General features: G+C 40.1%; 2 protein-coding genes across 5 annotated transcripts in view; one reads left to right on the top strand and one right to left on the bottom strand.

Moving 5' to 3' along the window:
- Nucleotides 1-48,329: 48,329 nt before the first annotated feature.
- ISCA2 (iron-sulfur cluster assembly 2) lies at nucleotides 48,330-57,497 on the bottom strand. Its single transcript, XM_083349023.1, has 4 exons — nucleotides 57,371-57,497; nucleotides 51,109-51,274; nucleotides 49,379-49,494; nucleotides 48,330-48,794 (listed from the first exon to the last, which is right to left on the bottom strand). Exons 1-4 carry the CDS (start codon nucleotides 57,433-57,435, stop codon nucleotides 48,620-48,622), a joined length of 522 nt encoding a protein of 173 aa, XP_083205149.1. The 5' UTR covers nucleotides 57,436-57,497; the 3' UTR covers nucleotides 48,330-48,619.
- A 9,907-nt stretch (nucleotides 57,498-67,404) lies between these two features.
- NPC2 (NPC intracellular cholesterol transporter 2) overlaps nucleotides 67,405-72,089 on the top strand; it is a 10,238-nt gene continuing 5,553 nt past the window's right edge. For 2 of the 4 annotated variants that reach the window (XR_014491006.1, XM_083350868.1), the window contains exon 1: nucleotides 67,405-67,575. Coding sequence is in view for 1 of the 4 variants with exons in the window: in XM_083350868.1 (XP_083206994.1) it covers nucleotides 67,482-67,575 (94 nt within the window). In the remaining 3 variants the exon portion in view is untranslated. Of the gene's footprint in view, nucleotides 67,576-69,161; nucleotides 69,889-71,953 lie in introns of those variants that run through there. The other 2 variants (XM_083350870.1, XM_083350869.1) reach the window with 2 other exon arrangements.

Here is a 72,089-nt window from a genome sequence, read left to right as displayed (position 1 = left end):
TAGTAACTGAATTAATTGCCTAGCTAGCAACTCTTGTCTTTGGCTTCTCGGGTTTGTGGCTAAATCACTACATGTGACCAGATAACTCATTTGGAAACCTTAACAGTATAATAGTGAAGCTCCTGATAACGTCTGCCCTGGTGACAGATCATGCCATGTCCTCTAACACCTGCTTCATTTTCCTGTTACTTTTAGAGCGCGCTTAACAATTTGAGTCCCCAGAGTTAAACTAGGATTATGCCCTTGTTTTTGTTGTTATATTTATATCTTTCTTCTGAGGGCGCAAGCCAGCACATTTTCTTCTCATATCAACACTGTGAAGTAGGCAAGGTTGAGATGGTGACATTGAACCAGTCACCAGTAAGTTCTATGTGAAAGTGGGATTTGAACCTGAATCTTCCTGGTCTCTATCCTTTTAATCTACTAGTGATTCCTTAGTGTCTTTAAAATATGTAAATAGTTCTTATGTAAATAAATAAATATCCAGGTGTAAAATTAATAGAGATGCATTTTTAATAGCTGCAACCAACTATGTAAATACTAGTTTTTGAAGATTCTGCAAGATATATGGGCTATTAAGTACGATTTTAAGTAATACTGTATAGGCTATATTTCATTTTTGCTACTTTGGTTTTATGGCTTGAAACACTGGTAATTCTTTAAAAAGCATTTTTTTAAAAAAAAATACACTAATTTATAAAGCAGATTATTATTCTAGTATTTTGAATTGCAAAAGTTATGTTCAGTGATAAGACTAAAACTTTCTGGTTTTCCTCCAGGATTTATTTTTTTCCAAAACTATTTAATTAATATTTTCAAAACTAAGAATGCTGCTTCTTCAGAAAATCCAGCCTTAAACCTGAAAATAAGTCAGCTATTTTTCCACTTGTTTCAGCAGAACTTACATTTTTATCTAGACCTTTCTCCGAATCCGATCGATTGCAGTTAAGAACCTTTATAAGGTCTTATCTTGCGGCGATAAGGACGGCGAAGTCTAACTACTTTGCCGCCCTTATCGCGTCCGCAGATAATTGCCCGGCCGCCCTGTTTAGGGTGACTCGCTCCCTCCTTAACCAGGAGGTGAGAGAGGATCCCTTGCAGGGACGAGCCGAGGAGTTTAGTCATCATCTGGCGGACAAAATCGCTCAGATCCGGACCGGCCTGGACTCTGACTGGGCAGAGTCTGATGTGGAGGAATCGGGCGGTCTTGAGCACGTTGTCTGGACTGAGTTCGACCCTGTTTCCCCTGATGATGTGGACAGGATCATGGGGAGACTGAGCACCACCACCTGTTTGTTGGATCCGTGCCCCTCCTGGCTAGCTTATGCGGCTCGGGAGGGAACACGAGGCTGGTTCCATGCAATAATAACTGCTTCTTTGAAGGAGGGTGTCTTCCCTGCTGCCTTGAAGAAGGCGGTGGTGAGACCCCTTCTCAAGAAGCCTGCTTTGGACCCGGCTGCTTTAAACAACTATCGTCCAGTCTCCAACCTTCGCTTCTTGGCGAAGGTTGTTGAGAGTGTGGTGGCGCATCAGCTCCCACTGTTCCTGGAGGAAACTGATTATCTGGACCCGTACCAATCAGGTTTCAGGCCCGGACACAGCACGGAGACGGCATTGGTCGCGCTGATGAATGATCTCTGGAGGGCAAGGGACAAGGGTTGCTCCTCTGTCCTGGTCCTATTAGATCTCTCAGCGGCTTTCGATACCATCGACCATGGTATCCTGCTGCGGCGTCTCAGGGGGTTGGGAGTGGGAGGCACCGTTTTACGCTGGTTCTCCTCCTACCTCCAGGGCCGCTCGCAGTCGGTGTTGACGGGAGGGCAGAGATCCACCCCGAGGCCTCTCATTTGTGGAGTCCCTCAGGGGTCGGTTCTCTCGCCTCTCCTGTTCAACATCTATATGAAGCCGCTGGGCGAGATCATTCGTGGCTTCGGGGTGGGGTATCATCAGTATGCTGATGATACCCAACTTTTTCTTTCCACCCCGAACCAACCCAGTGATGCCCTCTCCGTGATGTCCCGGTGCCTGGAGGCGGTTCAGGTCTGGATGGGGAGAAACAGGCTTCGTCTCAATCCCGCCAAGACTGAGTGGCTGTGCATATCGGCATCTCGGGTTAACCAAGTTATTCCACCTCTAACGATGGGGGGGTGAGGTGTTACCCCCCGTTGATAGGGCTCGCAACTTGGGCGTCCTCCTGGATTCACGACTCAATTTTGAAGATCACATAGGAGCCGTGACCAGGGGGGCTTTTGCACAGGTTTGCCTGGTGCGCCAGTTGCGTCCCTATCTGGACCGAGACGCCCTACGCACAGTTACTCATGCGCTTGTGACCTCCCGTTTGGACTACTGTAACGCTCTCTACATGGGGCTGCCCTTGAAGACCACTCGGAGGCTTCAACTGGTGCAGAATGCGGCTGCGCGAGTTGTAATGGGGGTCTCCCGATACTCCCATGTAACACCTCTACTCCGCGAGCTGCATTGGCTTCCGGTTGCCCTCCGGGTGAAATTCAAGGTGCTGGTTATCACCTATAAAGCCCTACATGGCCTGGGTCCGGGGTATTTGAGGGAACACCTGCTGCCGGCATCAAATGCCCTTCGCCCAGTGCGCTCCCACAGGGAGGGTCTGCTCAGGGTCCCGCCGGTAAGAGATTGCCGGCGGGTGACACCCAGGGATAGGGCCTTCTCAGTGGGGGCGCCTGCCCTCTGGAACCAGCTGCCGGTGGAGCTGAGGACTGCCCCCGACCTCCGATCATTCCGCCGGGGCCTGAAGACCTGGCTCTTTGAGCTCTCGGGCCCAGGCTGAGGAGAAATTCATTTTAATTGGGGTTTTTAATAGTACAGGGTTGGTTTAATCTTTTTTAAATTGGTTTTTAACTTTTGTATGGTTGATTTTTAACTCCCTGTAAACCGCCCTGAGTCCTCAGGGAAAGGGCGGTATATAAATGCAATAAAATAAAATAAAATAAATAAATATGAACCAAGTCTGCTCTTGTCCCAGTACGTCCTCTACAACAGGGCTTTTCAACTTTTTCACCCATTGTACCACTTTTAGGATATGGCAACATCCAAGTACTACCAGTCACCTAGCAAGGGGTCAAAAACTTGATGACCAAAAAAAAGGGAAAAGAGTACAAGTACAAATAGTCCTCGACTTACAACAGGTCACTTAGTGACTGTTTGAAGTTACAATGGCACTGAAAAAAGTGCCCCCCAAGCCATAGTTGAGCAGGACACCTTCCTGCCTGCCCAGTGGCACCCTTCCTCCTGTCCGAGGTTTTCATTGTTGTGAGCATTTCTGTTGACGATTGACAATGGGGGTGGGGGGGATGTTTGGTCTTTATTTCCCCCCCCTGGTGGGTGGTTGCATAAGGTTTTGGTCACTTCACATGACCCTGGGACACTGTGACTATCATAAATATGAATCAGTTGCCAAGCATCTGAATGTAAATCACAAGACCCTGGAGATGTTGCAACATTCCAGCTGATTCGTGCTTCTTCTGGGCTCAGCAGAAGCGCCAGGATCAGCGCCGAGCTCCAGCTGGAGCCTGGCACTGATCCTGGCGCTACTGCTGAGCCCTGACAGCCCTGCAGCTCCAGCCGTCTCTCGCTCAGGCTTGTGCGGTGCTGCCACTGGTTCAGCTCATTCCCCTCCCCCGCTACCACTTTTCTAGGATGGTCGCGTACCACCTGCCAGGTGCCAATGTACCACAGGTGGTACCCGTACCACTGGTTGAAAAGCCCTGCTCTACAATTATCCAGGTGATATTCCAAAGATAGATTCTGGTAAATAGGATAAATAGTGCAGTGATTAAGGCACTAGTCTAGAAACCAGGAAACTGTGAATTCTAGATCCACTTTAGGCATGGAAACTGGCTGGGTGATTTTTGGCCAGTCATTCTTTGTTGATGTGGGGAAAATAGGAGGATAAAAAATAATAAAGGTGGCATATAAATCAATCAATCAATTCCATACTTTCAACTGAGGAGTTTACAATCTCCCAAATATGTTGTTTATTATCTTTTACAGAATAGGGAATTATTTATTGTGTATAAACAGAAGTGCAGACTTCAAAGAATATGTAGACACCCATTTTTAGTGCAGATGTGATATGATTCTATGAACTAGGTGGCTTCCCTATCATAAAAACTTGCCAAGAAGCAAAAAGTAGAAAATAATTTAATTTTCATTTTGAATAGAGATGTTATGGGTGAATGCTCACATGCTGCAAAACCTAATACTAATTATCAGCTACAAATGATCCATCTGACTCTTTCTCTCTCTTTTATAAATTGCATACAAGCACTGTGGGCAAGAGAACCAACTTACTTTCCTGCAAATAATGACACCCCCTCCGCTTGCCTTTTAAAGATATTGGCTGTCAGTTTTATGTTATTTCATCTCTACTATGACATAGTAGGGAAGGGGGAGTCAAGCTATTCTCCAAAGCATGAAGGCAGGACAAGAAGCAATGGATGGAAACTAGTCAAGGAAAGAAGCAACCTAGAACTAAGGAGAAACTTCCTGACAGTTAGAACAATTAACCAGTGGAACAACCTGCCTCCAGAAGTGGTGAATGCTCCAACACTGGAAGTTTTTAAGAGGAGACTGGACAGCCCTTTGTTTGAAATGGTATAGAGTTTCCTGTCTGAGCAGGGGCTTGGACTTGATGACCTCCAAGGTCCCTTCCAACTTTAATAATTTATTTATTTATTTATTTATTTTATTTTATTATATTTATATACCGCCCTTTCCCAAAGGACTCAGGGCGGTTTACAGGGTGATTAAAAACAAAAATACAAAAGTTAAAAACAAATTTAAAAAATTATATCCGTCCCTGAACAAATAAAACCCCAGTTAAAATTAAAATTAAAATTCTCAGCCTGGGCCAGAGAGCTCGAAGAGCCAGGTCTTCAGGTCCCGGCGGAATGAACGGAGGTCGGGGGCAGTCCTAAGCTCCACTGGCAGCTGGTTCCAAAGGGCAGGCGCACCCACTGAGAAGGCCCTATCCCTGGGTGTCGTCCGCTGGCAATCTCTTACCGGTGGCACCCTGAGAAGACCCTCCCTGTGGGAGCGCACTGGACGAAGGGAGTTTGATGCCGGCAGCAGGTGTTCCCTCAGATAATAACAACAACAACAACAACACCAATAGTAATAGGCGCCTGGGGTCCAATCCCAAAACAACTGGAGCACCACTTGAACACCCTTGCCATTGACAAATTCGCCATTAGTCAATTACAAAAGGCGGCCTTACTAGGAACTGCTTTCATCCTGCAACGATATCTGTAATACCATCAAACATCCACATCTGCCTATCCCAGGTCCTTGGTAAGGACTTGACAGATAGACAAAAATGCCAAATCCAGTCTGAACATCTGGCTGACTGTGCAATGATCAATAATAATATAAAATCTAAACTGCTGTGTTCAGTGATATGATGTTCAAGCAGTAGTTAAACATCACTAGGCTGTTTTGGGATTGGACCCAAGGCAATTATTATTATTATTATTATTATTATTATTATTATTATTATTATTATTATTATTATTATTATTATTGAACTCAATTCTTTCCAACATTCAGGGTAGGCACTTTAAATATTTTTTCTGTCCTTAATGTTTGTGGGATATGTTTATATGTGAAGATTTGTGAGGTCTTCAAAACAAAGCTAAGGCAAACCTACTGCTGATTCAGAGAATTTGATCTTCAAAAAAGCAAAATATATTTAAGGACATAGAAATCAATATATGAATTAAAGATCAAATTAGCCCAGTGCTCTATCATCAAGCATCTCAAGCATATTTGAAGCATGATTATCCATAACCAGAAATAGCCAATAAGATGGTTTTCCCAAATAAGGTCCCCTGAAGGTGATAACAAAAAGATAAATAGAGACCAAATCATCAGAGCAAATCAATATTGTATCTTGATAAATAAATGATAATGACATCTTATTCCTAATTTTAGCTAGTGATTTCTCATCTATTCTAACTTCCCTACTTGACAGCAGAACTATCAATCTGAGAGTTAGAAAGTAATAATGAAATGAGCATCTTGCTTGATGTCACAAAGAGATGCTGAAAGAATTAATAGCTGGTTTGGGCCCTCTGCTGAATGCAAGGCAACTAAGAAGTTTAAGAAAAGAATATGATTTGGTTGGTAAGCATCACAGAAGAGGGAAGATAGAATTACATAAGAATAACAACAAGAAATCAAGGAGCCAAATGGATCCTATATTTGTTTTAGGTAGGACAAGAAAGGTGCTTGAAAGCATAAGTATGAAGGTGTTATTATACACATATCTGGTTGTGAATTTCTAATGGCACAGCCTGATTATGTTTCTTTTTTTATTAAAGAGTTTTACAGATACATTTTAAACATAAGAAACATAAAAACCCATCCCCCACCCAATTCCCCCTCCCTCTCCCTCCCCCCCCAACTTCCCAGAGCAAATACAGGGTATTAACCCTAACAACCTTAAACTATAATATGCAAACTAACTATAATAACACTTTAAGTCCTATCACACTTTAACTCTCCTTAAAAATAACTAAATAATAACAAATCTTCTAAATCTAATACTCATTCAAATGCTAAATGAAACTTTTTGGTCCCATATTTATTCTGGATATAAAATATATATCCAAAATATATCTTTGTTGTGAATGGTCTTTCAAGTACGCTGAGATTTTCGCCATTTCTGCCAGGTTCGAAACTTTTAAAGTCCATTCTTCTATAGTAGGCAAATCCTCCTTCTTCCAATATTGCGCAACCAAAAGTCTTGCTGCCGTTATTAAATTCAGCATCAATTTAGTTTCTATAGCAGTAAATAGTAATACCCAGCAAAAATAATTATGAAGAAAATTTTATCTTTTTCTTAAATATCTTCTGCATATTCCACCAAATTTTAATCCAAAAAGCTTTTACTTTTTTACAAGTCCACCATATATGATAATACGTTGCATCATCACAACCACACCTCCAGCATTTAGGCTGATAATTTGAATACATAGATGCCAACCTCTTAGGATCTAAGTGCCATCTATAAAACATCTTATAAAAATTCTCTCTTAAATTTTGTGCCTGTGTAAATTTTACATTTCTGACCCATATTGTTTCCCAAGTATCCATCGTTACTGGTTCTTGAATATTCTGGGCCCATTTTATCATACAATCTTTAACAAGTTCCGTTTCTGAATCTAATTCTATCAATGCATTATATATCTTTCTTATATGTGCAGGACTTTGATCTCTAATTTGTTTAACCAAATTTTCATCTACTATAGAAATACCAATTTTCTGATTTTGTTTCCATCTAGCTTGTAACTGCCCATACTGAAACCAAGTTTGTACTATCCTTTCTTCTTTTAAAATATTAAATGGCTTTAATTGCCAGTCATTTCTTTCCAATCTAAGAATTTCTTTATACAGTATGTAGTCACATCATGCTTAAATCCCACATTTATATTTTCTATCGCATGTTTAGGTATTGCCCAAATAGGAATTTTAAAATTCAACTTATAACGATATTTTTTCCACACTCGCAACAGGGCATATCTTAATATATGTGTCTTAAAAACATTATCCACTTTTTATCATACAATAAATAAGCATGCCAACCATATAACAAATCATATCCTTCAATATTCAATAATCTCTCTTGTGTTGAATTGAACCAATTACTAATTGATGATAATACCGCAGCTTCATAGTATAATTTAAGATTGGGCATTTTAAGACCACCTCTTTCACGTGCATCTTGCATTATCTTAAGTTTAACTCTTGGTCTCTTCCCTGCCCAAACAAATTTGTTAATACCTCTCTGCCATTCCTCCAAATTTGAATCTTTTTTAAGTATAGGTATCATTTGAAACAAAAAAAAAATTTTGGCAAAACATTCATTTTCACTGCTGCAATTCTTCTCAATAAGGACAATTGTAATTTTTTCCAACTATCTAACTCTTTTTGTATTTTCAACCATAACAGTTCATAATTATTTTTATATAATTTCACATTTGATGCTGAAAGATATACCCCCAAATATTTAGTCTTTTTAATTATTTCAAATCCTGTTAATTTTTCTAGAACAACCTTTTGTTCCATAGTCATATTTTTAGACAATATTTTAGTTTTTGGTGTATTTATCTTAAATCCAGAAACTTTTCCATATAACAATATTATCTCCATCAGATCTACAACCGAATAAGTCGGTTGACTTAATGTAATAACCAAGTGATCTGCAAACGCTCTCAATCTGTAATCTTTATCTTTTATTTTAATTCCCTTAATTTTATTTGAGTCACGTATCTTAATAATATTTCCAATGTTAAAACAAACAACAAAGGTGACAACGGACACCCCTGTCTTGTACCCTTTTCAATATTACATGCTTCTGTCATACTGCCATTGATTATTATTTGAGCTGTTTGCCTTTGATATATCGCCCTAATAGGTTGTAAAAAATAACCCCCAAACTCCATTTTCTCTAGTACCTTAAATAAAAATTGCCAATCCAATTGATCAAAAGCTTTTTCAGTGTCCAAAAAAATCAGCGCTGCAGAGACCTGGTTATTTCTTTCCAAAAATTCCAATAAATCTACAATATGTCTCACATTATTCTTCATTTGTCTACCACTTATAAATCCTGTTTGGTCACTATGAATCATTTGCTGCATTACTTTCATTAATCTATTTGCTAAAACTTTTGCAAATATCTTGTAGTCAGTATTTAAAAGCTGTTTTCCACGATGGAGGTACTTCTCCTCCAGATTGGATTGTTCTAAATAATTCTTTTAAAGGTTCCACCATTTATAGCTGTAAATCTTTATAATAAACAGCAGTCAAGCCATCTGTTCCTGGTGCTTTCCCCACCTTTAATTGTTTAATTGCTAAAATAATTTCTTCAGCATTTATCAATTGATTCATCCCTTTCCTTTGCTCTTGTGTAAGAACAGGGATATTCACTTCTTCTTTTTTTATTGAAAAGTTTTAACATACATTTTATCTTTAACAGTCCCCCCTCCCCCTCCCCTCTCCCTCCCTCCCTACCCCTCTCCCCCTCCCCCCCCCCGACTTCCCAGAGCTAAGTACAAGGTATAAAAAAAAACAATCATAAACATCCATATGCTAACAACCATAAACTCTAAAATCTATCACTCTCTGGCTCATATAGGATAATTACAAACACTATTAATATTAAGTATATGTAGAAAAAAAAAGAAAAAAGAAAAAGGAAAGGAAGACTTATTCAAATGCTACATGAAACTTTTTAGTCCTATATTTGTTCTGGATATACTCAATCCATTTTCTCCACTCCATAATATAACGTTCTTGCGAGTGATCTTTCAAATAAGCCGAAATCTTTGCCATCTCTGCCAGGTCAGAAACCTTTAAAGTCCATTCTTCTATAGTCGGCAGTTCCTCCTTCTTCCAATATTGACCTACTAAGAGTCTTGCTGCCGTAATTAAATTCAACATCAGCTTAGTGTCCACAACCGTAGCATCTGTAATTATTCCCAACAAAAAAAGTTGCAGACAAAACTTTATCCTTTGCTTGAAAATCTTCTGCATATTCCACCAAATTTTTATCCAAAAGGCCTTAACCTTTTTACAGGTCCACCATATGTGAAAATATGTTGCATCTTCATCGCCACACCTCCAGCATTTGGGCTGATAATTCGGATACATACTTGCAAGCTTTTTAGGATCTAGATGCCATCTATAAAACATTTTATAAAAGTTCTCTCTTAAGTTTTGAGCTTGTGTAAATTTTACATTCCTCACCCAAATCTTTTCCCACGTGTCCATTGTAATAACTTCTTGGATGTTTTGGGCCCATTTTATCATACAATCTTTAACAAGTTCTGTTTCTGAGTCAATCTCTATCAATGCAAGATATATCCGTTTAATACGTGCTGGACCCTGATTTCTAATTTGCTTTATCAGATTTTCATCAGTCATTGTAAAACCAGTTTTCTGGTCTTCTTTCCACCTGGCCCGTAGCTGAATATATTGAAACCAAGTTTGAACAATCTTCTCATCTCGCAAGAGGCTGTATGGTTTCAGACACCAGACATTTCTTTCCAAACTTAAAATCTCCTTATACGTAGTCACATCATGTTTAAAACCAACATTTATATTTTCTATTGCGTGTTTTGGAATTGCCCACAATGGTATCTTACAGTCTAAATTATGTCTATACTTCTTCCAAACTCTCAGCAATGCCTGTCTTAAAATATGCACTCTAAACACATTGTCTACCTTCTTATCATACAACAAATATGCATGCCAGCCAAACAACAAGTCGTGGCCCTCAAGATTTAATAATCTCTCTTGTGTCAAATTAATCCAATCACTTATTCCTGCTAACGCAGCAGCTTCATAATATAATTTAAAATTGGGCATTTTAAAACCACCTCTTTCACGAGTATCCTGCATAATCTTAAGTTTAACTCGTGGCCTTTTCCCTGCCCAAACAAATTTATTGATACCTCGCTGCCATTCCTCCAGATTAGAATCTTTCTTAAGAACTGGTATCATTTGAAATAAGAATAAAAATTTAGGCAGGACATTCATTTTCACTGCTGCGATTCGCCCCAACAAAGACAATTGCAATTTTTCCCAACTCTCCATTTCTTTTTGAATTTTTCCCCATAATTTTTCATAGTTATTTTTATATAACTTTGTATTAGAGGGCGACAGAAGCACCCCCAAATATTTGACCCTTTTAACAATCTCAAATCCAGTTAACCCTTCTAAAAGGGCCTTTTGTGATACTGTCATGTTTTTAGCCAGAATTTTAGTTTTTTGTACATTAACTTTAAATCCAGAAACCTTCCCATATTGCATTATTATCTCCACCAGGTCCACAACAGAGTTCTCCAGCTGGGTCACTGTAACAACCAGATCGTCTGCGAACGCTCTCAATCTATAATCCTGATCTCTAATTTGTATACCCTTAATTCTTTCCGAGTTCCGTATTTTTACCAATAATATCTCCAATGTTAACACAAATAACAAAGGCGATAACGGGCACCCTTGCCTTGTACCCTTCTCAATATTACATACTTCTGTCAAGCTATTATTAACTATTATTCGGGCTGTTTGTTTTTGATATAATGCCCTAATTGGTTGCAAAAATTTATCCCCAAAATTCATTTTATCTAAAACTTTCATCAAAAATTGCCAATTCAATTGATCAAAGGCTTTTTCAGCATCTAAAAAAATTAGCGCCGCAGGGATCTGGTTGTTCCTTTCCAAAAATTCTAACACATCAACTATATGCCTCACGTTATTTTTCATTTGCCTACCACTAATAAACCCAGTTTGGTCCCCATGAATCACCTGTTTCAGAACCCTCATCAATCTATTAGCCAACACCTTAGCAAATATCTTGTAATCTGTATTTAAAAGTGATATCGGTCTATAGTTTTTTACTTGAGTAACATCTTGGTCTTCCTTCGGAATCAAAGAGATAAAAGCAGTTCTCCAAGACGGAGGCACCTTTCCCCCTCTCTGAATTATCTGGAACAATTCCTTTAACGGTTTTATCAACTCTAATTGTAAATTTTTCTAGTAAGCCGCAGTCAAACCATCCGTACCTGGCGCTTTATCCACCTTCAACTCCTTAATTGCTGTAAGAATTTCTTCATCTGTAATCAATTGATTAATCTCCTCTTTTTGTGCTTGCGTAAGAACCGGGATGCTAGCATTCTCCAAATATACATCAATGTCTTTTTCATTAATCTTCTCCTTAGCATATAATTTAGAATAAAAATCCACAAAGGCTTCCTTAATAAGATCCTGTTGAAACACAACCTTTCCCTTATGCTCAATTTTGTCTATATTAGAAGCCCTTTGCTTTTTCCTTAATCTGTAAGCTAGCCATCTACCTAGCTTACTAGCATTGCAAAAAGTATTATGCCTGGCAAACCGCAAATTGGTTGCCACCTGGTCAGCCATTAATTTATCAAATTGTCCTCTTAATAGCTTAATAACCTCCTTAGTCTTCACATCCAATGGGTTCAAAATCAAGGCCTTCTCTTTTTCCTTAATTTCATTCTCCAATTCTTTCCTTCTTGCTTCCAAAGTACGTCTGTGTTTGTTATTCATATATATCAACACCCCTCTCATATAGGCCTTGCTAGCATCCCAAACCATGTCCATAGAAGTATCCTTATTCATATTAATTTCAAAAAAATCCTTCATCCGCTGTTTACATTCTTCCACATTTTTCTGATTTCTAAACAAGTTCTCATTTACGCGCCACGAGCGCCTCTCTCTATTGTCCTTATTGATCTCTAACCATACTGGACTATGATCAGAAATAGCTCTTGCACAGATCTTTACCTTCTTAATCCTAGAAAAAAAGTCATTAGTCAACAAAATGAAGTCAATCCTGGAAAAAGATTGATGTCTATCAGAAAAAAAAGTATAATCCTTTTCATGCAGGTGTGTGTCACGCCAAATATCTCGCAGTTCCAGATCATCCTTCATTTCAAAAAAAGATTTAGGCAATCTGGCATGACACGGAACACGCTTAAACAAACCAGCCTTATCCATCTGTACATCCAAAACACCATTCCAATCCCCCATAAAAATAAATGATTTGTAATCCAACTGAGTAAGCTTTGTATGAAGTAAACTAAAAAAGTCAGCTTGTTGTTGATTAGGAGCATACAGTCCAACTAAAAGCGTTTTTTTGCCTTCTAGCAACAAATCTATCATAACGTATCTTCCATGCTTATCTGCTTCAATTAAGTCCGCTGTTAAAGCACTTTTAACATAAACAACCACTCCGTTTTTCTTATTCATTGCGGAGGCAACAAATTGCGTGCCCAACCTTGAGTTCGATAAATACTTTTGGTCCATAACCCTAATATGCGTTTCTTGCAAGCATATAACATCAATCTTGAATTGTTTTAAATATTGAAAAACATTCTTTCTCTTCTGTGGTGAATTTAGTCGATTAACGTTCCAGGTTAGAAATTTAGTCGCCATGCGTGTCATCCCGAAGCTGTTGGAGCACATCTTTAATAGCCCTTCTATCTCCTTTGGGCCGCGCTCCTCCCACTGCTTCGCTATAAGTGCGCTTTAAAGGTTACATAAACTTCTGCTGGTCTTGTTCTTTTATTAGTTTTGCTCGTTTTAAAGCGGCACGCGTCACCCTCTGCTCTCCAGCATCAACCGACGAGGCTGTAATTTGATCCCCTCCAGCACCATTCTCCTCTGTCTGTCCATCTTCGGTCTCCTGAGATTCCCCTTCTCCAAATCCCTTTGCAGCTTCCAGAAGTGATAGTGGGGTTGCTTTTAAAACATTATTGTAGAAATCACGCGCCTGTGTCACAGTAACCAGACGGTATCTTTTTCCTTCATGCATCACCACCAATCCGACTGGAATATCCCATCTAAACTTTATATCACGTTGCTTAAGTTCCTGCACAAGAAATGCAAAATCCTTCCTTCTCCTTAAAATCTTTGGAGGAATTTCTTTTAAAACCAAAACTTCTTGGTCAGCAACCACAACTTTAGTATCATAGGCGGCTTGAATAACTTCATCTCTAGTTTCTCTCTTTGTAAAATAAACCACCACATCTCTAGGTAGCTTTCTCTGTCTAGCAATCCATGAGTTTACACGAAAAACTTTATCCATGCATCCCTTTATTTCAGATGCTGGCTGGCCCAATACTGCTTCCAGAGCCTCAGAAATCAGCTGCTTTAGGTCTTCTTTAATATTCTCTTTTAAGCCTCTAATTCTAACAGCATACTGCATCTGATGATACTGAACAAGACTCAATTCTCTGTCCATTTTGTCCCTTAAATCTTCATTCTCCAGTACTTTTACTTCTAATGTGGCATTCTTTTGACTCAGGTCCTCCACTTTTTCATCCAAACCTTGCACACATTCAGCCACGCTTTCCACTGTAGACAAAATGTCTACCCTCATCGCACTGAACTTCTATCCTCTCCTCCAATTTCTCCAATTTCTCCTCCACCTTTGCCAACTTATCACCCAGTATTTCTAATATTACCTGGGATTGTTTTTCAAGAGCATCTTGTAAATCCTTCGATGTCAATGCAGCAGGAGGAAGCAAAGCTTGCAACAATGTCTGTTGCATCGGGGAAGTTCCCGCACTCCGAAGAGTTTTTGAGGGAGGTTTAGCCGCCATCTTTTTACTTTCACTTGTTGCGCACTTTCACTTTAAGTTTATAAAGTCCATTAAGCTAGAGAGTAAGAATAAAAGTCCTCCACCTTGTCCTCTTGTACTGCTCTGCCTGCTCCTTTTTATTCCAGGGTCTTTCCTTCTGGCAGGGGTGGTCGCAAACGCCTGGCTCTGCTCCAAAAATCCCGGAGCAGAGACGCTGAACAGCTGGGAGCAACCCAGGCTACGGGGGAGTTCAATCCTTCAGCCGCCCAAGCTTTAAGCTCAGGCGGCCCCGGAGAACTCAACCCCTACCTGGGGCCTCACCCCCTCCTCTTCTCCCGAGGAGGGGGCTTCAAATCCACCCAAACAGCTGATCGGCGCTGTTTCGGGTGAAAACAACTCAGCTGAGCAGCGGGCAGCCCGAAATGGCTGTCTCCGGTGCCGCGCCGCCACCGGAAGTCAGGGATATTCACTTCTTGTAGATATCTATCTATATCTATACCCTGATTATGTTTCATTTTGATTTAGTCTAATAAAGGACCCTTTTGGATGGCCCACTATGTCAGCTGTGTATTCTACTATAACAGCTTTATTTGTATTTTCTTTTCTCCTGATCTGAATTGCCATTTCAACAATGTATCTATAATTACTGGATGACATGTGAAATCTATCTGCTTCAATAGTGTTGTTGAGAGAGGAAAATATGTTACAGGAAGGAAGGAAGGAAGGAAGGAAGGAAGGAAGGAAGGAAGGAAGGAAGGAAGGAAAATTAAGAATCTGCATCTTGCAAAATAAATCTCATTTGATTAAGCAATCTGAATTAATTCTGAACTTTGAGCTGATACAGATATTTGGATTGCCAGATCTCATTAATTTAATTCCTTACTTCTTTTTTTCAGACAGGGGTATACTTCTTACAGACCTCAAATTCTTTGGTGGGGTCCCAGGGCTCTTTCAAAACTAAGCAGCAAATTACTAAATGTGTTAGCTGGATTTCATGCTAACTGGATTCAATTTAATTTAGTTTAATTTAAATATTGTTGTTTTTATGGCTCCACCTACTTTTTTGAATTACATCATTCTACTTGGCATTCTACTCAAAAGCCAAGTGTGTGCCCTTATTCTAAAAGTAAATTGTGCTTCCCTGTTGTAGAATCAACCTCCCAAATCCAACTTCTTATTCCCTAAGTGCACAATGGGATAACTTGCCAAGGACAACCCACTGCGGCCATACCACCATGGCCATCTTGCCACAACCACTCACCAGCGGACAACTTGTCACAGGATGGGATAACTCACAATAAATATTATCCGCCACTGTTTCTTTGACAAAAATGGAAATAATGTAGCAGAAACAGTGGCAGATTACATTTATCATGTTGAGTTATCCCATGTGGATTGTCCCACAGTCAGTTGTCCCATAGCAAGTTGGCTGTGATAAGATGGCTGTGGTGAGTTGTCCTAGACCCACCCCAATCTTCTCCACTCTAGGGCTGATCTCCTTGCTGCCTTCCTTCATGATGCTCAGTTACCAAAGTCCTCCCCAAATTTGAATTCTTATCAGAAAGTAATGAAATGGTTCCTTGCCCTTTGTCTCCGCCAAGAACATTCTGAAGTGAAGATCTGACCACTATCCTTACCTTCATGGGTCCTCTGGAATTCTTAGATATTTCAAGAATGAAAGCAGGCTAATGTTGAAATGGAGCACCTTTCAGGCAGCAGAGAGAAAACGAGAGATGATTTGGGGCATCACCTTATTCACCTCATCCGAAAAAGGAAGCTCTTTTCTTTCAGGAAAAATGAAGCACGTCAGCTGGAGAGCTGTGAATTGTGCATTACTGCCACAAAATCCATTTAGCTTGAAAATGCTTCCTTGAAGTTGTAATTAGCTCCTGGCTTTCAACCTGAATGAAATAAATGCAAATAGATGGATATTGTGCACATTATTGGAATTCAGAATAAATTTCTTTGTTGGACAATTAGAATGTTTCATGAGAAGATCACATGCGGCTTTGAAGGCACGGCAAAAAGAATTAAAAGAATGTTCAGAATTAAAGTCTTTCCCATAATGTATTTTATTCATTGGATTAGCTTCCAGCATTTCTGTCCAAAATGGGCAGTTAATCAAGAAGTGCAGGTAACAAAATTAAAATATGCAGGCAAGTTAAAATAACACCACCTGGTTGTGATTAAATACAGCAGCACCTGTTTTTCCATGCTAGTTGCTTTTCTGAGCAAAAACAGGTGGACAGAAAACGTAATAACTCAGTGGGAGCAAGCCTGGCCTGCCTGAATGGGAGGTCCACAACTAGTTCAGCATTTCTGCCAAATGCGCTTCAGGCAATGGCAAGACTGAGCGAGAACATCTTTTTCTAAACTGCATTGCCTGATATTTCCCATTACAAATGAAGCTCAGCGGGCATTCTTCTTTTGTCACAAAAGGAGTTGAGCTCATGCTTCTGAGATCAAGAATTCATTGCACTTAAAGAAGAGGTTAAATCACAAGTTTGACTGTGTAACTGTCCCTTCAGCACAAACAAACATTCACACATGTACACCTCCTCCCCTCCCTCATGCCTTGCTGATGAAAAGAATTATGAACCAAAAACAAAGGGAGAAAGAGGAGAGGGGGTGGAAACAGCAATAAGAAAGGGGGTGTCAGTCATAAGAAGAGGGAGGTAATTGGATGCAAGGAACTTGCACTCCATTTATCAGAGTTAATGCCATCTCTTAGCTGTTGCTCAAGGGCTTGAGTTCTCGCACTAACACTATGAGGATATAAATTAAGCTGATGCTATACTATCCTTACCAAGCCCCCTTATCATCTATTTATATTCAACCGGTTTTCCATAGAGCCATGAACTAGCCTTTGATCATTTTTCAGGAAGAGGTTTTGTATCTTACATAATGGAATGTCTCATCCTGATAGAAAATCCAAAACCGGAGGGGTGGGGGAGGTACTTAATACCTCTAAATGGGAAGTCTAACTGAAGCATATTTCCTCCTATCGATTTAGTATAGTAATGTAAGATGAGTAAATTGTAGCAGTTGGCTTCACAAGTAAGATAAACAAGCATTCACCCACCCACCCACCCAAATGCATACCCTCCATATAAATGCTTTGTTCATGAACTGCAGAGTATAGTGTTATGCTACAAGTTTCAGAAGTGCCAGGACTTAGAGATCATGCTTGACTGGAGACCAGAGGGCATTTTTGTGATAAAAACATTTTTTGTGCACTTGTATTCTGACTGAGTAGAAGCTGGGATGTATAGCTTTAGCACACTAACAGATTCCAGTTCTTTATCAGATACCTGGGGAATCTGATATATCCTTGAATTTCTTGCAGAGAGAAATACAAGGCTTGCCTTCTATTTCAAACCATATTTCTCCATAAACTATTTTCTTGTTGTAGAATAAAGGGGTGAATAGTTTATTTGCCCTTTTCTCTTGATTATTTAATAGTATTCCCGCAAATGTCACAAAGGCAGAGTATTATAAATTATAAACTATATTAAAAATCAAAACAAAAGATGATAGCAACATTTAAAAATGGACTAACCATTTCAAAATGACAGATTATAAAGGTGGACCTTAACTTTGCTCCCTAAGAGCAAAGAGAATGGAGCCAATTTTAACTTCAAAGAAAGAAAGGTCTATCATTTGGGACCAAAACAAGAAAAAAAAATTTAAATACCCTGGAAAAAGCAGTTTGGTGACCATATCTTAAAATTTGGATGGAGCGTGATGAGACAGATAAACTGTCAACCTCCAACTAAAAAGCCCAACCAAAGCAAAACACTAGAGCCATTGCATTGAATGAATGAATGAATGAACCTTTATTGAATGAATGGAGAATATGCATTCTTTGACATATACTTTATTGAGTAGATACAAACTGGCAGGATTAAAGGAAAGCTAGCTCTGAGGAAATGGTGGGAAGCAGCTAATTAAAAGGATGGCACTTTCCCTCCCTTCTCTGACAGGTTCAGGTCACATTGTCCAATACATTGTTCAGTAATTATTATAAGAAATTTTAGTTCACCAAAACATCTCTTCAAGAGCTCCAGCTCTCACACGATAAGGGCACCTGTGGATTCAAAATTCTCCCCTCTCTCCCTCCTGCACTATTGGCAAATTCAAAGCATGCAGCGGTCCTAAAGACCATAGGGTTCATAGGTAAAGGTAAAGGTAAAGGTTCCCCCGCACATGCGTGCTAGTCATTTCCGACTCTAGGGGCCGGTGCTCATCTCCGTTTCAAAGCCAAAGAGCCAGCGCTTGTCCGAGGATGTCTCTGTGGTCATGTGGCCAGCATGACTAGATGCCAAAGGCACACGGAACACTGTTACCTTCCCACCATAGTGGTCCCTATTTTTCTACTTGCATTTTTATGTGCTTTCAAACTGCTAGGTTGGCAGAAGCTGGGATGAGTAACAGGTGCTCACTCTGTTATGCGGCACTTGGGATTCGACCCACCAAAAAGGCCGACCATCTGATCGACAAGCTCAGCGTCCTAACCCACTTAGCCACCGCGTCCCTTCTTAGGGTTCATAGCTTGACATAAACTCTCTTTCCCCGCTGCTGAGTTGAGGGGGCTCTGGAAGATACACTGGAATGAAATTTGTCATCCCAATAGCAGTCAAAGATGCCCTCTTAAATGGGAGCTTTGGTTAAAATGCTGAAATGTGGGTTGTGAGCTTTTCTGCACTTGCATATAACATCACAACACAACTATAAAATGGGTGGAGTTTTCATCCCAACCTGACAATGCACATTTCATCATTTGGTCCCTTCCAAGCTCACTCCATGAACCCTCCTGCCTGCTATCTCTAGTGCCTCTAATGAAGACAATGTAGTCATTGGACTTCCCTTCCAACCCACAACTGACAATGTCTAGCAAATTTGATACTCTTTGAGGCTGTTCTTAGATTAGTGATGGCAAATCTTTTGGATTTGGCATGCCCAAAATTCACAAAACACCTAATCTGACTGCTGGTATTTCGTATATACACCAAACCCCTCCCCCCCTCCCCTAATAAGTTTAAGCAACCTGTGTCACGTGTATTATAGGTTCACTATCACAAACTTAGATGGCATCAGAATAAATACTACTACTATCAGACTGGTCCATCTAAAGGCAAATGAAACCTGTCTCACTCATGGGCTTGGGATAAGATAAAAGCAACATTATGGGAATACAGCAGAAAGAAGCTATTGCTGTGCTTGTGCAATGGTTACATACTGTATAAATGCAAAAACGCTCACACAAAATGCTACCTTAATTTATATGAAGTTAAGATCAAAACTATGTACTGATCCTAGTTCTGCATGGCTGAATAATGCAGACCTTTAATTTCACAATGATATAATAAATTATTTGTTAACTTACAGTCTTCACTAGGTGTTTAGGCACTTTTCAATGACAGCCCTTTGTATTATAATCAAGTTACAATACAATCAAAATATGAAAAATCTTTGCCAATCAGACTGACTTAGGAATTGTGACTGATGTTTTGCAAATGTACTCTTTCCACAGCTGAAGTTTCAAGATATATCTAAGATAAAGGAGCATCCAGAAACTGCAAGCCCATTTTTTTTTCAAGGAATACAAAGTTGAATCTCTAATCTGTAAACCAGGCTTTCTGGTTTATGTATTCATGTAATGCTGCATTCAGTCTCACTTTGTTCACCTTAATCATGCCTGTTATTCAACCCTGGCAATATTTAAGTGCTTTCTTAGTGTAAGGGAACAGAGCAATAGAAATGAATGTTATATTTATGGCATTTCACTCTGAAGCTCTAAATTATCCTTATTTTTTAGTACTTTATGCATATTAGATAATATTGGAAACTGACTGTGCTACTTCTGGAAGAAAGAATTGGAACCATTGTAATCCAGTAAACTTGAGACAGAAGATTCAATCCCACTTGTTTGGCTAAGATGAATACCATGACTTATACTAAATTGATAGTATAGCCACAGAAATATATAACTGATCTAACAAAGACAGCATTCTATTCCAATGTAGGTCATCCTTGAAGTCAACTTAAACAGATTCAACCAGAGGTCTCTCAAGTTGCAATCTTCTTTTTTTTTAAGAGTCTCAACAGTAGTTTTATTGCTACTCAACTATGTTACAAGAATCTTCCCAGATTGACTGCATTAAATTGCAATCTTCTTAATCACATTGACCATAAACGGTATATTGAAGCTGGTTTATAGTTTCCAAGAATTGCTGCTTCAATGAATTGACTTTTAAAAAATGAAATTTTTGCTACAGCCTTCCTTAAGCAAGAGGAAACATGCACATCCCATGTGGAGACATTAACCATATCACTGAATCTATGGCTTGGCAACCTACAATTGAACTTGGCCCTGGATCACAAAGGTAAAACCTTTTATGGGCAACCTGTACACAACCTAAAAGATTCCCCCAGGCAATCAGTAGGTTGTAAGGAACAAATGATTAATTTTCTACAACTAATGAAGGAACTAAGGAAACCATTATCTTGAACAAGAAAGTTGGAAGGAAAAGGGGCGAAGCTTTTTTTTTCATCCTTACAGATATTTTGCTCAAATTTGGTGATCACCTACAATAAGAAAAGAATGATCTAAGATCAGGTTTAAGGGGGGGGGGTCATTGCTTTCCTTGTCTTCTACTAATCGTGTATAAGATCTGCGATATGAAGAATCTAATCTCAGCAGACTTTATTTTAGATCTTTGCACAACTTAATCAGCTAGGAAAGGCAAGCAAAAGAGTGATAGTTCTACTTGCAAAATCCTGAAGTTAGAAACGGAAATTATTATTTGAAGCTATTTTGACTCACTTCCTATACCTATAGCTATTGTAAGCTGAGCAGTCACCTCTTGTGTTGCATTAAGTGGAGACAAAGGGTTTTTTGTCAGTCCTTCCTCAAATTTTAATTGTTTTGCATCAAATGAATCCTATTTTTAACTCAGTCAGCCTTTAACACAGTATGTGACCCATCTCACTTTATTTTCAGTACTACCAATGCTGTGTTTAGCTTAGAAAGGTTTAAGATATCTCTTTCACTGTTCTTGTCCTATTTCTGGCCTCAGCCTTTTATCTGGGAATATAGGGCAATGGTGATAATGCAAAAGTGTTTAACACAGAGATCTGCCACACAACCCTTTTATTTTCCCTTTCTTTCAGCCAAATGAAAAAAGAAATTACAGGGAGATAATTTTTGTTTTCAAAGGGTAGTATTTCACTTAGTTTTTTCTTTGTTTCCAGGGAGAGCTGCAGAATTTTCTAGATAAATCCCCCTTGTTTTCTAAGCATTATTAATATTTCCCTGGTTTTCAGTATGAAGATTTTACAATGGGCATTAATCGTGTCCATTCAATTTTTTATTTTAAGAGACAGAAGAAAAAAGGAGCAGGGGATGAATTTTCCTCTGAATTTCCTGGGAGTGATGGTTTATTGTGCTATAAGCATCAGAGGCATCCCAGGAAACAGACTTGTAAAAACAAACCTGCTAAATTTGATGTCAATTTCTGTATAGACATTCTGAAAAGATTAGCTACACAGAAATAAGTGTTTAGTCCAAAGTAAGAATCCCCAACTGATCTCTTGCTATTTCTGGCTTCCATATATCTAATCATATATTTATTTCTAAAGCAGCTCTTACACATGTACAATATGGTCTCTGCTAAAGTATTGATGCATTCAATTCATGATTGTCCACATATCACTTAAAAATCCTTGCACCAAACCCTCAAACTTCTCAATATTTCCTCAAACCATTTTTTCCAAGTCTGCCCACCCCACCACTCCACATTAGGACAATCTGTTGGTAAAATGAAGGAACTGCTTGTATCTCACACATTTTGGATGTGGAAACATCTTCTAGCATTTGGAAAAATACTAGAAAAAATATTTAAAAATTATACACTGGGTTGCTGGATCTCAGGGTTCAACCTGACCTTCAGAATATTGGGAAGGATTGAATTTCAAGCAGAGGACAAAGGAGGGGGAGGGGGGCAGGAAGGGGACTTCCTTTTGCTTGGTGTGATGAGAACATTTCCCTCTATCTTTCATGGTTGCTGTTCACCTTATATTATCCAACAAATTGGCATCAATTAAATTAATGCCATGTTATGGGACCCATGAAGCAGGTCTTTTCTGTTATACTATCAACCTTGTAGAGTGACTCCTGCCCCCAAAATTCAAACCATCCCCACCCCAATCTTATTTAGACAACCTCTTAAGACCTGGCTCTTTTCTCACACCTTGCACTAAAGTGGGTTGCAAACCCATGGTGCATTACCTGATTTGTGAGATAATGATTATTTTCTCCAGATGTTATTTTTGTATTTGTGGATTCTTTTAATTTTGTATATTGTATGCCACCAGAGTTATAATGGAGTTGGGTGGCTGATTAATAAATTAAATTTTTGAAGGCTCTAGGCCAGGTAGGATTATTTTTATTTTATTTTTTATTTTTAGTCCTCTCCAAGGACTCAGGGTGGTGTACAGAGCAAAAAACACTAACACACAAGATATAAAAATTAAAATAAGATTAAATCAATAGCCCTAAGTAATAAATACATTCTAAAATTTAAATTTTTTAAAATATAACTCTAAAATCCAATCCCTCAGTCCAGGCCGGCCTGTTCAAACAACCAAGTCTTCAGGTTGCGGCGAAACGAGCGAAGGTCAGGAGCCATCCGAGGCTCAACTAGAAGCTGATTCCACAGGGCAGGCGCGCCCACAGAGAATGCTCTCCCCCTGGGAGCCGCCAGTCGACATTCCCTGACCAACGGCACCCTGAGGAGGCCCTCTCTGTGGGAGTGCACAGGGCGATGGGAGGTTAACCCCGGCAAGAGGTGCTCCCGTAAATAACCCAGACCCATGCCATTTAGGGCTTTATAGGTCATCACCAGCACCTTGAATCTGATGTCTGCTATTCTATAATGGTCTATGTCAGAGGCTCTCATAATCTTTAAAGAATATGTCTTAAAAACATAAATCATCTGTAAACTTATTAATTCAAAGTTATTAGTAACCTACCAAGAGCAGTTACAATGTGGCTTTGCTTCAGTTTTGGCACACAGAAATTCCTGGCTCAGTGATGTGTTGATTATCATCTATTAACTGATTCTATCAATGTCAATGAAAGACTGATCAATATTATTTCACGTGGTCAGAACTTAAGAATACATTGAAAAATTGTCCTGAGTAACTTTTTATGTAACAGAATATGTTGTTTTCTTTTTGGGTATGTTTGTGCTTTCAGTTTTTCTTTTTATATATTAAAGCAACCAAAATAAAATAATAATTGGCAAATGAAATTAGAAACTCAAACAATATTTGGCTTGTTTTGTACGTCCTTGAATTTAAAAACTATTACATCATTCCCAATCATTTCTACTATCCTCTGTGTGAGTGGCATTATATCCTATTTCAAATCAGCCTTTCCTGTATGTATCAGGCTAATAGCTACCATTATCCAAAGCCAATGAACTAATTAACTAAAATTGTGGGAAATTATTTGAGATTGTAATTCATTGGAGTGTACAACAGGCTGACACGGGTTTCTTTGAGAGAAGGAACACCTTATTCCTTATCACCTAAAAGTATGGGACAGCTTTCAATAAGTATCTGGAAAAGGACTCAAAGTTTCACTTCAACCTTGCTTCACTTGTCATTTCATAATTGATTACCAAAGAATCAGATCTAGCCCTGCTGCTGTATAGCATGAGTGTCAGTTTGTTTTAAGAATCTTCCAGCTGCCCTTTTATCCTTATGTTTCTAAAATTCACATCCCGCCATAAAATCCTCCAGCTGGCCCTGTTTCCCTAAAGAGCAGTTTTGTGTGCTCAGTTGAGTGACAAGAGCTTCCCATTTGCTTCTGTGCATAATCCTAAAAACTGGCTGCAATATTTCTAAGTTTAATTTCACATTTTACGGATCTTGCTTCTGTGATTGATTTCATTACACAGGAGAAACAGAAAATACAGAACAGGATGATAAAGCTTATCGTGCGCTCGTTACTCAAATATGTCATTATCATTGTAAAAGTAATGTGATGTGATGTATGTAATGTGAAGATAGAACATGGCATACAAGCTGCAGAAACCTTCATAGTCTTGCTGGCCTTGTATAACATAACTTGCTTATTCCAAGAAATCAAAATTTGAATCTTTATGAATATCCCTAAATAGTTTAGCTTTAACTACAAATCTTAAATCATATTGTTTCCGGATTGATATGCTACAATATGTTTACTATAGACAGTGCTTTTTTCTAAAAAAAAAAAAAAAAGGTGCCGGAACTCTCATCTTGGCAGGCGTAGGAGGCGGGGGCGGAGGCGCTGCTGCAGTCATGGGCACAAGGGGTGTTGGCGGCAGGCTGCCCCCCGGGGCTGGAGCCGGTGCAGCTGGTGCTGTGGGAGTGGAGGGACCTGCTCTACATGGTGGGGCTGCGCGGGATGGGCAGCGGAGGTGGTGCAGGCCAGGCGCTGCAGGGCAGCCACCTTGGTGCACAGGGTGAGGCAACGGTGGCGCATATCCAGCACTGGGTAGGCCACCAGCCTGGCTGACATGGTTGAGCACAAGGAAGGAGTGCACATGGACTCCACAGAACCCACCTCCCACTCCTTGTCCTCACTTACCTAGTTGAGATGGTGTAGTTGGACAGCAGGGAGGGGTGCAAAGTTCCTGCCAACTTGCCTTTGCCGCAGACAACTGGTTCTTAGACTTATGACATGAATTTACAGCACATAAAGCTTCTAGTTTGTATCTATGTGGCTCCACGAAGATTTCAGAAGGGTGAAGTGCCAAACAGATTTCAGTGATGTGGGGGGCTGGGGGGCCCGAGTTCATAGCAAGATATTGTCTTTAAGTGGCTCTTCCAAGACAATTGTTTTTTCATCAGTTTGGGCACAATGTTTCTGCTTTTATTCTTTTTAGCTGAAGTTCATGTCACAGTTTATCTTGTACTGTTAGTGGGTCTTTTTGCCTTTCTTTCTATCCTTTTTAGTTAAACAATTTATGCTATCAAAATGTGGAGACATGTTCTTTATTGGTTGAAATCCTTTGTTGCTGAAGTAGAGCAAGAGAACAGATATATTCCAAACTGATAATAACTCTCATATCTGATGCTTAATAAAAACATTTATTCCATTGTTAGTAACTCAAGATAGAAAGAACGACAACAAAAAAGTCAAAACAAAACATAGCATTCTTTTCATTTAAGCAACTCTTTTATAGACATGGTAAAACTTTATCATTCTTACTGCTCTCTGTTATACAATGTATTTGAACTGGAAAATGAAAAGGATGGATCACACGAATAAGGACAATTTAATTCAATTCCTCATAATACTAGAATACAAAACATACCATGTCAGATGTGGATACAGTATTGAACTATTTTTTTTTCTCATATAAGGAACTTTCCCTCTTTTTTCTTTTTTTAAAAAACATAGAGTAGTTTTCAGACACCAGAAGTTTCCAGATGACCACGATCACTATTCGACCACTCAAAGAGAGAGAAAAAAGGCAAGGCGTCCCGCACTGGGAGCTGAAAGTTATGGAGACTGTTCAAGCAGGTTGCTAGGCAACCTGTTCACGTTCAGCCCTTCTTATCATCCCACTTTTGAATTAGCCCATATGGAACGTGTTTCCTTCGATTTGAGCCACCTGAAGGCCCGTTGCTGCGATGCATTCTGGTGCTCTGCAATCTGGCTGCCTCCTTGGTGTGCTGCTGAGGAGAATTTGGTTCTCTGGAACAGTTTCCTTCAGCTTGTGTGTGTGTGTGTATGTGTGTGTGCGCGCGCATGCGCGCACACAAAAAAAAGGTGCCAGAACACCGTTCTGAGCATTCTATGGGTAAAAAAAGCCCTGGCTATAGATAAATTAGATAAATTAACCATGATTTACTCCATCACAGCTTTAGATGACAGACTGAACCACAAGCTAACTTTATAAGCTGGGTTTGCACAACATCTAGTCTAAAAAGGATTGGCCAGTTTGTGATGTGTGGCATCATGTGAATCACTGCCTATAACAGACATGTCAAACTCACAATGTCACGTGATATCGCACAACGTATCACGACTTTTTCCCCATTGCCAGCAATGGGGTGGGCGCAGTTTCAGCATGACACATCTAGCCTGTGGGCTGGCAGTTTGACATGCCTGACCTATAAAATCTCAGTATGAACAACATTGCTCATATCTTTGGCAACTTTACCCCTGCATTTGTTTCTGAATTCAAATACTAGGAAAGGTTGCAGGATTGTGTAAAATGGGCATTTAGTACTGCCAGTTTAATTAACAATGCTGGGATAATCAGCCCCTCTATTCAGCAGGAATTATAACAATGGAAAAGTGTGTATAGTCAAGGCTATGGTCTTCCCAGTTACAATGTATGGCAGTGAAAGCTGGACCATAAAAAAGGCTGAGCGCCAAAGAATTGAGGCCTTTGAACTATGATGCTGGAGAAGACTCGTAAGAGTCCCTTGGACTGCAAGGCGATCAAACTGGTCAGTCCTAGAGGAGATCAACCCTGACTGCTCTTTAGAAGGCCAGATCCTGAAGCTAAAACTCAAATACTTTGGCCACCTAATGAGAAGGAAGGACTCACTGGAGAAGAGCCTAATGCTGGGAAAGATTGAGGGCAAGAGAAGAAGGGGACGACAGAGAATGAGGTGGCTGGATGGAGTCACTGAAGCAGTAGGCGTGAGCTTAAATGGACTCCAGAAGATGGTAGAGGACAGGAAGGCCTGGAGGAACGTTTTCCATAGGGTCGGGATGAGTCGGACATGACTTCGCAGCTAACAACAACATAACAATGAATTGTTTCAAAACAATTTAAAAAATATTTTGAGTGGTCTGTTTTCTAGTTCATGAACTATAGTTAGGATTGTTGAGAAAAAAATAAAAGCCTTTAGAGCAAATATACTTTCATTTCTCATAAGACTGAGAATTTCTAATCTGGTGGCTAAAGATGAACTCCAATAAAGGTGGTTGTATGTCTTTCAACATCATTTGATGGGGAAAAATGAGTGGAGTGGGAGAAGAAGCTGTTGGGTTCATCTCTGTTTGTAGGCTTCGCAGATGTAATTAGACAGACACCTTGGGAACAAAATGTTAGGTCCTTTCCCCATTGCTGAGTGCTTTTGATCCATCCATGACTTAACAGTAAACGGTATCAGCACGGAATATGGAGTACGCACTCTATTCTGCCCTCCATTGATCCTATTTGACGTCAACACAGTCTTCCCTCCAAGACACAAATTTAATACACCTCAAGGCTGGTTTTGGATATGGTCAAAATAAAGGAGGAAATACAACTGAAACAGTGATACAGGTCACATATTTCTCTAATTTTGGTTTGAGGATGTCTGACTCACTAGTCCTGAAGGATAGCTCCACACAATACAGCCTCTTCTCATCCCTAGTCCAAAGCCAAAGCTAGATAATTTGTATTTCTGAATACAGGTTATTGAAGCAGTGCATCTTCTCCTGATGCAATCTTTCTATAGCCGCGATGTGTCATGCCTCAGTGCCAACAGAGCTGATGAAACAAAAGCAGGTGTCCAGGTCCTATCGGCCACTTTTGGCTTCACTTCAGATTATGCCATCCCTGTAATGTATCTACCTGATTATGCCAAATATAAATAGTTACTCTCGCTGAAGCAAAAGAGTTCCGCTTCAAATAGTGCACTCCTTACATGGCACATTAGAAGCATGGTAGCTCAGGAACTTAAAGATGCTGGATTTGTCAGCTGAAAAAAGTGGACTTTCTGCATTTCAGCAGTTCAAGCCTTGGCACCACATGTCAGCTTCTCATTCACCTCAGCTTCTGCCAACCCAACAGTTCAAAAGCATGCAAAATGCAAGTAGATAAATAGGTACCATTCCAGTGGGATTAATGGTGAAAGCAAGAAACCAACCGACTCTAGACCGGCCCAAATGTGAGGTGAATACAGCAGGAAAAAAGCCCCAAATGACACTGACTCTCCTGAAAAACACCATTAGCTGCTTTGTATGTGGAGCTAGTTCGCCCTCTGTGGTGCATCCTGGATAGTGCATGAGAGTGAACTGAACAAACTGGCAAACTGAGGCAGGAAAACTACTACTCTTTAATAACATTGTAGATTCCTGGTTTTCATGTATCAACACCATACATTTAATTAATTAATTATCCCCCCTGCATGGGTCAGACACTGGAGGTAAATTGCTTTACTAGGAAGCAACATACAATACAGGGGGAGGCATACTTTCCTCTAGGTTCTCCATGTAATCTGTCCATTTTTTAAAAAAGTAATTAATTAATTATAGCCCTCTCTAATTAATTAATTACTTTTTTTAAAAATGGACAGATTACATGGAGAACCTAGAGGAAAGTATGCCTCCCCCTGTATTGTATGTTGCTTCCTAGTAAAGCAATTTACCTCCAGTGTCTGACCCATGCAGGGGGGATAGCCATAACAATAGCACTTAGACTTACTGTATACCACTTCACAGTGCTTTACAGCCCTCTCTAAGTAGTTTATAGAGTCAGCATATTTTCCCCAACAGTCTGGGTCCTCATTTTACCAACCTCGGAAGAAAGGAAAGCTGAGTCAACCTTGAGCTGGTGAGAATCGAACTGCCAAACTGCTGGCAGCCAGCAATCAGCTGAAGTAGCCTGCAATACTACATTCTAACCACTGCGCCACCATGGATAATAGAAGTTGAGCCTCCATGGTGATCAGGATTGGTAGACAGGCTTCACCATAAAGCAAAAGTGGAAAGGTTCCACCCACAGATCAGATTCAAACAAATGGTTAAACTTACTCCTCCTCCAGCCATTGGTCAAAGCTTATCTCCTCTTCAAGCCTGAGAGGTGAATAAATGTGGTTTTCTCACAGGCAGGAAAGTTCATCAATGGCTATAGATTAACTTCACTGGTAGTAAACTGGACAGCATCACTCACTGATCACACTGAGTCGTAGTAGTTCAACTGTGAGGTCATACACATTTATGCTGACATACATTATGCTGCCTTTTTTATTTTGGTTCCTTCAATTAACTGTTGATTCCTGGACAAGTCCCTAAAGTTTTATTGGCAAGGTTTTTGGAAGTAGTTTGCCACTGCCATCTTCCTAGAACTAAGAAAGTGACCAGCTCAAAGTCACCAAGTCATTTCAGAAGTTGACATTGGCTTCATGCTTAAGGTGGGACTAGAACTCACTATCTCCCAGTTTCTAATGTATCAACCTTAACCACCCAACTGGCTTACAAATCGATAAACTAGTGGTCTACATGTGCCCATGGAAGACTTAAAACCATCTCATTCATGAACAACATCATTAGGATAAGGCAGAAAAATATGTTGCTGGCTCATGTTTATCTCTTGGTTGAATGAGAGTGGGAAAAGAGTCAGTTGTCTAGTAGTTAAGGCACCAGGCTAGAAAGTGGGGGACTGTGAGTTCTAGTCCCACCTTATTTATGAAAGTCAGCTGGGTGACCTTGAGCCAGTCATTCTCTCTCAGCCCAACTCACCTCACAGGGTTACTATTGTGGGGGAAATAGGAGAAAGGCATGCTGATATGTTCACTGCCTTGAGTTATTTGTAAAAATAATAAAGGTACAACACAAATAAATAAAAAATAGCCCCTAAAGTAGTCTTTGTTGATTCAGCATGCCTCTTATATTTGTAGGTGAATGTATTTGATTTCGACTCAGCCTAGATAATGAGTACAAAATCACTGTTTAAAAGATCCAAACCCAAACAACCGGCTTCTTGAAGGATTTCCAGCACTACATCAAGGCAAACTGTGCTTGCAAATATAGCCATTTTTGGATGAGAAGTTAATATGAGAAGTCCCTGTTTTAAATGTGGTAAGATTTATCATCACAGTGGGAGTCACAGTGACCACAAGAGTTACTTGTTCTACCGCATAGGAATAAATTACAGGCCATTTTTTCAAAAAGAAAAGGAAAAATGAATCTAAACAGGCCTGGGTCAAGAGCCACTAATTAAATCAGCACTAACTTCTCTGAATTTAGATAGCCTGGTTCTTCAGAACAGCCTATTGGTCTTGCATATTCCATTCGTTTTTACTGGAAAAAATATACAAAAAAATTATCACTATTTGTATTGTATCCATGCTACTCAGTGGAGGGCAGAATCTTATCTTGAACAGCCCTCAGTTCAATCTGTTGAAACAGACAATTTTCCAAACCACTGAATCAGATGCCAGACCCAAAGTTGTGGTCACTGTGCTTCCATCTAATCTACCCATAAACCATTCTATTAAGAGTGGGTATGTCTAGCTGGGTATTTTAAAATACCTGTTTGAGTATAGCTGCTATTAAATAAAATGCCATCAATTTGTACACATGTATGACCAAAGTCATAATGTAATACTGTTGAGAAAGTTCTCAAGATTGTTGTTTCTACGCCTCATAAGAAAGAAAAGTTAGTAGTCATGGAATTTTGTTTCTAAACTTCTCCCTTTTCCTCTCACAGAAGCAAAATAACCTCCATACAGCAGCCTCCAGTGGGCTCTCAGAACCATCCACTATAGAGATTAAAGGTATCTACTGAGAAGAAAATGGTGATTATGATAAGACTTGAGTCATAAAGAATTGCCAGAGAAGTCAATCCAAACAGTTGTTTTCCAGAAAAGGCTGAAATATATTGAATATTGTGTCACTGAAGCAACCATGAACATCAAAGTAGAAACTATAACTCATTTGTGTTTTTACTATGTCTAAAACATACTTGTGCCTTTTGCAGTGTAAGATCTGTTCTCACCCAACCCCAACCCCCCTTTTGAAGAAATGATTCTAGCAGATAGAAACTGAAGATCATGGTATGTTGCTATGGCAATGTGCATTTAATCTCACTGTTTCCAAGGCAACTGTAATGGCCCATTCTATTCCTTTAAAGGATGTCAAAGGTAAATGAGACCTGATTAGGCAAACAGGGACAAGAGTCAAAATACTATTGGGCTACAAAACCTAGAAACTGTTTTATCATTAAAAAAATAAGCTACCCTAAGACAAGTGATGGGGGCCTGTATAAAAAGGCCAAATTTGGTGCAATTAAAATAAAGACAAACTATATCTGAACTACCAGAGCATCTTATTGTTATAAGATCCTGGCTGAGATAAAACATTACATTGAGCAAGAAGAGTTTAGTTTAGAAGATCTAAGAGCAAAAAATGACACATACACATGCCTAGCTGGGAAGAAAGACTGGTTTCCAAGGAAGAATCTATGCAGGTAATCTGTAATTGTAGAGTTGGTGTCAGGAAACGAAAAGCTCAGAATGACCTGATGTTGACAAATGATGCTAAGAAGAAAAGGGGCTTATTTAGATATGTTTCAAATTAAAAGAAAATGCTAGCTTCCTTATGGATAGCAAAAAGCTAGCTGGTAGGAAAGGAAAGACAGATTTTCTCAACTTGAGTTGATCTTTTTGCTCTTAGATCATCGATAACAAAATATGTGTTTCATTACACAATTGCATGGCAGGATGGAGGGGTTGAATAGAAGCTTGAGACTTATGAAGGAATGATCAGAGAATATCTTCTCACTCTGAATGAATCTAAATGTCCAGGTCAGATTAATGCACTTTAGAATAACTGAGAGAACTTGCTGATGGTTTGGCTGAAATATTATCTTTGAGAAAATTTGATGAAGGAGCAAATGGTGCTGCTACCTTGAAAAAAGAGGTAAAAGGAAGTTTTAATGAAATAGATCATGCAAACTGGCATCAATATCAGAGAACATTCTCGAGCAGAATATATATAGTCTGATGTAAGCATTATGAAAATGGTATGATAATTATTGGATGTCAGCATGGATTTTTTAAGAGCAGGTCTTGTCAGATTAACCATATCTGTTTTTTATATTTAGTAGATTATAGGCATGGTGTAGCTATAATAAATCTTGATATCACAAAAACATGTACTTCATATTGATGATAATGTTGTCTTTCAAAACACAGAGGTGAGCAGTATAGGACATGCTGCCTGTACAGGTGACCACATTTCATTAGAATTCTTGATTTAAAAATAGTTTGGTTAAAAAAATAGCATGGATTTTAAGAAAACCAATTTTAATAAAGTAACAGAAATGGTAAGGAAGATACCATGGGGGGAAAAACCCCTAAAGCACAGGTATTCTAGCTAGCTGGGACCTCTGGAAATGAATAGAATAGAATAGAATAGAATAGAATAGAATAGAATAGAATAGAATAGAATAGAATAGAATAGAATAGAATAGAATAGAATAGAGCTCGAAGGGACCTTGGAGGTCTTCTAGTCCAGCCCCCTGCTCGAGCAGGAGAACCTGTATCATTTCAGACAAGTGACTGTTTCTTCTTAAAAATCTCCAGTGATGGAGCGCCCATGATTTCTGAAGGCAAGCTGTTCCACTGGTTAATTGTCCTCACTGTTAGGAAGTTTCTCCTTAATTCCAGGTTGCTTCTCTCTTTGGTCAGTTTCCAAACATTGTTTCTTGTCTTGCCCTCTGGTGCTTTGGAGAATAGTTTGACACCCTCTTTTTTGTGGCAGCAGCCCATCAAATACTGGAATACTGCTATCATGTTGCCCCTGTTTCTTCTTTTCTTTAGACTAGCCCACAGGTCTGCAACCCACGGCTCTGGAGCCACATGCGGCTCTTTCAGCCATCTCCTGCAGCTCCCAGTCCTCTGCCATGTGCAGTCCCCCAAAAAAAGTGGGACTAAAAAAGTTCAACCAATCAATTCAAATATGCAGGGTAGGTGCATATCTCGCCTTGTCTCCACTCTTCAGTCAAAACCTGTTCTGCACATGCGTGCATGTACGCGCATGCGCAAACATTTTTTGCGGCTCCCCGTTTTTCCTTTTGTGAGGGAACCGATTCCGAGTGGCTCTTTCACTGTTTTAGGTTGCTGACCCCTGGCCTAGCCAAACCCAAGTCCTGCAGCCATTCTTCATATGTTTTAGTCTCCCGGCCTTTGATCATTTTAGTGGCTCTTCTCTGAACTTTTCCCAAGGTCTCAAGATCTTTTCTGTAATATGGTGACCAAAATTGGTTGCAGTATTCCAGGTGTGGTCTTACTAGGCGTTTTATAAAGCAGTAATTAAGGATTGCACAATCTAAAAAAAACACTATGGAGGAAATAAAACAAGACATTTCAACAAAGTGATGTGGTTGATCAGGCAGTTTACAAAGGAACTGAAACTAAAGAATGTTAGTAAAAAAAATGAAGGATTTATTATCAAAGAAGCCTCTAGCTTTAGCCTAGGAATGTAGGAATGAGGTCAGGAAGGGATACGCAGAAAATGAGCTAGCTGGAAAGGTAAAATTCATCAAGATTTTTTCCCCCAAATATGTTAATTTTATTTTTTTATTTTTTAAATTTTAATTCCATTTATATCCCGCCCTTCTCCGAAGACTCAGGGCGGCTTACAAGCTTAGCAGTAGCCTTCATTCTATGTATATGCCTGCTTGTTAGGGCTTTCACACACACCCCCAAGCGGCATTATTACAAAGTCAGCTTAATTGCCCCCAACAATCTGGGTCCTCATTTTACCTACGTGGGAAGGATGGAAGGCTGAGTCAACCTTGAGCCTGGTGGGACTCGAACCTGCACTAATTGCAGGCAGCTGGTGTTACTTAAGGAGGCATTAGCCCACTGCTCCACCAAGGCTCCACCAAGGCTCCACCAACGCCAAATAACAAGAAAATGACAACAAAGGCAGCAGTTGCTTATTTTGAATGGACAAATCTTAACAGTTTACCAAGAAAAGAAAAAGAAAAGGAAAGGAAACCAACTATTTTGTTTCTGCTTTTTACAGGGAAAGGAAATTGTGATTTGAATAGTGCAGACTAGGAACAAACATACCAGGGAAGGATGCAGATTACCTACTAAAGAAGTAGTAAAGAGAGTCCTAGCTAATTGAATGCTTTAAAGGCCTCAAGCCTCTTGAAATATATCCTAGAATAAAGAAAGATCTAAAGAGCTGTCACATCCTCAGTAAATTATATTTGAAGACTGTTAGAGACCTGGGAAGATGCCAAAGGGCCGGACAGCAAATGAAGTCCCTTCTCTTCAAGAAAGTAAAACAGAAGACTGCTGTAATTACTTAGCACTGTGTCTAACATTGATCACTAGAAATTTACAATATGCATTACAATAGACCATTTGTAAGTATCTTGAAGAGAATGCTATGATTGTTAAGAGCCAAAATGGCTTTGTCAGAAATAAGTCAGGTTAAGACAAATCTTGTGTCTTTCCTTGACAAGGTAACTAATCTAGTGGACAAGGAAAATGCTGATGTAATCTACTTTGATATCAGCAAAGCTTTTTACAGAGTTCTACCTGACATTTTCACTGAGAACCTGTTAAAAGTGTCACTGGAATGGCCCTGTAGTAAGGCAAATTCACAATAGTCGGACTGATCATAATCAGAGAGTCAGCATTCCTGGCTATATATCAGGCTGGGCAGCAGCAACATGTGGAATCCCACAGGATCAGTCATTTGGTCAGTATTACTCAACATGAATTAATTAATTACCCAGATGATAGATCTGATGGACCCCTTATCAAATTTGTGGATGCCACAACATTTGGAAGTCAGGCCAACATCCAGGATGACAGAACGAAATTGCAATTTAATCTAGACAGGTTGAAAGATTGGGTTGAAAGGAACAATATGTTCTTGTTAAATGTAAAGTAGGGAGGGAAAAATATGACACACATATAAGATGGGGAAGTCATAGCTTGGAAACATGACATTTCAGATAGAACTAAGGATGATCACTAAGAAACAGGTGAATATGAGTCACAGTGTGAGACAGCTGCTAGAAGGGCTAACTCAGTTCTAGGGTGCATCAAAAGTAGCACAATACTAAAGAGACGCAAAGTCATTATTATTCTTTACTAAGCACTGGAAAGACTCATTCATTCTCTATCGTTCAGTCATGTCCGACTCTTGGCGACTTTGTAGGCACGTGCTGCTCTCCATGATGTCCTGTCAGGCATAGTTTCTTTCAGTTGTTCATCTTTGTATCAGCTTTGAAGGTATCAAGCCAGCAAGTTCTTTGCTTGCCCCTTCTTGATCCACGAACCATTTCTAGCATCGTGGCCAAAGTAAATCAGACTTAGTCTTGTCATTTTAGCTTCTGGTGATGTTTCTGGTTTTATATGATTCAGCACCTCTCTATTGGTTGCTCTGGCTGTCCATAATATACACAATAATTTATGCCAGCACCATAGTTCAAAGGTATCAATAATTCTTCAATCAGCCATTCTTAGTGTCCAACTCTCACACCCATACATCATTATAGGGACGACTATTACTCTAAGTAGACTGCTTTTTGTCTTTATATCAATATATCTGCTTTTGCAGATCTTATTCATGTTGTAGAATGGCCATCATGAACAATTTTTGATCCAAAGAAGATAAATTCTCAAACTAATTTAATTTCCTCCTTGTTGATTTTTAACATCTCATGTCTTTTTGCAGCTGTTGTCATTATCTTTGTTTTCCTGAAAACTCAATACTACTTTTCAACTTTCATCCTTGATTTTTCAGATTGTTTTTCCTGGTCTTCCTTAAAGGTAAAGGTAAAGGTTCCCCCGCACATGCGTGCTAGTTGTTTCCAACTCTAGGGGCCGGTACTCATCTCCGTTTCAAAGCCGAAGAGCCCAGCCCTGTGGCCACTGTTGAGTTTTCCAAATTTGCTGACAAATTGAGTGTAGCACTTTTACTGCATCGTCTTTTAAGATTTTGAATAGCTCAGCTGGAATACTGTCACCTTCACTAGCTTTGTTGTTGCTCAGTTTTTCTAAGGCCAACTTCACTTCACATTCTAGGATGTCTGGCTCGAGGTCAGTGACCACCTCATCATGGTTATCAGGGATGTTAAGCTCATTCTTGTATAGTTCTTCTGTGTAATTTTGCCACCTCTTCTTAATCTCTTCTGCCTCTGTTAGGTCCCTGCCATTTTGGTCCTTTATCATGCCCATTTTTGCATGAAATGTTCCCTTCATCTCTCCAATTTTCTTAGAGATCTCTGGTCCTCCCTATTCTATTGTTTTCTTCTATTTCTTTGCACTGTTCATTTAAGAAGGCATTCTTATCTCTTCTACCTATTTTCTGGAATTCTGCATTCAATTGGGTGTATCTTTCTTTTTCTCCCTTGCCTCTCGCTTCCCTCCTTTCCTCAACTATTTGCAAAGCTTCCTCAGACAGCCATTTTGCTTTCTTGCATTTCTTTTTCTTTGGGATGGTTTTAGTTGCTACCTCTTGTACAATGTTGCGAACCTCTGTCCATAGTTCTTCAGGCACCCTGTCTATCAGATCTAATTCCTTAAATCTATTTGTCACCTCTACTGTATATTCAACAGGGATATGATTTAATTCATACATGAGTGGCCTACTGCTTTTCCCTACTTTCTTCAGTTTAAGCATAAATTTTGCAACAAGAAACTCATGGTCTGAGCCACAGTAAGCTCCTGATCTTGTTTTTACTGACTGTATAGAGCTTCTCCATCTTTGGCTGCAGAGTACATAGTCAATCTGATTTCTGTGTTGACCGTCTGGTGATGTCCATGTGTAGAGCCGTCTCTTGGGTTGTTGAAAAAGAGTGTTTGCTATGGCCATCGTTTTCTCTTGACAAAATTCTATCAGCCTGTACCCTGCTTCATTTTGTACTCCAAGGCCAAACTTGCCTGTTATTCTGGTTATCATCTGCATACCTCTAATTATTTATAGTCCTTCCTATTCTTCACTCCCAACTCAGGCAATTCCAGGTCTAATTTCCGCATGATCACTTCAACATACAGATTGAATAAAAATGGTACATCCCTGTCTAACTGGGGAGACAATATGTACAGTATTATGTACTATTCTGGACATATTTCTAGAACATTATTAAAAGTTTAGAGTTTTGGATATTTATTCTGAAGGAAAGACTTGGAGGTGTATGGTATCAGTTCAGGTAAATATAGGGAAGTTATGGAAGATAGCTAAGAATAATATTCCATGGCCACAAAAACTAAGACCAGAAATAATTATTATAAGTTGCAACTATCAGGATTTTATGAAAATATAAGGAAAAACCTTTGCCAGTTAAGTTCTGTATTACAGAAAAATAGTCTAGCTGTGAAGGTTTTGTGTTTTCCAGCTCCGGAGATTTTTAAGAAATGGATAGCCAGATTTAATGTAAGCTTATTTAGATTTATTATTATAGCAGATCAGACTGTAATCCTTGTAGTCCCTACCAAATTTTATTTTTCCATGATTCAATGTAATTCTGATTAGGAAGTTATTTAAATTTGTAATTACTATTGTCGATTTATAGCTGAATTGAAAATCATATTCAAAGAGAGCTTACTGACATCAAACTGGACTGAAACATTAAGTAATATGCTACAAAGTTCAGAACAGGGCCTGGAACTATTTAACATTTTTATTAATGACTTGGGTGGGAAGAAGAGTGAAGGGAAAGTTTCTCAAGTCTGCATGCAACAAAATTGGGTAGGACAGCTAATACCTTAAAAGACAGAAATAAAAATCAAGTCAATCTCGCTATATTAGAGATATGAGCTAAAACAATAGAAAAATATTTAAATTAGTAGAAACTGCAATAACCCACATTTTATTACTATTTCTTACATTTTAGTTTAAGCAAAAGTCATTTTTACACACATGCGTTCTCTGTGGGCGCGCCTGCCCTATGGAATCAACTGCCAACGGAACTCCGGACTGCCCCCGACCTTTGTTCATTTCGCCGGGACCTAAAAACCTGGCTCTTTGAGCTATCTGGTCTGGACTGAGGGGTTTAATATTTTTAAATTGTGATTTAATTTTTGCGGCTAGACTTAATTTATTTTAATTTTATATTGGATTATTTTTAAATTTTGCCTTGTAAACCGCCCTGAGTCCTTTGGGAATAGGGCGGTATATAAACCAAATAAATAAATAATTTTATGTATTTTATTATCCTGTTTTATAGACTTAATAATTTCATATCATGTTTTATTTACATTTGAGAACACTGAACTAGTGTATGTATTTTTATTGCAAGTTTTTTGTTTAAATGATGGTGATTGAAATAATGAATGCAAAATGTTTCACTTAGGAAACATAAATCACATTAATGGAGAATACTTGATTTGGCAATACATGTGAAAAGAATATTAGAATAGTAACTGATTATCAACTGAATGGGTCAGCAGTGTGATGTTGCAAAAATGCATATGCAATTGTCACCTGGATCAACAGAAATATAATTGTCAAACCAACAGAAGTGATATTTCATTTTATTCAGCCAACCTCATTATTGGGACCAGTTTTGAGCACCACATTGTAAGGATTCAAGAGAAATCAGAACAGACTCAGAGAAGGGAAAGAAAGACAGTTGGGAATTAGAAGATAAACTATAAGACTAAAAACAGAAAAAATTGCAAATGACCAGCCTTGAAAAAAAGAAACATTCTTCAAACACCTGAAAGATATATTATGAAGAAGGTGGTGCAAGGCCTGTTCTCTGACTCCCAGGGGGCAAAATACAAAACAATAGTTTTAAGTGAAAAGAAGACTGATGCCAAATGAATGCTAGGAAAAGAAACAGTAAGAGCATTTAATGCAACCAATCATCCAGAGGGATTTTGGATTTCTGTTCACTGGATGTATTCAAACCACAGGCTAGATGGTTAGCCTTGTTGTGTTCTGCCTAGAGTGGGGTTGGGGGATTCCAGAATTTCCCCTTTCAATTTTACAAAAATCTATATTTATTCTGATGCTATTGTCCTTATATTCAGAAATTTAATTTGAAACAGAACACACGAATACTCCAAAGCGTTGCCTTTGAAGAACTTCACTGAGTCCTCCCATGAATCTATCTAAACTACCCCAGTTAAACATACTCCTTCAAGCTGAACCTCAACAGCAGTTTGTACATACAGTCTCAAGGACCCTGTACAGGTGATCCTCGATTTACAACCACAATTGAGCCCCAAATTTCTGTTGCTGAATGAGACAGTTGCTGGCTTCTCCATTGACTTTGCTTGTCAGAAGGTCACAAAAGATGATCACATGACCCCAGGACACTGCAACCATCATAAATATGAGTCACTTGCCAAGTGTCTGAATTTTAATCACTTGACCATGGAGATGCCACAATGGTTGTTAGTTGAAAAACGATCATATGTCACATTTTTGAGTGCCACTGTAACTTTGAATGGTCACTAAACGAATTGTTGTCAAGTCGAGGACTACCTGTATTACCATTCACTCTATAAAGTGCACAAGTTTCCATCACTTCTAATTGCAACAGATCATTCTGATGGATGCCTAGAACAGGGGTTCCCAACCAGGCATGCTCGCACCCTCTGGGGGTGTGAGATGATATTACAGGGGGTGCAAAAACTTGAGTTTTCAAAATTATAGTGTATATGCATAATTTGTTGCCGTTATTTCAAATTTTGGTAAGGGGTGTGAGAATATATCAGAAACATTCTAGCGGTGCAGGGTATAGAAAGGTTTGGGAACCACTGGCCTACAACAAAAGTAAACTAGCTTTTGGGCTACAAGAAAATCATATATAATGTCGTCCCTATTTGGAGGCAAGAGGACAGTCTCCATTTTCTTTAGGAAAAGAGGATAGTGGGCAAGTAGGTAAGGAAGGCTTAATGGATGGCTGCCACAGAAGTTGCCTAGCAGGAATTTGAAGGTGGATCTAGAGATGATGGCAGGTAGTCCAGATTCTCAGGAGGGAGGGAGTGCATTCCAAAAGACAGCAAAGTTTAGATAATTTGTGTGGGAGAAAGTAAGTTGATGGCTCCTCCCTAGTAGTCCTTGGAGTATATGTTTATAGCAGTGCAAGTAGATTGCTTTATTTTGGCAAGATTTTTGTCAATAGAGGAGGAACAATAAAGGAAACTGCTTAGAAGAACCTCAATGAATCCTTGGTTTTGAGGGCCTGAGAAGAGCCTGCTCCTCTTCCTCAAGAGGACCTTTCATCCTTTAGATTGTTTCTAAAAGCCCAAGGCTAAAGCTCTCCAGAAAAAAAATGAAATAGATATTGAAAGGATGGGGGGATACATTATTGAGGCTTTCTGGAAATGCTTGCTGTCCATAGATATCATACTGCTCACTGTTAAGTCTACATAAGATGAAAATGGAAAGGCATATCCTATATCTTTTCTTCTGTTTTGAGTCAGTGTTGAATAGGGTTGTTCTCATTTTTTTGCAGATATCATTTAGGATGGGCCAAGGGAAGTATTTAATCCTCTTGCTTTGCTGCCTTCTGTCTTTAGTACATCATGAGTTGGTGGAAAACAACATTCAACAATCAGAGCACCAGAGAAAGAATGGATGATCTTTCTGTTTCTCTTTCGGCTGCTTTGTAGACACCTCCCCTTATACCTTTCTCTGTCATAGCACAAGTTTAATTCAATATTTTTAAAAATAAAATAAAAAAAGATAAAATGATAGCTGCAATTTTTGGGAGAGGCACCTAGGATTTCTTTCCTCTTCTCATTGTTCTGCGATTTCAGTCTTCACAAAATTGGGAAAGATTATAGTAGTAATAGTAGTTGTAATAATAATAATAATAATAATAATAATAATAATAATAATAATAAGAAGAAGAAGAAGAAGAAGAAGAAGAAGAAGAAGAAGAAGAAGAAGAAGAAGAAGAAGAAGAAGAAGAAGAAGAAGAAGAAGAAGAAGTAGTAGTAGTAGTAGTTGGAAGGACCTTGCAGGTCATCTAGTCCAACCCCCTGCTCAAGCAGGAAACCCTATACCATTTCAAACAAATGGCTGTCCAGTCTCCTCTTAAAAACTTCCAGTGTTGGAGCATTCACCACTTCTGGAGGCAGTTTGTTCCACTGGTTAATTGTTCTAACTGTCAGGAAGTTTCTCCTTAGTTCTAGGTTGCTTCTCTCCTTGACTAGTATCCATCCGTTGCTTCTTGTCCTGCTTTCAGGTGCTTTGGAGAATAGCTTGAGTCCCTCCTCTTTGTGGCAGCCCCTGAGATATTGGAACACTGCTATCATGTCACCCCTCACCCTTCTCTTCATTAAACTAGTCATACCCAATTCCAGCAACAGTTCCCTATGCTTTAGCCTCCAGTCCCCCAATCTTCTTTGTTGCTCTTCTCTGTACCCTTTCTAGAGTCTCAACATCTTTTTTACATCGTGGTGACTAAAACTGGATGCAGTATTCCAGGTGTGGCCTTACCAAAGCATTGTAAAGTGGTATTAGTACTTCACTTGATCTTGATTCTATCGTTAATGCAGCCTAGCACTGTGTTGGCTTTTTTGGCAGCTGCAGCACACTGCTGGCTCATATTGAAGTGATTGTCTACTAAGACTCTGAGATCCCTCTCACAGTTACTACTATTGAGCAAGGTACCACCTATACTATACCTGTGCATTTGATTTTTCCTGCCAAAATGTAGAACCTTACTTTTTTCACCATTAAATTTCATTTTGTTAGATAGCGCCCAGTGTTCGAGTCTGTCCAGATCCTCCTGTATTTTAAGCCTATCTTCTGGAGTATTGGCTATTCCTGCCAGCTTGGTGTCGTCTGCAAATTTGATGAGTTCCCCATCTATCCCCTCGTCCAAATCGTTGATGAAGATGTTGAAGAGCACTGGGCCCAGAACAGAGCCCTGGGGCACCCCACTACACACTTCCTTCCATGTAGATGCAGTTCCATTGAGGACTACACACTGAGTACGGCCAGTCAGCCAACTATGAATCCATCTGGTGGTGACGCTGTCTAACCTACATTTTTCTATCTTATCAAGTAGTAGGTTGTGATCTACTTTATCAAATGCCTTACTGAAGTCCATATTGACAGCATTCCTCTGATTCACTAATTTTGTCACTTGGGCAAACAATGTAATAAGATTTGTCTGGCATGATCTGTTTTTGACAAACCCATGTTGACTTTTAGTGATGACTTTGTTTGCATCAAGGTGTTCGCTGATTTGTTGTTTGATTATCTTTTCCAGAATCTCCAGAATAGTGAGTTAGAATATCCTAGCACTTTTGCACTAATCCATTATTGAATGACACAGTTTTTTACATTTTAAAAGTATTGAAGTCTCCCTCAAGTCTTACTAGAATCCTAGTTACTACAGTATATAGGTATATCTATGTAGCCTTATTACCAGAAACACTCAAAAATGCTATATTTTTTTTTCACATTTCATACACAAAGTTGTGTCCAGCTCAAGTAGGAGTTGAGTAAATCAGAGCTTTTCAAGCAGTGGTACAGGTACCACCTGTGGTACATTGGCACATGGTACACAATCATCCTAGAAAAATGGTACCAGGGGAGGGGAATGAGCTGAACCAGAGGCAGCACCGCACAAGCCTGAGCGAGAGACAGCTGGAGCTGCAGGGCTATCAGGGCTCAGCGGAAGCAACAGGATCAGAGCCAGGCTCCAGCTGGAGCTTGGCGCTGATCCTGGGACTTCTGCTGAGCCCAGAAGAAGTACCAATCAGCTGGAATGTTGCAGCATCTCCAGCGTCTTGTGATTTACATTCAGATGCTTGGCAACTGATTCATATTTATAACGGTCACAGTGTCCCAGGGTCATGTGAAGTGACCAAAACCTGCTGCAACCACCCAGCAGACGCGGAGAATAAAAACCAAACACCCCACACCCCACCCCTGCTGCCAATCCTCAACAGAAATGCTCACAGCAATGAAAACCTCGGACAGAAGCAAGAGCGCCGCTGGGTGGGCAGGCAGGTGTCTTACTCATCTGTGGCTTGGGGGGCACATTTTTCAGTGCCATTGTAACTTCTAACAGTCACTAAGTGAACTGTTGTAAGTCCAGGACTACCTGTACTTCCATCACTTTTTTCCTTTTTGGGTCATCAAGTTTTTGACCCCTTGCTAGGCGACTGGTGGTACTCAGATGTTGCCATATCCTAAAAGTGGTACAATGGGTGAAAAGGGTGAAAAGCCCGGGAGTAAATAATACTGCAATGGATACTCTACCACGATTGCACAATCCAAGACAAAGCAGGAATCCCTGTTCTAACTGGCTTAAACAAATAAAAAAGTCTCCAAATTACGCTTGAATCCTGCTAACCACAAATTCATCTCTCTGTAGTTCTTTTTAACAATGCACATGCCATTCTTTAAGGGAAGAATAGTCAAATGCTTGCTGAAAAGGCTGACTAGAGGGCTGGGGACATGGTTTCTAGCTGTCTGAAATATCTAAACAGAATCTTACCTGATTGTTTCTAAAATAATGGACAGAGAAGAGTAACAGATTGTATCTTAAGGATGCCCTCAGAAGATTGGAATTAGGGTAAAACAGCTTAATATATTCTCACTTGTAGATGGGAGATGAAATTGGGGAAATATCGTGCAGTCAAGGGAGGAAATCGCTTTTGTCAAGAAATTATGGTATGGTTAAATGCAAGGAGGCTACAGCCATAGATAAGTCTCACCCATCACACTAAGGCATTCTATGATTTACCAGGTTTTGGCTCAACACATTGTCCTTAGAATTTAACCATATTAGATGGTAGAAGGCAAACTGTAGCCCCTGGGCCTCATTTTAGCTGCCTCTTATTTCTTACTATTTGGAGTGGAAAACACATTAAAACTATAGCATAAGTCCTAAAAGAGGTAAAACAACTTTACATAGTATTTTGCAAAAGTTGAAAGTAAATCACCCTAAGTTCCTAAAAGTCAATGAAATAATCCTGATCACATGAGCATATTGTACCACTAGGTTTGTGTCATTCCCCCATCTTTTGTGGTTTTCAAATGTCTCAAAAATTATATCCCACAAAATATTAAGTTTTGCTTTCAGCCACAAAAATGCCCATTCTTACTTTTTGACTTAGCATGAGGAGGTGAACGCAAGCACACAATTAAAATTCAAGAATTCTGAATCAAGGAATGTACAGAGGACATAAAGAGAATTCACAGCCCAACAGCCCTACGCTCCTAGTTATCTCAAGCTGTGTTTACTTCATCAGGATATTTAGAACTAGTAAATTTTCTTGTGGCTGTACATTTGGGATTTAAAAAACCTTGCCAATCTACAGTAAATTGCAGACTAATTTACTCTCAGACTCAGATCTACCTTCTGCTCAAGTTATTTAGACCACAGAAAATAATTTGTTTTTGCTCTGAACGTTGAATATCACAGCAAGAATAGACACATTTTTTCCTTTGGACTTACAGGCCAAAGGAGATAAGATATTTTTAAATCAAAGAGACCATTATACCTGAATAAGTAATAGTGTCTTTAAACCTCAATAATACTTGAGCCAAAACCAATCTGAAAATATTCTAAAGGCTCAACTTGGAAATCTGTTCTTTGGGGTCACTACCCTTTAAAAGTGTGAAGATTGCAGACACATCTCTTTTATTGAAGTGTATTTAAATTACAAAAAGGGCATGAGATTGTCACAGATTATGGTATACAGCAAGGTTGTGTGCGTGCGTGCATGTCTCTCTCTCTCTCTCTCTCTCTCTCTCTCTCTCTCTCTCTGTGTGTGTGTGTGTGTGTGTGTGTGTGTGTGTGTGTGTGTAAAATATTTCATGATCCTTTTAACCAGAACAAATTACAAAAAATATCTAGAATTGAAAATTAGGGAATTTCTAAATACATTCAGAACTCAATTTGTTAGGTACCTGAGTTAGCACATTAATTCACTTCTAATTACCCTGAGAGTCATAACCTTTTGGAGGTCTCCTGCACATTTTATTAGATCTACTGCTTTTTACTCATCTTCGGTGTGTACATTTGCATCAATCTACATCCCCATAAAGTATCAGTATAAAGTTGATGTCTTATGCCTGTTTTCTACATTTTGACAACACAACAGCTCAGCTAATCTAATTAAAATCATAGGTTTGCAATATAATTTACCGGTAAACATTATCCTGCTCATGTTTTTCTTTCCATTTGGCAAATGGAATAGTCTCAAATATTTAAGGGTATACAAATGGAACAAAAACAACTCTACTGCGCTTAGACAGTTTGGGAATGTTAAAATGTTTGTTTTTAGCTTCTTTTCTTTCTTTTTTTAAAAAACACACTCTTAGTGCTGTTTTGATAATAGCTAGCATAATTTGCCTCCAGGTTATTTTTCTGACATTTAACAGTAATTTTAGCTCCATAGTTTTGCATTTGGGGATATCACAGTCATCTTTTAAACAAGCACCAGACAAGGCTTTTCCATGTTGCAGTCGATGAAGAAGTATTTGAGATTTTCCTTGTTAAGACATTGTCTAAACCAGGGGGTTCCCAATCCATGGTCTGTGGACCAGCACTGGTCCGCAGAATTCCAGAAACCAGGCCATGCAAACAAGCAATGCCCCATCTGCGGGATGCAGGCAGCACATGAAACCATGAAGAAAACCTAGTCCCTGGTGCCCAAAAGGTTGGGACCACTGATCTAAACAATGCAACATTTCTCTACTACTTTTCAGGCAAAAATCAATAGTACATTTTTTTAGTGCTCTTTGTCCATCTGTATCACAAAGGGTAAGGCTGCCCTCTAGTGAAGCAATGCTATAATTGGGTGGGTAACACATACATTTTGCATCTCCTGGGACATTATACTGGAGCACTGAGGAGAAAAATACCCTCTTCCTCCATGCTCTTGTAGAAATATCTGAAGTACGATTATGTAAATCAAACTCTGGTTCATCTAATTTTCCCTGACCGGGGGAAATTAACATACTCATCCCCAAACCCTACAGAAAAGGAGTTAGCAGCATCCTTTTCAAATTCACTATGTAAGCAAAGCAGATCAATTCTTTCTCTAGATTCTCCCCGCTTCAATACTTTAAAAAAACCCTACATTTCCTTAAAAGAGACTATGTTTCAAGTAAGTATTTAATACCTTCATTAAATTATTTGGAGAGATGCATCAGAAAATTTACCATACAATATGGTCTTTGCATAATGGTGTCTGCTTTCTGCATGCTGATAAAAAGCAAAACAAAAGAAACTATAAGTTAATATTTTGAAACAGACATAGCTCCAAATCCTTTGAGCAGCTAAAGTGCCGAATTGTTTTCTGCTGTCTTGAGGTGATTTTGTGTGTGTGTGTGTGTGTGTGTGTGTGTGTGTGTATGTGTGTGTGTGTGTGTGTGTACTCAGGAGTTAGTGATGACTCCTAGTAACTGCTTGGACAAGACCCTGACTTATCTTGGCAAGATTTCAGAAGTGTTTTGCCATTGCCGTGAAGGCGCAGTGGTTAGGATGCAGTACTGCAGGCTGAAGGTTGACTCAGCCTTCCTTCCTTCCAAACCAGATTGTTGGGGGCAATAGGCCGACTCTGTAAACCGCTTATTTATTATTTATTTATTTAATTTTATTTATATACCGCCCTTCTCCCGAAGGACTCAGGGCGGTGAACAGGGCAAATATATAAAAAATACAAAAATACAAAAGTTAAAAGAAAATTAAACATATGCCCGACTAAAAACAGTAAATACAAATATTAAAAATGACCATAAAACCCAACCCATCCCCCATCAGGCCAGGCCGGCTTGTTCAAATAAGAGTGTCTTCAGATCACGACGGAAGGAGCAAAGGTCAGGCGCCGTCTGGAGCTCAACCGGCAGCCGATTCCATAGCTCCGGGGCGCCCAGAGAGAAGGACCTCCCCCTGGGGGCCACCAATCGACATTCTCTGATCGGTGGCACCCTGAGGAGGCCCTCTCTGTGGGAACGCACAGGGCGGAGGGAAGTTGATGCCGGCAGCAGGTGCTCCCTAAGATACTCCGAACCCATGCCATGTAGGGCCTTAAACACCATTACCAGTACCTTGAATTTCACCCGGAAGACAACTGGTAACCAATGCAGCTCACGGAGCAGAGGTGTAACATGGGAGTATCGGGAGACTCACAACACAACTCTCGCAGCTGCATTCTGTACCAGTTGGAGCCTCCGAGTGGTCTTCAAGGGTAGCCCCATGTAGAGAGCGTTGCAGTAGTCCAGACGAGAGGTCACGAGCGCGTGAGTGACCGTACATAAAGCATCCCGGTCTAGATAGGGCCGCAACTGGCGCACCAGGCGAACCTGGGCGAAGGCCCCCCTAGTCACAGCTACTATATGGTCTTCCAAAGTGAGCTGTGAATCTAGAAGGACTCCCAAGTTGCGAGCCCTATCTACGGGGGGTAATAGTTCACCCCCCATGGAAAGAGATGGAATGTTCTGAATATCCCGGTATGCCGGTATGCACAGCCACTCAGTCTTGTCGGGGTTGAGTTGAAGTCTGTTCCTCCCCATCCAGACCCGAACCGCCTCCAGGCAACGGGACATCACGTCGAGGGCATCACTGGGGTGGTTTGGGGTCGAAATGAAAAGCTGGGTATCATCGGCGTACTGATGATACCCAACTCCAAAACCACGAATGATCTCACCCAGCGGTTTCATGTAGATGTTGAACAGGAGAGGCGAGAGGACCGACCCCTGAGGAACTCCACAAACAAGAGACCTCGAGGTCGACCTCTGCCCCCCTGCCAACAGCCCTCTAAGCCCCCTGCTTAGAGGGCTGTAAAGCACTGTGAAGCAGTCTATAGATCTAACTGCTATTGCTATTGCCTGCTTGAGAGGGTACAACCGGCTCGAGGTCAGCCAGCAAGCTTCTTGCCTAAGGTGGGACTAGAACTCATGGTCTTCTGGTTTCTAGATTGGTGCCTTACACTCTACATCAAACTGGTTTTGGAGTGGAAACATTTAAAAAACACATAGCAGTAGCAGAAAGGAGTCTCCCTGTGTTACAAGAAGGCTCAACAGAAGGGATGTCTCAGAATGAGAACAGCTAACACAATTCCCCCATCTTTCAGAGGTCTAGGATAAAAAGACCTATATGCTGTTGCCCAATTCTCTTAATAAGGTAATAAATACAAGAGCTAGCTAGCTTACTAGTGGGTGGTGGGGTGGGATGCTTGCAGAGAATATTTACTGCAATCAAGAATTTGAGTAAACTATATTATGCAGACAACCTCTCCTGTCCTTTCATCAAAAAGGGTGGTATATAAATCTAATTAAATTAAATTAAATTAAAAATTAAAACCCTGGTGATATTTCCATGCTGGCATGCCTATTTATTATTGTATGCTGAACCTCAGTTCAACCTCATACAGAAACCATCCTTGACTATGCAAACCACATTCACACAAATCTCACTATATAGCACTGTAAGCAACTAGAAGATTTTAAAATAAAATAAAAATCAGAAGAGATTTTAATAAATAGTTCATGACATTACAGCAGAAACTGATTGCTTAGATCTGTCCTCTAAAGCAAAGACTTGGAGACTCACAGACACTAAATATGAGATTAATTCATTTCATATTCAGTCTTGGATAAATCAGTTCTTGACTGAGTCCTGTCTAAGAGTTTCTTTCATCATGCAGTACAACAGTCTAAACCAGTTATTCAGCTGAACTGGAGAACAGGAAAAAACAGAACAAGGAATTTTTCTTCATTCAGTCCACATAGAGTAGTTCGATCAGAGTTTAACTGAGAAAGATGACCCACAAGAACAACCTTGTTCTGCCTGTGGATTGTTCACTACTTGGAACGAGCTGCGAATTAGCTCCTGGTTGAAGTCCACCATTGCTCCTTTCACAAAGCTTAAGCTGTCCAAGTCCACAACCACTCTGGCACCGTCTTTCTCAAAAACTCTGGAAAAAGAGCACAGACAATATGTCATGGTATTTGCACAAATCCAAAATACATGTAGCTTTAAACTCCAGTTCATGTGTAAACAAACATTCAGAGGAGGCTGGGGATCTTTTAGGAATCTTTTCCAATTATCTAAATTTTGTTTATGATTTGTTTTTGCATTATTTTTAATTGTTTTGAGTCATCTAGAGATACACATTTAGAAATGAATATTTCATAATACTATAAAGGCTACCTGAACAGAGCTCTGGAAAGAGAGCTCAAAATAACTTGAGTCTCCTCCATCCAATTTCATCCAGTAGAATAGGCTGAGAAAGAACAAGTGGCCCGAAGTCACCCAATGGTGTTCCACAATTGTGTAGGGACTTGGCTCTGGTAGATCCAGGTTCAATACTCACACACACACACCCTAATTAAATATAGGTTGCTCTAAACCCTGGAAATGATATGTATGTGTTCAACAGCAGAGAACAGTAAAATATGAATTTGGGAACAAAGGAATTGTTATTCAACCACCATCCTTCTTTGTCCACAGTTCTATAATCCTCTCATCTGTCACACACAGTGTAATCTATGCACTCACCTGTCATCAGAATTGACAACTGTATCCAAGGAAAATTTGTATTGGAAACCTGAACAACCACCTCCTTCTACCTGCAGCCTGAGAAAGTCAGACCCTTCTGCAATCTCCAACAGCCTCTGTCAATAAAGGAAGGCAAACGTTTGTTAACAATGTTTATTATTCATTTGAATTAAACTATTAATGGCTTCAAAGGAATGGTGAGCACAAAAACAGAATCCAGGTATAGAATGCATAGCAAAATTATGCCAGCATTTTTTTGCCACACGTTCTATGTGCCTTATCAAGTAAGTGAAAGTCTCACTGTAGAAACACATAGTAGAATCAACCTGTCTAATCCTTTGCTGCCTCTAACTAAAATCAAACTTAACTTATTCCTCTGTTTTATCAGTTGAATCAAACGTTTGTGGTAGTTAAAACAATTAGGACAAAATGAATGAGGTTTATTGTAGTTTATTCAGATATGTCAAGAGATTTGTTTGAGAGAGCACATTAAGACAAGTGTATGGCTTATATTTACACTGTGCAATAAACATCTAGGTTACACCTAGAAGGTCATACTTCCTGAAGGCATTCTTTGACTTCACAAAATCTTAACAAAGTTCCTCTTTATTCTTAAGCATGCAATACAAGTAGTCCTTGACTTACAATCATTCGTTAAGTAACCCTTCAAAGTTACAATGACACTAAAAAAGTGACTTATGACATTTGATCGTTGCAACATCCCCATGCTCATGTGATTAAAATTCAGATGCCTGCAACTGACTCATATTTGTGATGGTTACAGTGTCCCAGAGCCATGTGGCCACTTTTTGCAACCTTCTAACAGGCACAGTCAATGGAGAAGCCAGAACCATGCTGCTCACTTAACAATTGCAGTGATTCACTTAACAACTGTTAAGAAAGGTCATAAAATGGGGCAAAACTCACTTAACTATCTTGCTTAGCAAAATAAATTTGGGGCTCAACTGTGGTCATAAGTAAAGGACTACTTGTATTATATTTAACTTTCTTTGTCTTAGCCTCTGCTAAAACAAACCTTTTGAAACTAGTATCTTTAGAGATTGTAATTAAGTAACTACAAATTGCACAGTTACCCATTACACATAACTACACACAATTTCATATAGTTATATACATAGTTTATATTGTGGCTATGCTGCACAGGCATTCCATTCAGCATCCAAAGTGGCTAAGAACACTCTAGATGTGACTTAGGAGTGTATCTGTTGGCTACTCCTTATAGACTGGTGTCTCTGGTTGGGTGGAGGGGGCATGGAAGCCATGCAGCTCAGGAAAATAAGTATTCCTGTTAAACTAAATCCATTACTTTCCTGAGTTTCTGCTGTCTCAGAATATTACCCTATTACAGGGGTCTTCAAACGTGGCCCTTTTATGACTTGTGGACTTCAGCTCCCAGAATTCCTCAGCCAGCCACGCTGGCTGAGGAATTCCGGGAGTTGTAAGTCCTCAAGTCATAAAATGGCCAGGTTTGAAGACTCCTGCCCTATTAAAATGCTAAGGACCAATGCCCCTGCAAAAATCCAAATGATCCTTGCTGTATTCGAACGTAAATATTACATACTTCTAATTTGTACCCTTTTACCCCTATATTTCTCTATGACAGATTCATAAGATCGTGTACCGCATGGGCACAGCAATCAGCAGTCTGTACTGTACTCCTGGAGACATCCAATGGCTACATAGGTCTGGAGACCTCCAGGGAATCATACCTTTACGCAGCTCTCACTGAGATAGATCTGTCCATCACTAGAATAAATTTGGGTCTCTCCAGAGGCAGAGGACGCTATCCACTGTGTTCTTATCCTTGACATACAAGGTCTGTTTTGCATGGTACAGAATGGACTTCTCATTAACTGCCAGATAGCAAGAGAACAGCTACATGGAAAATATAAGAACGGAATGTCCTTGTTAGACAAAAAAATAAAAATAACCGAGTGATAATACAAAAACTGATGACAGCACAAAAGTCACCAAGAAAGGAGATAAAACAAATACAAATAAGAAACTTGAAACCTCGGGGTCAGCTAGCAAGCAGAGACTGGGACTGGTAGAACTATGGTCTGAGTGCTAAAGTTGTAGACCCTTAAAAAGCATCAGTGACACTATTTTGATGCACAGACATCTGATAAAAACTCTGATGATAAAAAAAGATGAAACATTTATCGTGGTGCAAACCTCAGCCTTTTATACATCCTCTCCACAGAGTTTTTAATGAGCATTTATCGTAATATAAAATACAAATGAAAATATAGATCAGAAGAAAAAGGGAAAAAGGGTGCAAGGAAAAAAAAAGAAAAGGAAAGAAAAAGAAAACCAGTGAACTCCAACTCTTTTCAGAATACAAAATACAGTTAGAGCCCCAATTTTTTTGTTTTACATTTCTAATATTTCTGTAACTTTTCTATATACTTGAATCCTGACATTGGATGCAAGTGTCATTTCCGCTGTTCTGATGCAAAATAAATTCTTTTCTTGGATAACATAACAAATGCTGTTAAATTGTGGGGGTTTGTATGTCTTTCTGTGTGAGGAAAGAAGGTAGGAAGGAAAACAAATGACATGAATTTCTTGTTTGCTTGTCATCTATTTAATAGGAAAGGGAAAAGGAATTGAGGTAAGGATCCTTTCACTTTAGGTAAAAGAAAATGACTGCTGTAACTGTACAGGACAAGAAGCAACAGATGGAAACTAATCAAAGAAAGAAGCAACCTAGAAATATAAAAGCTTTTTGGATCAAAATTTGGTGGAACATTCAAAAGATTTTTAAGAGAAAGATAAAGTTTTCTCCGCAATTGTTTTTATTGGGTATTGTTGTAGATTGTGATGTTAAAGAAACCAATTTGATGTTGAACATGATAACAGCAGCACGGTTGCTGGTGGGACAATATTGGAAGAAGGATAGTTTGCCTACTATAGAAGAATGGGTGTTTAAAGTTTCGAATCTTGCAGAAATCTCTAAGATTTCTGCTTATTTGAAAGATCATTCACAGGAAAGATATATTTCAGTTTGGAGGAGATGGATAGATTATATTCAGAACAGATATGGGACTAAAAAGTTCCATTTAGCTTATGAGTAGATTTTAGTGGGATATTGTTATTGGTACTTTGTTTGTAGTTATGTTAAAGGGGAGTTAAAGCACATTATGAATTTGGTTAATTGTATATTATGCATAATTTTTATTTAGAATATGATTATTATAACTATAATCCTGTATTTAGCTCTGGGAAGTGGGGGGGGGAAGTGGGCGGGTTTGGGGTGGGGGGGATTTGGGGATATATTGTAAAACTTTGTTTTTGTAAAACTCTTTAATAAAAAAGAAAGAAAAGAAAGAAGCAACCTAGAACTAAGGAGAAATTTTCTGACAGTTAGAACAATTAATCAATGGAACAAGCTACCTCCAGAAGCTGTGAATGCTCCAATACTGGAGGTTTTTAAGAAGAGACTGGACAGCCATTTGTCTGAAATGGTATAGGGTTTCCTGCCTGAACAGGGGGTTGGACTAGATGACCTCCAAGATCCCTTCCAACTTTAATAACAACAACAACAACAATAGTACAATGGGACAAAAAATATTTAGTCAGCCACCAATTGTGCAAGTTCTCCCACTTAAAAAGATGAGAGAGGCCTGTAATTTTCATCATAGGTATACCCCAACTATGAGAGACAAAATGGGGGGAAAGAATCCAGGAAATCACATTGTAGGATTTCTAATGAATTAATTCATACATTCCTCGGTAAAATAAGTATTTGGTCACCTATAAACAAGCAAGATTTCTGGCTCTCACAGACCTGTAACTTCTTTTTTAAGAGGCTCCTCTGTCCTCCACTCGTTACCTGTATGAATGGCACCTGGTTGAACTTGTTATCAGTATAAAAGACACCAGTCCACAACCTCAAACAGTCACACTCCAAACTCCACTATGGCCAAGACCAAAGAGCTGTCGAAGGACACCAGAAACAAAATTGTAGACCTGCACCATGCTGGGAAGACTGAATTTGCAATAGGCAAGCAGCTTGGTGTGAAGAAATCAACTGTGGGAGCAATTATTAGAAAATGGAAGACATACAAGCCCACTGATAATCTCCCTTGTTCTGGGACTCCACGCAAGATCTCACCCCGTGGGGTCAAAATGATCACAAGAACGGTGAGCAAAAATCCCAGAACCACACGGGAGGGGACCTAGTGAATGACCTGCAGAGAGCTGGGACCAAAGTAACAAAGGCTACCATCAGTAACACACTACGCCGCCAGGGACTCAAATCCTGCAGTGCCAGACGTGTCCCCCTGCTTAAGCCAGTACATGTCTTAAGTTTGCTAGAGAGCATTTGGATGATCCAGAACAAGATTGGGAGAATGTCATGTGGTCAGATGAAACCAAAGTAGAACTTTTTGGTAAAAACTCAACTCGTCGTGTTTGGAGGAGAAAGAATGATGAGTTGCATCCAAAGAACACCATACCTACTGTGAAGCATGGGGGTGGAAACATCATGCTTTGGGGCTGTTTTTCTGCAAAGGGACCAGGACGACTGATCCCTGTAAAGGAAAGAATAAATGGGGCCATGTATCGTGAGATTTTGAGTGAAAACCTCCTGCCATCAGCAAGGGCATTGAAGATGAAACATGGCTGGGTCTTTCAGCATGACAATGATCCCAAACACACCGCCCGGGCAACAAAGGAGTGGCTTCGTAAGAAGCATTTCAAGGTCCTGGAGTGGCCTAGCCAGTCTCCAGATCTCAACCCCATAGAAAACCTTTGGAGGGAGTTGAAAGTCCGTGTTGCCCAGTGACAGCCCCAAAACATTACTGCTCTAGAGGAGATCTGCATGGAGGAATGGGCCAAAATACCAGCAAGTGTGTGCAAGCCTTGTGAAGACTTACAGAAAACGTTTGACCTCTGTCATTGCCAACAAAGGGTATATAACAAAGTATTGAGATGAACTTTTGTTATTCACCAAATATTTATTTTCTACCATAATTTGCAAATAAATTTGTTAGAAATCTTACAACGTGATTTCCTGGATTCTTTCCCCCCCCCCATTTTGTCTCTCATAGTTAAGGTATACCTATGATGAAAATTACAGGCCTCTCTCATCTTTTTAAGTGGGAGAACTTGCACAATTGGTGGCTGACTAAATACTTTTTTGTCCCACTGTAATAGGCGCCTTGGGTCCAATCCCAAAGCTAGGAACTTACTAGGAACTGCTTCCATCCTGCGACGATATCTGTAATACCATCAAACATCCACATCTGCCTATCCCAGGTCCTTGGTAAGGACTCGATAGGTAGACAAAAATGCCAAATCCAGTCTGAACATCTGGCTGACTGTGCAATGATCAATAATAATATAAAATCTAAACTGCTGTGTTCAGTGATATGATGTTCAAACATCACTAGGTTTGGGAATAACACATCACAGGGCTATGTGTATTCCGGGGTGAATTCATTTTATGCATTTCCTTCTGTGTTCTTCTTCCTATACTTATTCCACAAAGAAGGCTTTTTATAATTAAGTATTGGTGAATTTATTTGCTTTTTAAGTAAACTTGGAGGAAGTCATTATAGCTTTTTTCAACAGCTATAAAAATTATTCTAACAACATCTGTTATAGGAGGACAACCTGTTGCCTACAATAATTTCATCACAACTTTAATACTTTTCTGAAATAAAGTAGATGCCTATGAACATGAGAGAGAGAATTGTATACTATTGACTGAAATGAGCAGTGGCTTTTTTATCTGTTCTCTCACTGGACAACCTCAGATACATCAAAAACCAAACAGCAATCTTCAGTTATTTCTTCTACAGGTAGTCCTTGACTTACAACTGTTTGTTTAGTGACTGTTCAGTACAATGGTACTGAAAAATGTGACTTATGACCATTTTTCATAGTTACAACCTTTGCAGCATCCCCGTGATCATGTAATCAAAATTCAAAACCTTGGCAACTGATTTATATTTATGACAATGGCTGTGTTCCAGGATCATGTGATCACCGTTTGTGATCTTCTGATGAGCAAAGTCAATGGGGAAGCCAGATTCACTTAACCAGGTTATTAATAACTGCAGTGATTCACTTAACTATGGTGAGAAAAGTCATAAAATGGGGCAAAACTCACTTAACAAATGTCTCAACATAAATTTTGGGCTCAATTATAGTTATAAGTCAAGGACTATCTATATTTGTTGCTGTAATTATTTATTATTGGGACTTATATGCCGCCCTATCCATATGACTTGATTTTGCTACTCTTACCCTCAATACCATCTTCAGACAGTGAAACCTATAAGGTTAATAGTACAAAAGAATGCTTGGTTTTCATCTGCTGTTTCTATTTTTCTTAAATCTCTTTTGTTCTTCCCTGTTCTATTTGATGTTTCAAAACAGTCTTCGTGAGGAAGTAATATTACAGTTCAGTGTACAGATAGTCCTCGACTTAAGACAATAGAGCCCAAAATTTCTGTTCCTAAGCAAAACATTTAAGTGAATTTTGCCCCACTTTACAATCTTTCTTGTCAATTGTTAATGAATCTTTGCAGTTGTTAAGATAGTAACATGGTTATTAAGCAAATTGGGCTTCCCCATTGACTTTGCTTGTAAGGTGGTTGCAAAAGGTGATCTCATGACCCTGGGACACTGCAACAGTTATAAATGAGACAGTTGCCGAGCCTCTGAATTTTGATCACGTGAACATGGGGATAATGGTTGTAACTGTGAAAAACGGTCATAAGTCACTTTTTCAGTGCTGTTGTAACTTTGAATGGTCACTACATGAACTGTTATAAGTCAAGGACTATCTGTATAGTCTTCCTGTGAGTCAGTCCTTAATGCCATAGATTTAAAATTTGTAATGTATTTTGTCTAGAATATTGAAATTAAAAGCACTACAATTCATTTCACTTCATTTTAAAAACCAACAAGCATAGAAATAGATCTGAAACAAAATTTTATATAGCCAGAAAAAAATGAAATATTGTACTGAAAGTGGTGCAGTGGGCTAATGCCTCCTTAAGTAACACCAGCTGCCTGCAATTAGTGCAGGTTCGCATCCCACCAGGCTCAAGGTTGACTCAGCCTTCCATCCTTCCGAGGTAGGTAAAATGAGGACCCAGATTGTTGGGGGCAATTAAGCTGACTTTGTAATAATGCCGCTTGGGGGGGGTGTGAAAGCCCTAATAAGCAGGCATATACATAGAATGAAGGCTACTGATAAGCTTGTAAGCCGCCCTGAGTCTTCGGAGAAGGGCAGGATATAAATGGAATTAAAATAAAATAAATAAAAAATTCTTTGAATGACACTATTGTTATAAAAATATCTGCAAAACAGAAGAGGTTAACAATTTTGCATTTGGCTAAGTTAACCTAACAACGGCTTAATTTTTCAAAGCATTGAATTGGCAGTATGTAAAATAAGGAATTAACTATAATTGAGGTAATATTTTTGTCTATAGTTACAGGAGAACTGCTATCTTAGAATCTTTCAGGTCTCGCTGCAACTACATTTCGCCACATTTTAATTAATACAGAGCAGTAATTTAAAGACTCAGAACGCTGTAAAACACTTCGCTTAATCAATTTTGCACATAGCAGAATATACACATTGCACTATAAAAGCTTGGATCTTCAGGAAGATGTAACTAAGGTCAAGCTTTAAGGATTTTAGATCAATTGCTTCTATTAAGAAACACTTTCTTGCCTGAGATCCCCCTCGCCCCCAAGGTACACTTTTGAAGTGAAAAGCCAGACCAATGGGGTTCAAAAGCAGGGACAAAAATGCCCAAATCCTTCCTAGGACTGCCTTTTGACTGCTTAAGAACGAGTTATTATGACTCACGAACTGGAAAGGCTGCCTACACGATGTGAAATATTGAAAAAAAGAAGTTAACACCTCTTCCTCCACCTCCATCATATCAAGGCTGGAGGGAGTACTGTAGTTAACACATCAACTCCTCACACAAATAAAAATCCCACCTGCTCCGCCTGCAAGAGCTCAACACCCTAAAACTACCGAGCGCAGCCAGTGCCGCCATCTTCATCACTTCTTTCACGTCGTTATTCGTGGAAACGTATCGTAAAGCTTCGTCACGGCAAACGCCAATTGGTCCGCGGGACTGAAGAGGCGGCCTCTCTAGGATTGAAAACCTCAGGCCGGGGGGGGGCGGAAATGGAGGTGGGGTCACGTGGTCAGAAGTGAAGGCAAGGACTGTAGGGCGGAAATGATTTTTTTTCCGGCTGTTGGTAAGACGTTAACACCAGTCTGTTTCTTTCTGTCCAGCTTTAGCCACTAATTCAGTGAAGATGGTCTTTGTTGTTGCTTTGTTTTCCCTAAAAGTTCGTGTGATGGCTAAAAAAGCAATTTAAATCTATTCAGAACGTTTCTCTATTAAACATTTCTGTCAAGAGTTTTGTTAATCATTTTCTTCTTTTAGGATTAATGGCAGTCTGCAAATTGCTAACTATTGCAGCATCACAAATAATTACATATTAATAGTTCTATCAATTCAATGCAAGTTCGATTGTCATCAACTGGGGTCACTCCTAGGATAGTGTAACAATATAACCTGATAATACTGCACCTCTTTACTCTGAAATAGGTTTAATGGGACTTATTTTTAAAAGGGCATAGGCTCACAGCCTAATTTCAACAGTACACGCCAAGAAAGGATATGTGTATGTGCGTGTACACATTAATTTTTTATGCAAACTTTATACAGCTTTTCTGGCTTCCATGTTTCCAACAGTAGCTTTAACCTTTATCTTCAAGTCAATTTTGATTCCTAGCACCCACCTGAATAAGTCCCTGTAGTTTTCTTGGTAAAATTTTTGAGAAGTGAATTGATTTTGCCTCCTTCCTAGAGAGAGAGCTTACCCAGAGTCACCCTTCTAGCTTCACGAATAGAATAGAATAGAATTAGAATAGAATAGAATAGAATAGAATAGAATAGAATAGAATAGAATAGAATAGAATAGAATAGAATAGAATAGAATAGAATAGAATAGAATAGAATAGAATAGAATAGAATAGAATAGAATAGACCTTGGAGGTCTTCTAGTCCAACCCACTGCTCAAGCAGGAGAACCTATACCATCTCAGACAGATGATTGTCCAGTCTCTTCTTAAAAGTCTCCAGTAATGGAGCGCCCACAATTTCTGGGGGTAAGCTGTTCCACTGGTTGTTTGTCTTCACTGTCAGGAAGTTTCTTCTTAATTCCAGGTTGCTTCTCTCCTTGATCAATTTCCAGCCATTGTTTCTCGTCCTTCCCTCTGGTGCTCTGGTGAACAACCTGACCACCTCTGCCTTGTGGCAGCCCCTCAGATACCGGAACACTGCTATCATGTCTCCCCTATTTCTTCTTTTCTTTAGACTAGCCAAACCCAAATCCCACAGCCATTATTCGTATGTTTTAGCCTCCAGGCCTTTGATCATCTTAGTTGCTCTTCTCTGAATTTTTTCCAAACTCTCAACATCTTTTTTGTGATATGGTGACCAAAATTGGCTGCAGTATTCCAGGTGTGGTCTTACTACTGGGGCTTTGTAAAGCGACACTAGTACGTGTGATCTTGATTTTATGTCTCTGTTTATACAACCCAGGATTGTATTAGTTTTTTTGGTTGCTACTGCACACTGCTGGCTCATAGTCAAGTGATCGTCCACTAGGACTCCAAGGTCCCTTTCACAGTTACTGTTTTTAAGCCAGGTCTCACCCAATCTGTATTTGGTTTTTCCTGCCTTAGTGTAAGACTTTGCTTTTCTCCACATTGAAACTCATTTTTTTTACATAGGGCCCATTGCTCTAGTTTGTCAAGATCTTTTTGGATCCTGAGTTTGTCTTCTGAGGTGTTGGCTACTCCTGACAGTTTGGTGTCATCTGCAAATTTGATGAGCTCCCCTTCAATTCCCTCATCTATGTTACTTATGAAGATATTGAAGAAAACTGGGCCTAAGACAGAACCTTGTGGTACCCCACTGCTAACTTCTCTCCATGTGGATGTAGTCCCATTGAGGATTACTCGTTGAGTATGGTTTGCCAGCCAGCTACTTATCTATCTGGTGGTGATGTTATCTATTCCACCTTTTGCTAGCATACCAATTAATAGGTTGTGGTCTACTTTGTCAAATGCCTTACTAAAATCCAGGTGTACTATGTCCACTGCATTTCGCTGGTCTACTAGTTTAGTCACTTTATCGAAGAATGAGATGAGATTGGTTTGGCGTGATCTGTGTTTAACAAACCCATGCTGGCTACTAGTTATGACTTTGTTTGCTTCTAGTTCACAGATCTGTTTTTTTCATTATCTTTTCTAGAATCTTCCCAGGTATTGATGTTAAACTGATTGGTCTGTAGTTTCCTGAGTCCATTTTTTTTCCTTTCTTGAAGATGGGAACCACAGCCCTTTTCCAATCCTCAGAAACTTCCCCGGTGCTGTAGGACTTACGAAAGATGTGGTGCAATGGTTCTGAGATAACATCATGCCAGCTCTTTCAGAACTCTGGGATTTAATGATGATGATAACTTTATTGTCACTTTGAATGTACACCAATTGGCATACATCAAAATGAAATTTCGTTGCATACTGCTCTCAAAGGGTCACCACCTCCGATATATACTTCTTGTTCGTGGCCCGCTCAAATTTCACATTGCCCATTTTAGTCTCTAGGGAGTGAACGATGGCACACAGGACAGATGGAAATGGGGCTCCATGTGGATTAGCCCTCAGGTTAGCTTGTATTCTGACAACCTTGCCTTCTTTCCTTTTTCTGATCCTGACTCTTCCACCTTTTCCTTAAAGAGGCCTTGCTTCTTTTCGCCCCTGGAGCACGCTGCCGCCACCACCAACTCCTCCAAAAGCCTCTCTCTCTTCCTCTAGGCCTGCCAACAGCCTCATCCAGTTCCTTCGCTCCATAAGCTCCAGGTCCTCTCCTCCTCTGCCTCCTCTGGAAACAGCCCTGATTTGCAATAGAATCCATCACTGGGCCAGCAGTCAGATCTTGCTGCTGGTAGAACAAATTCAAACAGTGCCAACGACTTTTAACGGTCTCACCAACAGTTCCAAAACAACTAGAAACTTGCCATGCCAGCAAAGATTGTCGGTCGTATGTCGTATGTTACCTTAGTTCCACCATGTTGCTCAAACACATTAAAATCTTCCTGATCATGTGGCCTATAGCCCTTACTATCCCTCCCAAAACTATTTGCCTTCAAGAGCCAATGCAGCCGCAGCCATTCCAGGCGCCGCCATCTTAGATCTGTCAGGTCCTGGTGATTTATACTCATCAAGATCAGATAGGAGTTCTCTTACATTTTCTTGCTTATTTTAATTTTTTTTTCTAGTATGTCTTTTGCAGTGTTTTGTTGTTGTTGTTTTTGTTATATTGGGCTATAGTTTCTCTTTGTATGAAGACTAACGCAAAGCTCTGCTTTCTCCCTGTTGCCTGTAATTTCCTTGCCATCTTCTCTCTTTAGTAGGCCTACAGTTTCCTTGACTTTTTTCTTGTTAATATGTTGGAAGAAACTTTTTTTTATTGTCCTTGATGTCTGTTGCAAATCTTTGTTCATTCTGACCCTTTGTTAAATCGAAACAAAATTAGAATGTGAAGAATGCCTTATACAAAGCTGGCAATGCACAAAGGAAAGGGTACTGGGACCTTTAAGAAGCAAACAGTAAAAGGCAAACTAACTTGAGTTGTATCATAACTATATTTTTACTCAGACAATATAACACAAAACAAAGACACAATTAAATATAGTCCAGTTTTCAATCCAAGGTCAGTAACGAAGAATCACCGTTGAATAACAGTTCAGGAGTAAACAAAGTCAAAGTAAAAAAAAAATCCTTACCAGTTAAAAGTCAAATATCAATACACACAGTAACAAGTCAGTCAGAGAAAAAACACTAGAGAGAAAGTCTAACATCTGAAATTCATTTATGCTGAATAGAATTAGTCACACCCTTAGGCCATTTCATTTCTTAAAGGTACACAACCATATTATATGTATTTCACCCAAAGCAGGTTAGGACTTTATTTCCTAACAGTTTCCTGAGTCTGTTTTTTTTTTCCTTTCTTGAAGATGGGAACCACAGCCCTTTTCCAATCCTCAGAAACTTCCCCGGTGCTCTAGGACTCCCCTCTTTTATATTAACTCATATACTTTCTGGAGAGATTTTATCTTTGGTCATGTGCATTTCTGCAGATATGTAGTGTTCTCTTACATATAGTGCAACTCCCCCTCCTCTTTTTGTAGACCTGTTTCTTTTGAACAATTTGTATCCATCCATTAGTCCATTCCATTCATGGGTTTCATCCCACTGGGTTTCTGTTATTTATTTATTTATTTATTTATTTTATTGGATTTGTATACCGCCCTATTCCCGTAGGACTCAGGGCGGTTTACAGGGCAGTTAAAACCATGAATACAAAAAATTAAAAAGAATTAAAACAATTAAATTAAATTCAAGCCCCAAGAGTAAATCTAAAACCCAGTTAAATTAACAACCCCACAGTCTGGACCAAACAGATCGAAGAGCCAAGTTTTCAGGTCCCGACGAAATGAGCGAAGGTCGGGGGCAGTCCTAAGTTCTGTGGGTAGTTGGTTCCATAGGGCAGGCGCACCCACAGAGAATGCCCTTCCCCTGGGAATAACCCACCGGCATTCATTAACCGGCAGTACCCTGAGAAGGCACTCCCTGTGGGGGCGCACAGGACGATGGGAAGATGATGCTGACAGCAGGTGTTCCCTTAGATAGTCCAGACCCAAGCCATTTAGGGCTTTATAGGTCATTACCAGCACCTTGAATCTCACCCGGAGGGCAACCGGAAGCCAATGCAGCTCACGGAGAAGAGGTGTTACACGGGAGTATCGAGAAGCTCCCATCAAAACTCGCGTGGCTGAATTCTGCACCAGTTGAAGCCTTCGGGTGGTCCTCAAGGGCAGCCCCATGTAGAGGGCATTGCAGTAGTCTAACCGGGAGGTCACGAGCGCATGAGTGACTGTACATAGCGCATCTCGGTCCAGATAGGGACGCAACTGGGGCACCTGGCGAATCTGGGCAAAAGCCCCCCTGGTCACGGCTCCTATATGATCTTCCAAACTGAGCCGTGAATCCAGGAGGACTCCCAGGTTGCGAGCCCTATCAACGGGGGGGTAATACCTCATCCCCTATTGTTAATGATGGAGAAGGCTGGTCAGCCCGAGATGCCGGTATGAACAGCCACTCAGTCTTGTCAGGATTGAGACGAAGCCTGTTTCTCCCCATCCAAACCCGGACCGCCTCCAGGCAATGGGACATCACAGTGAGGGCATCACTGGGTTGGGTCGGGGTGGAAAGAAAAAGTTGGGTATCATCAGCGTACTGGTGGTACCCCACCCCGAAACCACAAATGAGCTCACCCAGCGGCTTCATGTAGATGTTGAACAGGAAGGGAGAGAGGACCGACCCCTGAGGGACTCCACAAACGAGAGATCTCGCGGTGGACCTCTGTCCTCCCGTCAACACCGACTGCGAGCGGCCCAGGAGGTAGGAGGAGAACCACTGTAAAACGGTGCCTCCCACTCCCAGCCCCCTGAGACGCCGCAGTAGGATACCATGGTCGATGGTATCAAAAGCCTCTGAAAGGTCTAATAGGACTAGGAGAGAGGAACAACCCCTGTCCCGAGCCCGCCAGAGATCATTCACCAGTGCGACCAATGCCGTCTCTGTGCTATGCCCAGGTCTGAAACCCGATTGGTACGGGTCGAGATAATCAGTTTCCTCCAGGAACAGAGGAAGCTGATGCGCTACCACACTCTCAACAACCTTCGCCAAAAAGCGAAGGTTGGAGACAGGACGATAGTTATTCAAAATCGCCGAGTCCAGGGTGGCCAACTATGTCATACCCTCCCTTGTGTACTATTGCTTCTAGTTCGCCCTGTTTGTTCCCCAAGGTTTGTGAGTTAGGACGCTGAGCTTGTCGATCAGAAGGTCGGCAGTTTGGCGGGTCGAATCCTGAGTGCCGCGTAGCAGAGTGAGCGCCTGTTACTCGTCCCAGCTTTTGCCAACCTAGCAGTTCGAAAGCACGTAAAAATGCAAGTAGAAAAATAGGGACCACTACGGTGGGAAGGTAACAGCGTTCCGTGCGCCTCTGGCGTCTAGTCATGCCGGCCACATGACCACGGAGACGTCCTCGGACAAGCGCTGGCTCTTCGGCTTTGAAACGGAGATGAGCACCGGCCCCTAGAGTCGGAAACGACTAGCACGCATGTGCGGGGGAACCTTTACCTTTACCTTTATATAAGCATTTAAGACCTTTATGCCTGTCCATGGGAGTGTTTCCTGTATCTCGTGATCATTATTTGAGTTTTTCTTTTTTTTTCATCACTGCCTACCTCATTGTTTGTTTTCTTGGGATTTGTGATTGGTTTTGCGTTCTAGAGATTCTAGAGATTGGTTACACACACACACCACACACACACACCTTGTTTTAGTTTAAAGCCCTCCTGATGAGTTGGGCCAGTCTTTTTCCAAGTACATTTTTGCCTGTTTTCATGAGGTAGCCCATCCCTTGTCAAGAGTCCTTCATGTAGGAAATGCAATCCATGAACCAGGAAACCAAAGTTTTCTTGGCAAAACCAGGGCAGGACTATAATTCATGTCTCCTATTTTTTAGCTTGATTTTTTTAAAAATTCCATTTATATTTATTTATTTATTTGTTTGTTTGTTTGTTTGTTTGTTTGTTTGTTTGTTTGTTTTTATATACTGCCCTTCTCCCGAGGGAGTCGGGGCGGTGTACAGAGCAAGGTAGGTATACAATTAAACAATAGTAAAAACAAATGAAACCCCAAGAGCTATCAGGCCAGGCCGGACTGCTGGAACAAGTAAGTTTTTAAGTCGCGCCGGAAGGTGCGAAGGTCGGGGGCCATCCGGATTTCGGTAGACAAGCAGTTCCAGAGGGTTGGCGTACCCACTGAGAATGCCCTCCCCCTGGGGGCCACCAGCCGGCATTCTTTGACCGGTGGCACCCTGAGGAGGCCCTCTCTGTGGGAGCACATTTATATCCCGCCCTTCTCCGAAGACTCAGGGCGACTTACAAGCTTAGCAGTAGCCTTCATTCTATGTATATGCCTGCTTATTAGGGCTTTCACACACACCCCAAGCGGCATTATTACAAAGTCAGCTTAATTGCCCCCAACAATCTGGGTCCTCATTTTACCTACCTCGGAAGGATGGAAGGCTGAGTCAACCTTAATGCCTTAATCACTATGCTGTACCAAACTGGCTCTTACTGTATAGAGGTACAGTAGCCCTCTTTTAAAACAAGAACATTCTAATTCTACTTTAAGAAACATGCTTACCCTGGAAGAGAACCTACGCATATCCTTCTTGCATTCAGGGAAATCTTCTAGATGATCTTGCTTTAATGGGCCACTGGCCTTAGAATAGCTTATAGGGTGTATTATACGTTTTCTAATTATTTACTTATATTCTTATATTGAATATAAGAATTTTAGTTAATTACTTATTTTTAATGTTTTATATATTCCATTGTTTTGCTCATGTACACTGCCCAGAATCAAAGAGATTGGTTTATAAATGCTGTCAAATAAATGAATCAATCTGCCACTGAACTTGCCATAATAAATCATAAATGGATAAGCACAACATGCTGGGTCACAATGTGGTTGTCTCAAATGTTTTGGTAAACCTAGTCAGTATTACTAATTTATAAGATAAATAGTTGCTTAGGCAAGTAGGTTAATTTGGTCATTTGTGAATAAGTTGGTTATAGATTAGGTTCTGGTACAAATTCAGCTAGTTATGAGAAAGACTTTGTCACAAATTCATCCCTGGCAAGTGAACCTTAATTTTGTTCTTACATTTCTTAAGCTCAGTGCAAGCTTTCTTTATCTAGGTGAAAGGCATATGCTGAACATTTTGGATGACCCTCAAGTAATCTGTTTATCATATTTGTGAAAAAGACAGGGCAAGATGCCCATGCTTGTCTAAACAAACAAGCATTTCTAACCTTGTGAATTAAGCTAAAGGTTTGCAGAACCTAAACACTGGCAGCAACGTCCAATGACTGACTCAGGACAACCAATGCATTTTAATGGAGACACTGTGTAGGCCAAATCCATTGAAAGTAGTTCAGAAAGAAACAGATCTTCAAACAAATCACTCATTACGCATACAACTTCAGTCCATGGGTTGCCTTTAGTTGCAGCACAGCAGACAATATTGATGTGCCTTTATTACCAGAACATTTTCCTCAAGTACCAATTTAACCTTATACAAGTAGTCCTCACCTTATGACCACAAATGGGCCCAATATTTCTGTTAAGTGAGACATTTGTTAAGTGAATTTTGCCCTACTTTATGACCTTTCTTGCCTTAGTTGTTAAGTGAATCACTGCAGTTGAGAAGTTAGTAACCCTGTTGTTAAGTGAATCTGGCTTCCCCATTCATTTTGCTTGTCAGAAGGTTGCAAAAAGTGATCACATGACCCTGGGACACTGCAACCATCATAAATATGAACCAGCTGCCAAGCATCTGAATTTTGGTCACATGATCATGGAGATGCTGGAAAAGTTGTAACTTTGAAAAACAGTCATAAGTCACTTTTTTCAGTGCGGTTGTAACTAAACAAACCGTTGTAAGTCAAGGACTACCAGTAATTTACAGTAGTCTCAAGAAGGAAATTTAGTTGAATCTATGGTAGCAATAATAACAATAAATTCTAATGGCTTTTGTGAAATGATGCATGAACTCTACTTTATTAGCATATACTGTAAGCGATAACATTCTTCCTGCTTGATACCACAGGTAGTCTGACCAGCCATGTATTTCTTTGCTTTTTCTCCTTACATTGATATATTTCACAGAGATTTCTACAGACTTCCTGTTTTGATGAGGCTGGAGATATCAGGGAATTCCAGGAAGAGGCCACAACACGGCATACCTGAGCTATGCACTTTGCCTTCCCTCCCCAGCAATAAAACTGTGATTAACATGGCAAGAGACCAGCTAAGGAGCATGTTGAGATACTCTAGTTCTGTACTGTTATCAGTTTTGGAATGAGTTAGTGATGTGGAGATTCACGCATTGCACTTTTATTTTGGAACAGCATAACTAAGTTTCCAGCCTTTCTGAACAGAATATTCCTTCACAAAACAAATGAAGCAAAACCTGCCAGTTCTCTTCGCTTCATTAGTTAACTTACTGCTGTACAGTCGGCACAAAGTCGCAGGCTGCTTATACAGGTAGTCCTCGAGTTATGACCACAACTGAACTTAAAATTTGTTTTGTTTATGAGTTGCCTCATTTTACAACTTTTCTTGCCACAGTTGTTAAGTGAATCACTGCATTTTTTTCAAGTTAGTAATATGGTTGTTAAGTGAATCTGGCTTCCCCATTGACTTTGCTTGTCAGAAGGTCACAAAAGACGATCAGAGGGCCCCAGGACATGTAACTGTCATAAATATGAACTAGTTGCCAACATTCTGGATTTTGATCACGGGACTATGGGGATGCTGCAGTGTTGTTAAGTGTGAAAAAATGGTTATAAGTCACTTTTTTCAGTGCTGTTGTAACTTTGAACGATCACTAAAAGAACTCCTGTAAGTCGAGGGCTACCTGTACTTTGTAGGGCTTGGTAATACACAAAGTGTATGTTCCATTGGAATCTCCAGCATAAAGCCAAGAAGTAGTTTGCATGTTCTCTCTCTCTCTCTCTCTCTCTCTCTCTCTCTCTCTCTCTCACACACACACACACACACACACACACACACACACACACACACAAGAAAGTTCAATGAGAAATGCACAAACACTTTGCACGCGGAAATCCCACATTTGACCCAACAAGGTTAGGGTCACCAGGACGCCGCGCTGACCGCGATTCTTCAGCCCTAATCAGTCCCCAGCCTGCCAAGGTCTAAAGCAGACTAGTGGGGAAGATAGGCCGATTCCCGTCAGGTGATTGTGAAGAGGCGGGCTTGGGCTGGGCTTCTTCTCACATGACCCGGTCGCTGGTGCATATTATCCCGCCCGCTCGGCACTGGCTCAGGAGCAGTTCCTTGTTTTTCGGGTCTGCGCCACAGCGGATGAAAGGAGGAGAAATGTTGGCTGTTACCCTGCTTTTGCTTCTGGCCGTCGGCTCCGGGGTGTTGGCCGAACCCGTTAAGTTCCTGGACTGCGGTGAGTAATTCTTTTGCATTGTGACTGTTTTGGACCCTTTAACTTTCGGCTCTACCCGAGAGTTGCCAACTCCTCGTCCTGCTCTTAGGGATCACATAGTGTTGTGATGCTTGCAGTGGTTTCCCTCGGACGGAGAACTTTGGTGGATGATCTCTGTAGGCGGCTATGAAAGCGTGAGGGAGACGCCTTGTGCCTAAGAGTTGGCAAAGCAAGCGCCCACCGTCACGTTTTTCGGGTTTTGGCAGCCCAGAGAGCAGTAAAGAGACCAGCTCCCGAAGCGACTCTGCTCGAAGGAAGCTGGGAATCAGTAATCAAATGATTGCTTTGGGGTTCATTTCTGTTGTAGCAGGCGAGCTCATGAGGGAGTCCAGCTTCTTTCCATCATTCCCCTAAAACCACTTTCACAAGTCAGTTTGCTCCAACTTAGAGCTACCTGATGGAGACTTCTTGTAGTCAGGAAGGGCCAGTTTTATTGTACCTGACAGTTAGGGTTCAGCTTTGGTGTTTGCAAACTGTTTTAGGTGGCCTCTCAATTTTGTCTGCTACATCATAAATAGAGGTAAATGTCATGGTTGAAGAGTAATGGAAGCAGAAAGAATAGACTGTGACAAGGATGCCATGGGTTGGTCATCTTCTTAGATTCACACTGGATATGAAAACAGCTTTTGTTAATCCAGCTTTTTGGCACCGCATAACCCATTAAATCATATGGACTGCCTTGGCACATATGACTAGAGGCTGCCTTTTTGCTCTGTGGGTCATGAACACAGTGATGATTTAGCACATGCTATGTGTAAGCCAGTTCATTCTCTTCTCAGAACAGCCTGTGATGCAGCAAGGGGGGCACTGGTACAGTTAGATATGGCGTAAAATGAAAGGAGGAAATGTGTACAGTGCAATATGAATGAATGGTAACTTTTCTTCCCCCTTTTTTCCCTTAAGCCTGCTTCTCCCAGGTTTTAGGTTTTCTCTTCCAGGAATTACCAACTTGGAGCGAAAGCAGGAAAAATCCAGTTCGATAGCATCCATCTAATGCAGGAAAGATCATGGATAGTATTTTTATTTATTTATAAATCACTAGTGAAGAGCTAGAAACTATTATTTTATATATCCTTTAACTTCTAAAAATATGGAGTTTTTAATCTTTATTCACCTGTTGCTCAGGCTTAATGATAATGGTTGCTCAAACATGTTTGACTTTGACATGACTTGAAATTTTCTAGCCAACATAAATGTATCTGAAGTTATACTAGAATGTAACTTAAATGTATCAGGAAAAAAATGCTCTGATTGTAAAACAGGATTATAAATAGGTAGTTTCTATGCCTTGAACTTTCTTTTCAGCTCTTATTACAGGAGTTTCATCTGAAATTGTGAGCCCTCACTGAGTAGAGCCAAGGAACTAGCACACAACATGAGATTTTGTCGAGTAGTGATGTTTTGACAGACATGTATAGGAAGAAAAAAGAGATATTTCATATAGAACAGCAAATTTCTGATTCTAACCTATTTTTCTATTTTATTTTTTTTGTAAATTCTTGTCTCTGGCCGAATGAATAAGTGCTGTTTCTTAATTATAATTCCAGATAACCCAGGTCTGATTTCTGCTACAGCCAATGTCTTGCATAGAGATAATATATACATGCAGGAAAATCTGATGTGCAAAGCAGATTTGCATTTCTGCTCGGATTGCTAATACAGTTGCAGGCTTTTCTTTGAGACTGGAAATATAGTCATTTCAATGTAATTGGCCATTTGCCATCTCATTTTATCTTCTAACTTTGTCTACTTTTGAGAATACTGATCTTCTGGGTCACTCATATTCAAAATACAGTTCTCAGCCTGATAAATCTGAGTAGCCCATGCATCAAGCTGTGAATGAATTTTGAATGGGTTAGTGGGAGTTTTTCCTTCTGATCTTCTCCCATTACTTAAGTCCCCTCCGGGGTGTCAAACTGCCAGCCCGCCGACCAGATGCGTCACACCAAAACCACACCCACCCCATTGCCGGCAATGGGAAAAAAGTCGTGATACGTCCCGTGACGTTGCGAGTTTGACACCCGTACTCTAAACTGTTTCTGAACACAGGAGATTCTCAAAAACGGAAGGGGATTGGTGCGGAAGGACGGGAAAGAAGCTGATGAAATCCTTCCTGCTAAAAGCTATTTCTTAAAGACAAAGCTATTTTATCCAGAGTTGGCTGTAATTATAAGATTTTATTTGTTTGTATCCTGCCTTTATTTTTACAAATAACTCAAGGTGACAAACATCCATCCCACCTTTGTCCTCCAATTTTTAATCATCTGTATTGAGGTGAGTTGAGCTGGGAGAGAGCAATTGGCCCAAAGTCACCCAGCTGGCTTTCATGTGAACTCACAATCTCCTGCTTTCTAGTCTGATGCCTTAACCACTAGAACAAGCTGGGTCTCAGTTTATTCAAGTACATTTAGTACTTTAATTCTGAATAGATTTGTGTACAATTTCATTGGTGAATTGTCTTATAAACACTAATAGGATGTAAACCTCAATGAACAAAAGATAATGTTCTGTTCTGAACCGGGGGAGCCTCATATCGCCTCATGAATGGATTATTGGAATGGGCTGTCCTTGAAGACTACTCAGAAAGCACAAGTACAGTAGTTCAGAATGCAGTGAATGGGCAACATTGCCATGTCTTGTTACTGTATGTCTGTGTGACCCCACTGCTTTGTGAGCTGCACTGCTTACCTGTTGGTGTTCTAGGTGCAATTCAAAATTCCCGTTACTACATATAATGCCCTTAATAGTACAGTGCCAGATTGTTTAATGGATTGCCTATCTGCAGTTGTTTCTACCATCCTAGTGTGATCAGGCAGAGCGGGTGTACCTCTGGGCCCCATTACTTAAGCTACATCATCTTGTGAGGTCTAGAACAGGGGTGTCAAACTCAATTTCATTGAGGACCGCATCAGCATTGCGGTTGCCCTCAGGGGGCTGGGTGGGTGTGGCCTGGGTGGGTGTGGCCTACTGGGTGGGCGTGGCTACAGTGCGTATGGCCTACTGGGTGGGCATGGCCAGCTCTACATCGTTTGCATGAAGGGTGCCTATGGGGGCCTGGGCAGGAGTGGGACAGATCTGAGGGTCTCTGGCAGAAGGAGGGTCTCTGGGCCAGGGCCAAGGCAGTGGGGGCCATTCCCTCACTGTTTCCAGGATGGCTTCGGGGGCTGCATGAAACCACTTTGCGGGCCGGATCTGGCCCCCGGGCCTTGTGTTTGACATGTCTGGTCTAGAACTAAGTCTTTTTTATGGTTCTCTGAAATAATATCCCCCAGAGGTCCATACAGCTTCCATCCAGATGACGTGCCAAAAGCTATTAAAGACTTCTGTCATCCTAGGCTGTGGGCAGAAGGAAGGATTCTTTATTTCATATATTTTTTTCCTTAATTGTAAACCACCTAGAGTAATTGGGAATCAAGCAGCCTATAATTTGTATAAATGAAAGTAAATAGGATATTTTTGCATAAAAATAAACTTCAGGATTACATCTGATCCCACTTTAAAAAAATCAACACTTATCTTTCATCTGACAATTCAAATGGTTTATATGAGATTTCTTCTAGAAACTACAAGAATCTTCTGAAGTGGTTTGGCTTGGTGGCTCAAACTCACCAAGTGAGCTCCACGACTCCACAACACCCTCAAGAGTATACTTTGTTCATCATGACCTCACTGAGCTCACATATGAGTAGCTCTTCAAAGTCCTAGATATGACATTTTCTGAATAGGAATTCTGTTATTCTGTTCCTGAATAGGGATATTCTAAAATTATCTGACAATTCAAATACAAACCCAGCAATTTCCTGTTTCAGCTGTATGCATAGCTGAGGCAGATAACAAAAACAGGCACTGATGCATTAGTGATGCATCAGTCATGTGAGGGTAAAAATCATATTCTGCAGGATAGAAACAGCTGGTTCATACATTCTTTCCATTTGCTATGGGTATGCTAGTATATTTAGGACACAGTAAAGGGACGTGGTGGCTCAGTGGGTTAGGACGCTGAGCTTGTCGATCAGAAGGTCGGCAGTTTGGCGGGTCGAATCCCGAGTGCCGCGTAACAGAGTGAGCGCCTGTTACTCGTCCCAGCTTCTGCCCACCTAGCAGTTCGAAAGCACGTAAAAAATGCAAGTAGAAAAATAGGGACCACTACGGTGGGAAGGTAACAGCGTTCCGTGCGCCTTTGGTGTCTAGTCATGCCGGCCACATGACCACGGAGACGTCCTCGGACAAATGCTGGCTCTTCGGCTATGAAACGGAGATGAGCACCGGCCCCTAGAGTCGGAAAACGACTAGCACGCATGTGCGGGGGAACCTTTACCTTTACCTTTACCTTTAAAGTGATGAGGATTCATTTGCTAACAGTTACAGTGAGTTAATCTCGATTCTCTTCCTTCCTTTATTGTTTGTGCTAAAAAGCACCATGATGGTATTGAACAAATTATGCATACAAAAAGCAGCATTTTGTACCATTATAA

This window comes from Vipera ursinii, assembly GCF_947247035.1.
Source record: "Vipera ursinii genome assembly, chromosome: 1".
NCBI classification, from domain to species: Eukaryota; Metazoa; Chordata; class Lepidosauria; order Squamata; family Viperidae; genus Vipera; species Vipera ursinii.
The sequence above is the reverse complement of the archived record's forward strand: the minus strand, read 5'-3'. Positions and strand labels throughout refer to the sequence as shown.

Bases quoted from the DNA above. Each gene is read 5' to 3' on its own strand.
- ISCA2 (XM_083349023.1), bottom strand. From the start codon at position 57,435: ATGAAGATGGCGGCACTGGCTGCGCTCGGTAGTTTTAGGGTGTTGAGC. The intron at 51,275-57,370 runs GTGGGATTTTTA...TTTTCCATGTAG, and splicing joins AGCTCTTGCAGGCGGAGCAG to CTGTTCTCTTGCTATCTGGC. The intron at 48,795-49,378 runs GTGAGTGCATAG...CTCTTTTTCCAG, and splicing joins GTTGTCAATTCTGATGACAG to AGTTTTTGAGAAAGACGGTG.